This window comes from Onychomys torridus, chromosome 2 (assembly GCF_903995425.1).
Source record: "Onychomys torridus chromosome 2, mOncTor1.1, whole genome shotgun sequence".
In the NCBI taxonomy this organism is placed as follows: domain Eukaryota; kingdom Metazoa; phylum Chordata; class Mammalia; order Rodentia; family Cricetidae; genus Onychomys; species Onychomys torridus.
The window spans coordinates 2,054,847-2,126,935 of record NC_050444.1 but is presented as its reverse complement, the minus strand read 5'-3'; the positions used below and the strand labels follow the sequence as shown (position 1 = coordinate 2,126,935).

The 72,089-nt window shown below is 40.4% G+C and overlaps 1 protein-coding gene across 1 annotated transcript; it reads left to right on the top strand.

Annotated features, from left to right (window-relative positions):
- The first annotated feature begins 14,060 nt into the window (after nt 1-14,060).
- On the top strand, nt 14,061-51,641 carry Alkal1 (ALK and LTK ligand 1). The gene is made up of 4 exons (XM_036177249.1): nt 14,061-14,244; nt 48,069-48,122; nt 49,608-49,688; nt 51,577-51,641. The coding sequence occupies exons 1-4, from the start codon at nt 14,061-14,063 to the stop codon at nt 51,639-51,641; spliced, it is 384 nt and encodes a 127-aa protein (XP_036033142.1).
- Nucleotides 51,642-72,089: the final 20,448 nt, after the last annotated feature.

Sequence of the window (72,089 nt, the reverse complement as noted above, 5' to 3'; positions counted from 1 at the left end):
GAGCCATAAGCCATACAGTTTATAATTAATATAAGCCTCTACGTGTTTACTTGAAACTGAGCAGCTGTGGGACCGGGTGGGACAGAGAGAAACTTTCCTTTACAGGAATTTAATGGGGTGAGTCTTCCTTGCTCTGACTGAAGTATCTACTCAAAAAGACCATTTACAGAAGGCAAGTTTTGGTGTTATACAAATATGAACCCACATGTCCACTCTAGTTAAGACAACATTCAGTCTTAGAGTCTTCTATGTCTAACAAGTGGTTTAACAGTTAAGTTGGCATGCTTTAAGTAGGGGGATTTTCTGATATAGATGAGAAATGAAAACTCATTTGCATGAACAAGCCTTCCTTGGGCACATTCTTAAGTGTAGGAGATATGAATTTATTCAGGAATCAAGCAGAAACAGAAGCAAGGTTTGCCTGGCCCAGAAGAGGACAGCAAGCTCTGAATGACTCTCTTTCCTGTCTCTCTGCCGGGATTCCTGCCTGCCTCTAAGCTGACTTGCCATAGGCCAAAGCAGCTTATTTATTTAACCAATGGGAAAAACATGTATTCACAACATGCTGAAAGACATCCCTCAGCACTTCCCAATGTATTCACCTAAACCACTTGTTATAGAGTTTTCATCTCTATATGGATATAACTCTGCTAGTCAGCTTTGTGCTACTACAATGAAAGCTTAAGCTATTTAGTAGGTAAACAGAAATTCATATGGGCTCAGAGTTCTTCAGCCCAAGGTCAAGCAATCTCATTCTTTGGGCTCTGAAAAGGGTGGCACACTGTGGCCTGCGTGTTGGAGCAAGTGCTCACAACTAGAGTCAGGAAGGAGAGAGAGACAGAGGAGGGGGCTGGAGAGATACCTAGCCCCTCACTTCCTAAAAGTTCATGTCATTTTCCAATGTTGCTGTCACTATAGGAATCAAAGGTTTTGGTCATGAACTTGTGGAAGAAATCTAAGCCATAACAGTAACAGTAACTGGAGCAGCTTTCTTGTGACCTTCCCTTTGGGTGTGGGAGCAATCAACATGCAATCAATAAGCACAGTTCACCTAAGGAGAAAAGTGTAGCATTTATATACTGGAAGATCCCTTCTTGCCTGTCCTCATTTAGAGAGGGAATATGAATAAGGAGTGCTGTAAAGGAGAAAGCAATTTGTTATCTTTGCCACTAAATGCATTTCATTTAGATCTTACAAACAGGATACCTTCTTTTTTCCTAAATAAATTTGGAGGGAGAGAGGGGCAGAGAGAAAGAGGGTTTAGCGTGAAACATATATAAAGGCATTGTGAAGGCATTAAATGGAACAAAGATAGACTGGAGAGCAGTGGGAAGGCAGAGGTGGGAGGAGGACAGCAGAAGCAGCTCCTAGGAAGAAGAGTCCTGCATCCTAAGTCCTGCTCCCTGTTTGTGCAGCCTGGCAAGCCATTAGTAAACCTTGGCCAGCAGTCATGATAAAGTCTGTTTTCTTAACTGACACACAGCCACGGAGCTGATGAAGAAAACTACACTTGTAACTTGGGTGCTCTGTTTTCTAATGGTCAGAATGCTCCTGTGTGGTTAAAAGTTCTCCAGGAGGCAGATGGCTTTTCTTGCTATATAAATAGCCAAGTTGAGACCAGGCATGGTGATGCATGTTGTCAATCCTAGTTTGCCAGATACAGATGGAGGCAAAACTCTGTGCATTCTGGGCCAGTCTGCAAGTTCCAGGCCAGCCTGGTTTGAGATTCTGTCTCAAACCAATAAACCACCACCAACAACAGAAAACAACCTAAGGCACCAGAGCATATTCCCACACTTGTGCAGAAACATGACTTACATCTGCAGAAGAAATCACCTTCATTATAATATTTATACTGTGATCTTGCTGTCTTCCCTCACTTTGTAGGCTTCATTAGAGAATCATGGAAAGGATTGCTCTAAATCATGTTGCATCATGATTTGGGAAGGGAAAACAGTGAATGTGTTATCTACTTCCTGAATATTCATGAAAACTTCTGTAAAACTAAGAACTCATTGTAATGTGTACCCTGCTGTCTTCAGAGCATCTCATCCAGTCTCTATGCAATGCTGGTTTTGCTTGGGAATCACTTTGTTAAATAAACTCCCACTTAACCTGTTTTGACCAGATTCTTTTCCTCAAGAAAAGAACAGAGACTGATGTGTGTTCAACACCAGTCACCAGTGACAACCCGAGCCACTGTACTGTGCTGGGCTGGATCAATGACTATCTGCAGCTGAGTCTACAGAGAAGGAATAGTTCTGCTCAGGGCTACCTACTGTCAATTTATGGACACAGGATGTTCCATTTATTTCTACTGCCTTGAAGAAAGTAAAACTCACTCTGATGTAAACATGATTATATCTAAAATGACAAAATACATGCAGGTCTTAAGAGGATGGGGGCTAGCAAAGTAATTCCTGTGGATAAGCTGGCATAAAGAAAATTTCAGGACAATTTTGATTTCATTCTGAAGTTCAAAATTTTAATACAAACTATGATGGAGAAGTTGGTGACCTTGTAATTTCCAGACAAGGTCAAGTGTGGTGATTTTAAAAAGAATGAATATTTACTTTCTTTTTTAATAGTTTCTAGTCATATTGTCTCTTCATAGCACTAGAGCAGTGGCTGAGACAGAAGTTGATACTGGGAGTGTGGTACTGCTGTGATAGGCCTGACCATGCTACTTTTTGGAGTAATATATAAGATTTTGGAATTTTGTACTAAAAGATCAATTGGGTATTTTAAGAGGGTACTTAATTGGCCATTGTAGTAGGAGCATAGAAGGAAGTCTGAGGGAGATTTCAAGTTGGGGGTTCAGCTCTGGCAAAGAATATAAGCAAGTGTCCTAGAGACCATTCTTGTAATATATTGGCAATGTGGCTGTTTTCTTTACTTGTCCTAAAAATCTGCCTGAGATTAATTGAAGAGTTTTGGGTTAATGCCATTGGTAGAGGAGATTTCAAGACAGACTAGTATTGACTGTGCCATGTGGTTATTAGTCATTCTTATACAGATCTACAATGAAAAGGGGCAAGTGGGGCAAGGAGAAATATAAATGTTCTTGTGAAGAGAAAAAGGGAGAGATAAAAACCTTAAAGAAAAACATGATGCTAAATGGACTTTAGGGAGTAGTGACCTCAGGGCAAGATCCCATCTAGCTCAGCTTGTGCAAAGGAGTTAAAGGGAAGTTTAAGCAGGAAAGGTAACCATTAACAACAGAAAACAGATGCAAATGTAACTGAAAGCAGCAGCCAAGTTTCAGTCCCAGCAAACAGCATAATTTGGCAGTTCTGGCCACTGGCCACATGGTTCTGTGTTTAGAGCTTAGGAAAAAAGGGGGGAGGCATATATTAATTATACATGAAAATGTTCTTCATTATAACATATATATATATATTTCCTCCATTTTCTCTCACTGGTCCTCCTGTCACTCCTGCTGACCCCTCTTCCTCTTCTAAACTAGTCTTAATTCTACCCTCAAATATTTTTTGAAAACCAATGAGTTTAATTAGGGTTACTTATATGACTGTGGGTAAGAGGTAGTTACAGGAACACTGAAGAACTGTCTCCCTCTGTACCAATAACCATCAACTTCCAATAGCTCCTTGGGGAACAGAAATTTCATATGCCCCTCTCTCATTTATGATAAAATGTTGGTGGGACCAAGCTTGTACAGGTCTTACATAGGTAATCAAAGATGCTGTGCCATGCCCTGGGCTTAGATCTTAGACTATAAAAGTGGGGAAAAAAGAGCATAGACATTCAGTTCTCTCTGCTTCCTGATTGTAGATGTGGTATGATCCGCTCTTGAAATCTCTTGCCTTGACTTCCCTGCAATGATGGATTGAATCCATGAACTATGAACTCAAACAAATGCTCTCTTTCTAAAGTTCCTTTTGTCAAGGGATTTCATCACAGTAACAGGGGACTTCTGGCAAAGGAAGTAGCCTGCAAAAGCCACCATCACTCTGGGATCTACAAGGTGGGGGTGATTTTGCTGTTCCTAGCTCTCACTGTTATGTGAATACTTTTCCAATGCACTAACCTTCATTAAATTCATTACTGTTACTATATCATGTAATGGTAATTTTTTCCTAGAAAATACAGTATCATTTCTTGATTAATAATATTTAAGATATTTCATTCCTTAATTGTCCCTCATTTGTTTTGTCCATGTATTCAATTCCTTTGTTTGGAAGAGTTTTGCAAAGTACATGTTGCCCACAGCAGACCACACAGCCACTGCTGGCTTTGTACTGACTTCTTTTTGGTGTAGTTTGTCCTAACTTGTGTGTAGAAAACAGATATTTTATGACAGAATTGTGTTTGCTCTGTGTGGAATTCAGAGAGAAACCCAGATTCTGTGAATAACAGCTTGAAAAATATTAAAATTAAGTAGCCACTGTCCAAATGGTAGTGGGGCCTTGTGTTCTTTTAGGCACATTTTCTTCAATTTCTAGTTTATTGGGTGTCAGAACATGGTCCAAGGATGGAGTCATGTTAGGAGATTTCTGAGTGTTTGTTAGAAATTTCCAAGAAACCAAGAGTCATGTGACCTCAGTTTCTACACAAACATGGAGTCCCGCCCTTCCAGGTGTTGCAGACATGTGTGAGTTTACCTCAGACTACTCATTACTACTGGCTACTGGAATCTGTTCATGTCTCTCTGGAAAAACTTGTTTTTGCTATATTGGGCTTGTTTGCCACCTGCAGCTTGCCCTTGTGATTGGACACTTTACTCATGTGACTCTTCTTGACCCTCAGAGTATCTATTGGTTGAAACCTTGAATAAGGTTAACTATTGTATGAGAGTTTAATCCAACTCATTTTTAGGCTCCCCTCTCCCAGGTCCCACTGCCTCTAGAGCAGTAACCAATTGGGAACCTATATTCTACTTGGTTTTTCTTGACAGAATTTCCCCTTAATTTAAACAGTTTCTAAAAAAAAAAAAAAATCTTCATTTAAAAAATATAGAGAGCTGGGTGGTGGTGCACACCTTTAGTTAGAACACTCAGTAGGTATGTGAAGGTGGATTGTTGAGTTCAAGGACACCCAGGTCTACAAAGTGAGTTCAAGGGCAGCCAGGGTTATACAGAGAAACACTGTCTCAAAAAAAGAAATCAAATAAATAAATAAATTGAAATATTAATAAACATAGAAGTAGATATTATCTATCATTCAGTATACCAAGCAAAAGATTCATGTTATCTATGAAATTGTATGCAGCATTAATACTAGTTTTCTAAAGAAAATATGATAATTTATAAATATATCATATAAATAAGTCAATACCTTAAGTTATAAATGACATTTCTTACTTTTCACCTTACTTATCTTTTTTAACTATTATATAAATATTTAAATCACATCTACACCATACATTGCAAACTCTGTGGAGTTGATAGATGGAAAAAGAGGAAAAATTAAATGTACTTCTTAAAATTTAAAGACCTGGGCAATTCAAAATTAAACTGTAAATAATAATACAAACAAACTACTGTAGTGTGTACATACTGATGCCCTACTTCGTGTGGAATGGTCTGACTCTGATCCCTACTGATATCTCCTAGAGAAGAGTTAGGTGATGCAAGAACTACCTAGACCCTCCAGTGCTAGGAGGTGAAGGCTGTTTGCACTGGTAATGTGGTCTGCTGAAGAGCAGGGATGTAAAATGGGAGTTCTATCTGACCATCTTGGCTTGACTATCCTATTTTATATTACTGTGCCCATGTATCTCAGGTAATACATCTGAAAGAGGACAGGTCTATTTACCTGAGCACTGGAAATTTCTGACCTATTGCTATTAGATCTACAGTCTAGTGCATTACAGAGGAAGCATGTGGCCAGGAAAGCTGCTCATTTCCTGCCCATGGAGACCTGAGAGAGAGGAAGAGGGTTCAGAGTGTCAATATTCCCCTCTTGAGCACAGATTTAGTGACCCACATCCTTCTATTGGGACCCACCTCTTAGCATTTCTACCACTTCCAAACTTTATACAAAGCAGAAATTGTCTTCAACACATGGGCTTTGTAGTGTGTTCAAGGTAAAAACTATAGCAAGCATTAAAAAAGATAAATAATTCTTTGAAGAACATTATGCATTTTTAATTATAATCAAAAGGGGAAGCAGGATCTGGATGTAGCACAGTGATAGGCCATTGTCTGACATGTGAGATGCTCTGGGTTCAAAACCCAGAACAGCAAAAAGCAGAGGGAAGCCTATGATATAATAAAGGAAAGAGATAATATTTTAAGATTGTACTTATGGAAAAATGTTACATGCCATGCCCTGCATGGCCTTGGGATTCACCTGACGAGGGTAAGGAAGGATTGAAGAAAGGACAGACACAGACACATACAGAAAAGCTGGCATTGTATGTGCTGTGTTCTCCGATACAGACATGCTATCACAGCTGATGGAGGAGGCAGGTTTATGGTATACAGCTGAACAAGGAGGAGGTGGCTACGGTTGATAGTTTCTGCATGTACTGGTTTCAGCTAAAGGTCAATTGTTGATCACACCCATACTCCTAGGTGAGGTCCTTGCCATTGCCCTGAGCCTGATTTAGGGAAGGCTTTGCCATTCATATGGGTCAGAAATATTGGGTCCTTGACATGACTTTGCTCAAGTCAACAATAGTCATTCACTCAGGACTTCATCTGCTCCCCACAGTCATATAATTCTGTTTACACATATGTATTAAGTGACATTCAAGTTAGTTAGCAAACAATCTTGCATCTTAGTGTGTGTGCATGTGTGTGTACATGCAGCATAAAGGCATGACAAAAACTGTGAAGGACATTATCTTAAAACATATGTAAGATATTTTAATAAAAAGAAGGCCACAGTGAAATGTACCATACCATTAGAACAGATGTGGGCATTGCAGTTTTATTGATGTTAAAAGAGCCTGCTTCTATAAACTTTACAATAGGATTTTTATCTTCTTGGAAGTTCTCCTGAGTTTTTGTTTTACTGGCCTGTTCCCCAAATTTACAATGAAATCAAGCTATGATTCTAACAGATAACCTCAAATCAATACTGCTAGCTTGTCTAAAACAGGACCTCCATTCATCTTGCTCAGAAAACTGACTTTGGAAGATACAGGGAGATGACCACATATTTTTAAATTTTTTAGTTAGACCAAGAAACTGTTGTTTTAGTTTGCTTTTATTGTTGTGATAAAGACCACGACCAAAAGCAACTTGGGAAAGAACGGTTTCATTTGGATTACATTTCTCGAGTCACAGACCATTGAGGAAAGCCAACACAGGAACCTGGAGGCAGGCATTGAAGCAGAAGCCACTGAGGAACACAGCTCACAGCTTTTTCAGCTGTCTTCCTTATCCAACCAAGGACCACTTGTCCAGGGGTGGAACTACCTACAATGGACTGGGACCTCCCACATCAATTAGTAACCAGGAAAATGACCCACAGACTTGTGCTGTAGAATATTATTCTAAAGATTTATTTATTGTGTATACAATGTTCTGCCTGAATTTATGCCTATATGCCAGAAGAGGGCCCCAGATCTAATTATCTAATTATAAATGGTTGCAAGCCACGATGTGGTTGCTGAGAATTGAACTCAGGACCCAGTGTTCTTAACCTCTGAAACACAATGGAGTGTTACTTAGCTGTAAAAAAAAAAAAATGACATCATAGAATTTGGAGGCAAATGGATGGAACTAGAAAATATCCTGAATGAGGTAACCTAGACTCAGAAAGACAAACATGGTATGTACTCACTCATAAGTGCATACTAAAAGTAAAGCAAATGATAATCAGACAACAACCCATAGCTCCAGAGAAGCTAGAAAACAAGGAAGACCATAAGAAGGATATATGGATCGTCTTGGGAAGGACAAACAGAGGAGATCTCCATGAGTAAACTGGGAATGAGGGGGCTCAATACAGGGTTGGGGATAGGGGATGAGAACATGAAAGAATGGGATGGTTGAGCTGGTAGAGGGATGGAGTTGGAGAGCAATGAAAAAGATATCTTGATAGATGGAGACACTTTGGTGTAGGGGAGAAACCTGGATTCCTGAATTCCCAGGAATCCACAAGGATGATTCCAGATTAAAATATTATCAGTATTGATAAGAGTACCAGAATTGGCCTACCATGGTAATCAGATTGGTGAATACCCTAACTGTCATCATAGAGCCTTCATCTATAGAAACAGATGCAGAGATCCACAACAAAGTACCAGGCTGAGCTCCAGGAGCCCAGTCAAAGAGAGGGAAGGGGGTTCCCGGGGAGTCAAGATCATGATGTGGAAATCTATAGAAACAACTGAACAAAGTGCATAGAAACTTATGAACTTTAGACAGACAGCTGTGGAAATGGCACAGGACCAGACTAGACCCTCTGAATATGGGAGACAGTTGAATTACTGGGTCTGTTTGAGGGGCTCCTGACAGTGTGATCAGGATGTATCTCTGGTGCATGAGCCAACTTTCTGGATCCCATTACCTATGGTGGGACACCTTGCTCACCCTTGAGGCAGGAGGAAGGGTTTTGGTCCTGCCTCAACTGAATGTACCAGGCTTTGCTGTCCCCCCATGGGAAAACTTACCCTTTTGGAAGAGGGGATTAGGGGTAGGTTGATTGGGAGGGGCTAAACAGGGGTGAGGGGAATGGGAGGAGGGATGAGGGGACATCTGTGGTTGGTGTACAAAATAAATACATTTTTTAAATAAAAAAGAATAGTATTCTAAGACATGTTACATTTGTTTATGCTGTGGAACATTTGTTTGCATTCTTTTATGTTGCATTTGTTTAACTCTGTGAAGCTGTGTTACTTGCCTGTCTAAAACACCGGATGATCTAATAAAGCACTGAATGGCCAATAGTGAGGCAGGAGAAAGGATAGGCAGGGCTGGCAAGCAGAGAGAACAAATAGAAGTAGAAATCTGGGAGAAAAAGAAGAATGAGCAAGAGAGCAAGGAAAGGACAATGCCAGGAGCCAGCCACCCAGCCACACTGCCACACTGCCAGCCATGGAGTAAGAGTGAAAGTAAGATATGCAGAAGGAGGAAAAGTAAAAAGCACAGCGGCAAAGGCAGACGGGATAATTTAAAGTTAAGAGAGCCTGGGAAGAAAGAAGCCAAGCTAAGGCCAGGCATTTATAATTGAGAATAAGCCTCTGTGTGTGATTTATTTGGGAGCTGGGTGGTGGGCCCCCCAAAAGAGCCAAAAGAGCAAAAACAACTAACAACAGATTCGTCTACATGTCAATCTAGTGGAGTAATTGCTCAATTGACTTCCATCTTCCCTGATGACTCTAGCTGTGTCGAGCTGACAAACTAACCAGCACAACTGGCTTTCTTTCATAGTGCCAGAGATGCTCTACAGGCAGCTGTGGAGAAGAGACATCAATGGTCTTATCTGTCACAGCATCCTGTATGCTTCAAACCAACCTGTCAGCCAAGAAGTGCCCACCAGTACAATAGTGGTAGAACCACTATAGAGTGATTAGCCATGCACTGATTGGATCTTAGCCCTTCTCCACAGGAGGTAATTTCATGCCTAGAATTACAATCCTAATAAAATTTTCATGACTGTCCCAGGATGTCAGAGGCTGTAATGTATAACTTCCTATTGTTATTTTGCTAAGTGGTCTTACTGTCAAATTGCTTTCAAATACCCATGTTCCTAGCCATAGAGTGTTCTCAACCTTAGTCAGAGACACTTCTGCAGTTGGTAGGAGTCAATGCTGAGATGTATACTGGTCAATTTGCTGAGAAAAAGAATCTGAGTGCTCAGTTCTAAATAAGACACCCTTCTCAACAAAGCCCACTCCCCATTGTCACCACCACAACTCAGGGGACATCACAGAAGAGGAGGCAGAAAGAATGGAAGAGCCAGATGATGGAGAGGAGTGCTGTGAAATACAAACTTTGGGACTTGACCTGGTTACCACACTCGTGAACTCACAGCAGCCTGCACATAACTTGCATATGATCAATCTAGCCAAATTTGGGGAAGCTACAGTGGCAGCTGATAGCTATGAGGGAAGGAAAGTCATTCAGTTCTGTCTCCAATCCCATCTCTAGGTATATTTCTCATACTTCATTGTTGGAGAAAGGAAATGGGAGTTGGTAAGATTGTGTTTCATTGTATATATTATGAGATTTTCAATAAAGACAATGTAATATTAAGAATATTTAGGTTAAGATTACCATTACTTTTGGGTAAGGCTGTGTATAGAGTATTTGTCTAGCATATAGAAGGCCCTAGGTTTGATCTTAAGCACAGGAAAGAAAATTGAAAAGGAAGAAAAACTATGAAAATTCCTAAGAATAGTTTTTTTTCTCTAATTTTCTTTTAAATTTTTTATTTTGAACGGTCAAATTCAATGTATTAAATTTGTGAACATAATTTGCCATGGGGAATAAGGTTTATGTAGTGCTTTATTAGATATGTTTTAGTTGTTACACAGGATTCTACTTGTCTTCTACATCAGACTTCTGATGAGCACTTGACCATAATAGCAAAGTGATTCAGGCTCCACTGATTTCTGTTGCCTCCAAGGAGCCACAGCCTGTCTTTTTCATCTTGATTTTACCACACAGGGAGAAAATGCACTTTTGGGGGGGGGGGGTTTGAGACAGGGTTTCTCTGTGTAGCTTTGCGCCTTTCCTGGGAACTCACTTTGTAGACCAGGCTGGCCTCGAACTCACAGAGATCCACCTGCCTCTGCCTCCCAAGTGCTGGGATTAAAGGCATGCGCCACCACCGCCTGGCTGCTCTTATTATGTTGGCTGAATTCACCAATTTCATTCTGCATTTTTTTGGGAGGGGCACCAGAGCCGGCTTGGTATTTATGAATTATTTTGCCCTTTGCTGTGTTTTGTCATGTTTTGTCAGTCACGTCCCAGCCCAGAGAGCACTGGTGCCAATAATGCAGAGGAATGTAACTTGTTTTATTTATTAGATAATTTAAAAGAAAACAAATGGCTGGGTTTTGTGGTGCACACTTTTATAACACTAGCACTAAGGGTGTGAAGTAGAAGAACTGCAAATTCTAGACTGGCCCTGATTACTTAGTGTGAGTCTGTTGGACAAAAGAAGAAACCTTGAGCATTGAGGATTAAAAAGTTATTTTTAAATGTACACTTCCAAGTTTGAATTATTTAGCTGGGTACAGAATTTCTGTAGTTCTAAAACTCAGTGGACTGACATGGGAGTATTTCCATGACTTCAAGGCCACCCTAGTATACCTATTGAGTTGCAGTCTATCCAGAGCTACAGAGTTTGACCCTACCTACAAAACAAGCAGATAGAATTATTAAAACATAAGTTATTGTCTTGGTTACTGTTCTATTTCTGTGAGGAGATGCCCTGACCAAGACAACATTGAAAGAAAAGCATTTAATTGGGGATAGCTTACAGTTTCAGATGGTTAGTCCATGAGCACAGCAGAAGCAGGCAGGCATGGTGGTGGAGCAGTAACTGAGAGCTCACAGCATCCATAAGTAGCAGGGAGAGAGAGAGGGAGAGGGAGAGGGAGAGGGAGAGGGAGGGAGAGGGAGGGAGAGGGAGAGGGAGGGAGGGGGAGGGAGAGGGAGGGAGGGGGAGGGAGGGGAGGGAGAGGGAGGGAGGGGGAGGGGGAGGGGGAGGGAGAGGGAGGGAGGGGGAGGGAGAGGGAGGGAGAGGGAGAGGGAGAGGGAGAGGGAGGGAGAGGGGGAGGGAGAGGGAGAAGGAGGGAGAGGGAGAGGGAGAGGGAGAGGGAGGGAGAGGGAGAGGGAGAGGGAGGGAGAGGGAGAGGGAGGGAGAGGGAGAGAGAGATACTGGGCCTGGTATGGGCTTTTGAAATCTCTAATCCACCCCCAATGACACACTTCCTCCAGCGAGTGTGTCACTTACACATACCTCCTAATCATCACCAAACAGTCCATTAACAGGAACAAATGTTCAAATATATGAGCATATTGGGGCCATTCTGGTTCAAGCCACACAGTTACTATGTGTCCTGTTCTAAATAGATGGCTGTAAGTCACAAAGTGAAGTCTCAAAACAGAGTTACTTCACTGTGGGCATTCTGCTTATTCATGTCAAAACCATTATGCTGGGCAGTTAAATCCATGAAGCTAACACTTCACAGAGACAAGGATTTTTGTCTAATTCATTGCAGTGGCTCCAACCCTGCCTGGCCCACAGCTTTCGGTCCAGTCATTTCTGCCGAACTGAAAGACTGTTGGATTTAAACTTACCCTGCCTACCCTGAAATACATATCCACCGGTCTCTCCAGTTGAACTGAATGCCAAGAAGAGTGGAAGTATGCTTTTTAAAATATCTTTAAATTTCTGATAGGTTTTGACTATGTTGCCCATACTGGACCCAAACCTCCAAGATCAAGGAATCTCTGCCTTCTCAGCCTACAACATGATACCACAGCCCTGTGCCACCACATGGAGATCTGGAATCTGCCCTCTTTCACATGCAGTATAGAAGGCCCCTAAAGTTCAGTCTAAGAGAAAACATGGGGCTAGCTCTGCCTCACACTGCCCAAACCTGAGCAACAAGCCTCACCAACTGTTAACTTCTGTGAAGTTCCTTGGTTTGCTGCCTTCCTTTGCACTTGGCATGGAGAAGACAAAAAAGCCATCAGCATTCTTCACGTGTAGCGACTTGGGGTGCTTGTCTGTCACTTCTGTATTTTCTCCACCATTATTTCACACTCTGGCACCCCAGCCCCTGCTTTGCATGCCTTGTTTTCCAGAGTAATACCCAACCAACTCCGCATACTTCTAATTAAATTTAAGTGTGAAGTTTTTCATGTCTGTGAACTTGTAATGTTTCATCATTTCACTTGTGATGAGACATGAGAAAGTTTATCTTCTACTAAGGTCTCTTAAGAACTCTGTAAGGCTGCCTGCCTGGGAATTGGAAGCCATTTTTACACTCCATGGTGCCTGCTTAGGAAACATGGGGGTTTGTGCTTCCTCAAGCATCCTGATTCTTTGTGCAACAACTTTCTTGAAAGAGTTCCAGTCAAAGGCATGACTCTATAAAGCTCTTAGAAAAGTGCTCTTTGTGCTTCCCACTCCAATTTCCTGCGCATGTTTGAAAACAATGCTTAGGCCAACTGAATGAGTAAATTGAGATTATTTTTTTTCAGTTTGAGACAGACAAACTGAAATCTTTGGTATCTTTGAAGAGAAATTTTGAGTTAGTCAATGACTAAGGAACCACAAAGCCTTCTATTGCCTTTAGTTATGAGAAGGTAATTAGCAATCACGCCATGGGCATGTCGACATATATACTTAATATATATGTCGCAATAAGACAGGCAGATGAAATGGCTCAAACCGTAACTAGTACTAGTTCATCTGAAATGCTCTCATTTTAAACGAATGTACCCCGCCTCCCGTTATCGATGTTAACCGCCAGAACTTTGTGGTAAGAGTTCCATAACCTAAAAATGCCAGTCATGTGGGTCTCTGGTCACCTGTACAGAGGGACCCAGGTGTGCCCTGGTTTGGCATCTCTTGGCTTCTGTTGTCCTGAGTGCTATTCCTTAGATCTTCTGGGGGCACCCCGGTTCTGGCTCCTCTGGGCCCATGTACAGATGGGGACTCTGGTACCTGAGCAGGGACAGCGGGTGTGCCCACCTGGCCAGCTCTGGCTCAGAGCAGGCCTCTTGGCCAAAGAGCTCTTCACATTGCTTCCTCCAGGAGATACCCCATCCCGCTTTCTCCTGTCCAGAACTAGAGTTGTGGGTTCTTTCATTCCGGAGGATCAACGAAGGCCATGACCCAGAGACCCATAATCTAGGTCGTGAGGACCCAGGGAACCCCTGGGACTTGCTGTGCGACTTTGGCGCCATCTCTGCCCCAAACCCTGGAGACACGGAAGGGGTCCCAAGGCAGGCGGCCTGTGCTTCTGAGGGTCCTGTGCTTTGACCCGCCCTCGCCTGGCCGGGTCCCCAGCACCGCCCCGCCTCTGGTCCCCGCCCCTCGCCCCGGAGCGTATAGATCTTGCTTCGAGCTCCTCTAAGTCCCAGTGCCGCGCCAGACTGCCGCTCCCCGCTCTGGAGGCCAAGGCCATGCGGCCCGCTAAGCCCAGCGCCCGGCTGCCTGCACTACTGCTGCTGGCGCTAGCTTTGTCCCCACTCGGGACCCAGGGGCGGCCCCCGGGACGCAAAGCCCTGCGTCTAGCGGAGCTCAAGCCACAGCGTTTCCTCCCGGTGACTGGGACTCACCCGGCTCCCAGAGCCTCCCGGAGCGCAGGTAAGCCCAACCCGCTGCCCTTTCCTGAGCCTCACCACTCCTACAGCTGGGCAAGCAGGTGTTGGCAAAGCTGAATTAAGCACAGCAGAGGGTGAACACCTGTAGATTCCCGGGAATCTTCCCTGGGAAGGAAGTAACCAGTTTACTAGATTGGCTGGCTTTATATGCTCCTTGCTAGACCTGGGCTGCAGCCTCACCTGCCAGGATGACGGACAACCCAAGCATTTGTCAACACCTGAGCTCTGAGTCCTTTGGAATTTAACTAACATGGCTGTCCTTAGTCACTTGAACATTCTAGAATGTTTTCCTTTACCCCCTTTTCAAGCTAGCCCCGGGGAATGGGTGACTGGCAAGGGAATTCAGCAAGCTACCATGGCTGATGCTGCCTTACATTCTTCCTGGGTCAGTTAAAAGTGCCCATTGCCAACTCTGGACATTCCTGTTACTAAGATGCATATGGAGAAGGTAGGAAAAGTCAGGACAGAAGACCATGAAACACCTACACACAGATATGTGATGAGAAGGAAAGGGAGAAGTCCTGGGAACAGGAAGTGTAGGGGCTTCTAGGAAGAGTGTGCAAGGTGCTGGCTGGAAACAAGGTGGTGAGGAAGAGAGAAGCCCCTGGGGGGTTCTGCTTAAGTCTGTAGACACTGAGCAAGGTAGAGGCCTGTCTCCCTGGCCTGCGCTGAACTTGCTGAGAGGAGAAAGTATAGTAATGCCCTGGAGTTCTCCTACAGCCAAGGCCTCTTTTCCACACTTCCCTCCCAGCCTCCTTCCTTTCCTAACTTCCTTCCTTGACTCCCTCCCTCCTGTCCACCTTCTTTACTTCCTTCCTTGTGTCTCCCTTTTCTCCATTTCATTTTTCCCCCTTTTGTCTGTAGCAGGGTCTCACTTTGTAGCCTTGAACTCCTCATCCTCCTGGTTCAGCCTTAGAGTCACAGGCACATACCACCCTAAGCAGTGTAGGCTTCATTTTAAGAAAACATGGGGATGGGATTTCTTAGTTTCTTTTCAGGTTCTCTCTCTCTCCCTCTCCCTCCCCTCCCCCCCCTCTCTCCCTTTCTCTCTTGATAGCCTCACTCTGTTCTGAAGAAAGAGGACCAAGCCCAAGCTGCTTGGAACTCACTCTGGCCTAGAGTTTGCAGAAATTTTCCTGCCTCAGTCTTCCAAGTGCTGAGGTAACAGATAAGTCATACCTCTCTTAACAGTTTTGGCATAAGGATATACTTAGTCACTCTACAGCTTCTACTAAGAAATACCCATCATGCAGAGAGCTGAGTCTATGCAGACCCGCAGGAAGCTTGGTGCATCTGGCCTTCACTGCACATTTCAGGGAGAACAGTTCACATGAACAAACTGAGTGAACCAGGTGAAGAGAGCAGCAAGTAGAAGTGATGGGAAGGCATGGGAGGTGAATGTGTGCCTCTAGCCTAATCTGAGAGCCTTCCAGAAGAGGGTATAGGGTGGTCACCACAGGAGGGAGTGTACCTTGATGCGATGGCATTGGTTATACACTTTGACTTAAAAATTATTGTTAACAAAAATATTTATGTCAGGATCCAGTGGAATACAAAAAGGATGTGAAAAAATCTCAAATTGCAAAATCATTTACAGTTAACACATGAACTTTACCTGTTTTATTTTAGTTTAACATGTTTTCTTTAGTTAAAGACAGTGAAGGGAATTGGGGAATGTAGCTCAATGGTAGAACACTTTCTTAGCAGATGTGAGGCCCTATGTTTAACCCGAAGTACTCCTTCTCCCAAATGACAGAGAAGACTTAAAACAATGTAGTGGGGGGAAAAAGAAGAGCTACGGCTCATCCTCAAAATCAATTGCTTTCTACAGTTGTTTGATGTGACCTAATATTTTGATTATTGTATTTTGTTTACAGGGGGAGAGAGGGTGGCTGGTTACATCTGAGGCTATCTATGAATGGAACTCTTGACATAGATCAGGGAAAAACAAGGACATGAATACAGAGAAGACAAGTTCCCATCTGGATGTTCTCACAGGAACAGCAGGGATCATAATTCATGTAGGAGGAAACATCTCCTAGGTCCTAGAGCCCAAGGACTGTCATCCCTGTGGATGAGCCTGGAATTTCCCATTGTGGTTCTGAAGAGAGAGGACCAAGCCCAGGGGTTGTTTGAGAATGCCTTGGAACTCCAAGTGGACTCTCATGTGAGGGTAGCAGAAGTCTCTTGTGCTCCACATTTCACTTTTCCTCCTCTTTCCCCACACCCCACCCCTGTGTTTTTAGGCTTAAGTCTTAGAATCCTTGCTGTCCATGAAAGTAGAAAAAACTATCTCAGATCCAGTTTTTTCTCCTGTGCCTTGACCACATAGCTCATTCCTGGCAATGCACTGTGGGAGATTTCCCTGCATATCACAGTAGCAGTTCTGCAGTAAATACCAGCTGGGGTTCTAATTTACCTTAGTTCTGGAGTTCTGGTAGTTACTATTTCCTGAAGATGAGCCTCAGAACCCCCAAGTTGAGAACTCCTCCAGTGCCAAATACAGTTCCCAGGTGTTCATGCCTATGGTTCTGAGTCTCTAGCTAAGAATCATGTTTCCCATACTCTCTCCTCAGATTTGAACTAATTTGCTGGAGTAGCTCATAAATGGTCTTATAAAAGATACTGATGAAGAGATGCATAAGATGAGGTATAGGGAAAGGGAGATGTGTGAGCAAACACCCCACCCCACCCCAGCCCCAACTCCTTGAATCTGTGTGTTCAGCTATCCAGAAACTCTGAACTCAGTGCTTTTGAGTTTTTGTGGGAGTTTCATTACATAGATAGATTGAATCACTGGCAGTGGTGATCAACTAGTCTGCTGGACCCATTCTGAAGCTATTCAGAAATTGCCAGTCAACTTCTTAACACACTATCATTTCTGAGATTCCAAGAAGTTTATGACTTATGCCAGGAAGGCCAACTATTGTATTACACAGTATCATGACACTGAGTTATATATCATTCCTTTTCAGTAAGTTGGCCAGCTTCCCTAAGTCAGAGGCAAAGCTGGAGGTGGGAGGGCCATTCCTAGGCAGAAGGACAGTAAATCCAAAGCCTGGGACCAGAGTTGCCAGCCAGGATTCCCTCCCGAGAATTGTTGTTTGAGTAGGGGGAGAAGTATTAGGCTCCTGGGAACACTGGTAATTAACCACCTGTGGTATTCTCTTCATCTTTATAATATATCTGCCATTCATGAATGTATTTGTCAATTAAATTGACATTCAACAATGTTTGAGATCAATTTGATAGACTTTTGATTGAGTTCTTTTGGTTGTCTTTCTTCAGCTCAGTTCAGGTAATAACTGGTGCCTCAAATGCTTAGCCCCTGCTGTTTCATTTTGTTGTCTTTCCCACCATTTGTGTCCAAGCCATTGTGTTGCAGTGACTTTTCAGATTGTCTTTCAGCCCTTTCAATATCCCATTTTCATAGCCTCTCTTCCTGCCCTCTGAAACCAGCTCTTTTGTCCATCATCACAACAGTAGAAAGGAACATAATGGAACCCTATCCCAGACTTTGCCAGGAAAAGGAGGTTAGTTCTAGGCACTCATGCGTGGACATGCAGACAAGATCAGAAAGCTGAAAATAGGCAATAGATTTGGAAGATTTTGTGATCAGAAGGAAATTGGCATGAAATATGGGGAAACAGAAGTATAAAGGGGAAGTTTTGACTTTACTATGCCCCTGCTTTGTGACTTATACACATTTCCATTATTTCTGTAGAATTTCTAAAGCTGGAGTCTCATAGGGGTTGTTTAAATGTAAGACCATGCTGATGGTGGAGCCTCCAAAGAAACTGAAGATCCCATTGGGGAAGTTATTCTAAACAATCACAAATAACAGTCTTTATTAAGAAGTATGGGATGTGGTCCCTTTCTAGTCATAAATCTGCACTGTCTTCCCTTGACTTTTCCAAGAAGTCTTAAGTCCTCTCAAAGGCAATGAGGGACTAGGAATCAGACAGATCTCCTGCAGGCAACAAAAAGGGAAAGGAGGTTCTATGAAGATTGATGTACACTTAAACATTTAAGAAGAGTGAAGATTGATTCTGCTCTCTCTCCAGGACATTCCTATCCTTTCTGACAGAGGATTTTCTTTCTCTTTCCATGGTTGTAGCAGTCTCAGGCTCAGTGCTGACTCCGTACAGATGCTATCCCTATTCCACTTCAGCTGTTCAGTGTCCCCAAATTTGCTTCTCTTACCTTTGCCTGATGGAATTCTGTTTGTACATTTTGGATTCTGAAGTAAAAACAACTACCTTTTCACATTCTTCTGCCCTAGCAACCAAAATCGAAGACTTCTGTGACATTAAAAGGAGTAGGGTTTTCTCCCCACAAGCAGTCTACTTTGCAGAGGACACCAGCTGGCGTGTTCGAATCCAACTCAATCCTGATGCTCTCTATGTGGAGGACCAACTCCAAGAGGGATTCCTTTTCACACCTAGTCTCAAGTCTCAGAATCTGACATTCTGACTGTTGAATGTGAGTGAAGTCAACCTACTCAAACAGAAAATTAAATTAATTTGGGGCTAATTAGGATTGTAATATGGGAAAATACAAAATCAAGACATCTTGAAAATGTGCCCCAAAGTTTTACAAAATAATTTATTTAACTCCAAATAAGTCACTTGTTAGGCATTTATGGCTTGAGCTGGCAGAAGTTGCCATACAAGAAAGCAACTGGTCTAAGAGAAAGGAGCCACAGTACAAAAGCAGTAAAAAGTCAGGAATTAACTATTTCGGGAAACTGGTTTGGGGTTTGGCCAGTGGTTTTTTTTTTTTTAATTTTATTATTATTATTATTATTATTATTATTATTATTATTATTATTTGTGTGTGTGTGTGTGTGTGTGTGTGTGTGTGTGTGTGTGTGTATGATGTGATTTTCCGTGAGGGAGTGGGGTGGAAGACAGGATAGCACAATGTCTGCAGCCTAATTCTATGGTTCAGGCATGCACCTATCTGAGATGTGATTAACCATGACCTCCCAGCTCCACTTCAAGTGCTCTGCACATCTGCTAACTCCAGTCTGATTTTCCTGACAATCAGCTGCAAACTGGGTTCTAAATGGTTTAATTTGCTAGAGCAATTAACAGAGCTCAGGGAAACACCATACCTACCTTTGTTTGTTTGTCATGAAAAGGGTTAAAGAGATGAAGGCTGGGGAAGCCACTGACTTCCATGCCCCCTGAGTGTAAGTTACCCTTCACTGTTCTCCATGTGCCCAGCTATCTGGAAACTCTAAAATTCCACCATCAATTGGACTTGGTGATGGTTTCATTTCATAGGTAGGAACGATTGAATTACTGAGTGCTGGTGTTCAACTGGATATTCAGCTCTCCCCACTTCCCTGGGATCAGCCCTGTATGTTGCCTTCTTGTTTCTGGTGACCACTTCCCATCCTGGAACACTCTAAAGGCTTCTAGTCCCCAATCAAACCATTAGGATGTAAAAGACAGGGTCATCTTAGAGATTCCTAGGATTGTACATCAGGAAGCAGGACTGAAGAGACAGTACATATTTCCTAGTATCACATCTCTCTTCCTTTATGATAGTTCTCTGAGTTCAAAAATAGCTAACCATGTACCATAGTTATATTTATAAAAAATCTCAAAAAACCTAGATATATTTGGATACTGCCAGCACTTGCATAATAATGGAATTCTATTTGTACAATCCAAATTACCTTTGTTGTAAATCTGTGAGGATTCCCTCTGTCTAATTAGGCACTCTTACTTTAATACCTGGTGCCTAACAATTTCTTCCAAATGAAATAATGAAAACATTTTTTTGCTGCTTTGCATATTACCAAGATAGAATGTATAATTTGTCTGTTTTTTTTCAGACAGAGTCTTGTTACAGTCCAAGCAAACCTTAAACTCCAATCCTCCTGCCTCAGCCTCCTGAGTGCCAGGGTTATTGACACATGCCTTCATGCTTGGTTTTGTGGGTTCTTTCTTAAAACATTTTTATTAAACACAATTAAGGTTCATAGCCTGATGCTTATTATACATCTACAGAGGGAAATGATTTCTGTAGTCAAACAAGCATGTCCATCCCCTTTGGTTTTAACACATGTTAGTATTTGTAGAATTGCTTAGAGTTATTTTTTTGACTGAAAACTGTGAGTGTGGGAAGAGGTCAAGGTGGAAAGGACACATACGACTTTGCTACACTTTTGTATTTGGCAGGTGCTTGAACCAGATGTCTGCTGTCTGTTGGGCTCAGTAGCCAGAGGCTCCAATCGTAAACACTCATTATGAGTGGCCAGAGCTCACTTACATGAATGGATTTCTCCCCATTCACAGTACTTCTGGCAATAACAGTTATCTGCTTGAAGCATCCATTTGTCTCACTGGAAAGTAGAGAAAGTCCATGCAGGAAGTCAACAGAATCACCCAGTGTTTCTTCCTTCTCCTAGAACATTACTTTTTAATCAGAGATCATGTAAGGAAGGTACAAAATTTCAAATTCCTTTAAAAATTTTTATTTCATTATTTCTTTCATTATTTCATTATTTATTTATTTATTTATGTGTGCACATATGTGTATGTGTATGCATTTGCTGGGGTATACACGTGGAGGTCAAAGAACAACTTGTATGAATCAGTTCTACTATGTGGGTCCCAGGGATTGAACTTGGTCATCAGGCTTGGCAGCAGGTAACATTACCTACTGAGCCATCTTGCTAGCCCTCAAATTCCATTTTAATCATACTTTTTCCTCTTTGCTTTTTATTTTTATGGTTGTAAGTAAACTCTCAAATGTTTAGGTGCAGATTTCTAAAGTTGCTGTTAGGAGACGGATAGGCAGGTGAAGTTTCCCTCCTGTCTTGGTGGCAACATGAACTACTTTGGATGTGAAGTACAGTAGACCTGGCCTTATGCTTGGTGTCACTTTCAAAGTGTTCAGATACCTACGGCCAATCAAGGTTTGAAAGTATTACAGGGGACTGGAGAGGTAGCTCAATGGTTAAAGGCTGATCTTAGGACACAGGATTGATTCTCAGCACCCACATGGTGATTCACACCGTCTGAAATTTTAGTTCCAGGTGATCCAGTGCCTTCTTCTGGTATCTGATGGCACTGTGTGCACATGGTATACGGATATACATGCAGGGATAATGCCCATAAACATACAATAAATAGATGAAAATTTAAAAAGAAAGTATTAGATGGAAAATTGCAGCAGTAATCACTGGAGATATTGTTCAGCAAGCATTAGGAGGCACTCCGTTAAATCCCCAGAACCCACTTAAAGACAGGTACAGTGATGCGTATCCCTAATTGTAGTTTTCACAGACAGAGAGCCCCTACCCCAGCATCACCCAGTGTTCTGATGGAAATGTTATGTGTTCTGTGCTCTCTATTGTGTCCTGGCTGGCACTGGCAGCCCAGGCAAACTATGCAGCTTCTTGGCCCCACACAGGAGCTCAGGGCTCCCCAAGAACCCCACAGATGCTGCTCCTAGGAGAACTGTGCAGGGTGTGGCACTACTGTGTGAAGACAAGACCACAGTCCCTAATATTTCTCACAGGAATTGATCCTGTGTGTCACTATTGTTTACTGCTCTCTTGGTTTTATGGAGAGGCTTTCCATAATAGGATGCTTCATGTGGAAGGAGAACACTTGTTCTAGAGCTCTGGGGACTCATTGAAGAAAATGTGAAGAAAAATATGAGCTACTTGAGAAAAGTACAAGAAGGCTGAGGGGCACCCAGGAAGGAGTCAATAGAAGTAGGAAGTTGGAGGCAAATGCAGAGAAGCTGGAGAGAGAAGTCCACAATGAAATATGAGATTTAATTTCTAGAGGAAGAACTAAAAGATGTCTGAACATTCTGCACAGGATGGATTGATGGCCTGAATGCTTAAGGGAAGCTCCTTGTCTGTGTATCCAGCATATTGGGGATTAACGGCTTAGATGCAAGATTGTAAAACATTAGGAGTGGGGGTGGGGATTTAGCTCAGTGGTAGAGTGCTTGCCTAGCAAGCTCAAGGCCCAGGGTTCAATCCTCAGCTAAAAAAAAAAAAAAAAAAAAAAAAAACCAAAAAAACCATCAGAAGCGAACTTCTGCCCTCTGAGGTTCTCCCATTGTGCTGTAAGCCTGTATTTAAGATCTCCTCCCTCCTTCAATAAATGGCATTCGACATTGAAGAAGGAGAAGGAGAAGGAGAAGGAGAAGGAGAAGGAGAAGGAGAAGGAGAAGGAGGAGGAGGAAGAGGAAGAAGAAGAGGAAGAGGAAGAAGAAGAAGAGAAAGAAGAAGAAGGGATCAAGATAATGATGGGGAAACCCACGAGACAGCTGACCGGTACTAGCTGGAGCTCACTGACTCTGGACTGACAGCTCTGGAACCTGCATGGGACTGAACTAGGCCCGCTGAATGTGGGTGACAGTTGTGTGGCTTGATCTGTTAGTGGGGTCCCTGGCAGCAGGGCCAGGACTTATCCCAGGTGCATGAACTGGCTTTTGGGAGCCCACTTCCTGTGGTGGGATACCCTGCTCAGCCTTGATACAATGGTGAGGGTCTAGGATGTCCTTCAACTTGGTATGCCAGACTTTGTTGACTACCATGGGAGGCCGTACCCATTCTGAGGAGTGGATGGGGATAGAGTGGAAGGGAGATGAGGAGGTGGGAGAAGGGGAGAGAGGGGGAACTGGGGTTGATATGTAAAATGAAAAAATTTTAATAAATAAATATATTTAAATACAAAAAAAGAATTCTATCACTAGTAGATTGGCTGAAGCTCTCAGATCATAAATAGCTGGACCCAAAATGATGCTCAGGGTAGTTTAAATAAATGAAGAATGACCTAAAGAATCAGTGAATGTGACCATGAATGAGAGTTACCAACTTCAAGAAAGCCAGAAAAGGCTTCTACAAAAAGCTGAAATATGGGAAGAATGGGTGATCTGAATAAATAGAAAACACACTAAGAGTCCAAATAATGTGCATAAAAGCTGTCACAATAAAGAAAGCAACGTCCAGTCATTTTTTGTTAGCTGGCCAATGATAAGGATTGGGCTGCCACATTTGAAGAAGGTGTGACTGATGATGGCAAACTGGAATCAAATGTAGAGTGAATCACAAAATTGTACTCAGTTTAATGCCAAAAGGAAGTCAGAAGGAAGAGTGATGTAACAGAGTTAGATGCTTCTTTAAAATCCCCAGAAGGAGGAAGAAGGCAAGTTTCATGCAGGTATCTGAAGGAGCTAGAGTGAAGTGTTACCTTATGGAGAACAGTAAAACCTTTCAGACTGAAGAGGCATCTTTGCAGCAGAAATGCACAGACAATGAAGGTCAGAGGCTTAGCCAGAAATAAAGTAAAAGCTGAAGTCTTTCTGGACACAAAACAAAATCCCACAGCAAATTAAGAGAGAAAAGTACCAGACCAGAAGAGAAAATTTACAATGTAGAACAGAGCACCAAGCAGCTGGAGAGCTGGAGAGCCACAGAAGGTGAAAGCCATGATCTTGAGGAACTGGAGAGAACCAGTTCTTCTTTTCAATGGAGGTGACATCAAAGAGGGAAAAAGATACATCACTATTAGCAGCTTAGGTGCTACAAACTTCATTTTTCTAAGAGAAAATTCATTCTCACACCAGACAAAAATTGACTGAAATGGTCTTTAGATTTGAATTTTTAGGCAAAGATATTTATACCTTTGATGCTTTAAATATGGCATATGTCAGAGTGATTTTTGCACTTGGCCGCTCACCCTGCATGCAGTCCTGCCTTGTGGAGCAGACTTTCAGTAGCAAGAACTTTTCTCTCTAGCTTTGCTGCAGGAAGGAGGAAGAGGTGGAGGAACAGCAAATACTCTGCACCACCTGATTAGCAACCAAGGAGATCCCACCTGTGATGGGCTGGCTCTCAGACAGCACCTGCTGACATTGCACCCCCATTTTCTCTGTGGGAACAAGGCCAGACAATGACCCCTCCACCAGACCACTCACATCCCATTCCAGCTCTACCCTATAAAAACACAGCATATTTTATTCTAAATCTGGCAGAAGCTTTCCTTAGGCCTCCTTTGGATAAGTCATGGGCCAGTGTCTTCAGAGGAGGAATCCAGCAGCACTGACAACAAGAGTGACCTAGGTAGTCACATGTCCTTATTGCCCTCTCCCTGCTGAATCAAAGTATCTGGTCCTGGCCTTGTTTTGCTGACTCAGCTCTTCATCCCATCTCTAGTCCATGGTTTCCAGTAGATCCAAAGACCCTTTTGATGAACTGGGATCCTCTTTTCCCTGCCCCTCCCATAGGAAACATGTATGAAGCTTCTAGAGATAGCTTCTCACAAAGAAATTTCTGTGGACCACCTCAAATGTGCAGCAGAATCTGCACACTATGAGGTTTCCTCCTGCCCTTCCTTAGGTGGGCCTTTTCCTCCTGATCTGTATTACATTCAGGGTGAATTCCATCTCCAAAGGAATTGGAATTGGGACCTTTAGAATCACAGCTAGAAATCTGACAGCATTTGACTCTCTTCAGAAGTAATTTTTACTCTTCTCCCCTTTTCAGTGAGTAATTACAGTCAGAGGTGGTTATATTCTTGGCCATGGCCAAGCTAATGTAATTGCAATTATTAGGATTGGTTATTTATAAATAATGATGATTAAATATGAATCTTATAAGTAGTTTATTTTATTCTAGATGGCATAACCATTATGTTTGATTGTCTAGGCCACTTACATAAAAAATAGAGATGTGTGTGTGTGTGTGTGTGTGTGTGTGTGTGTGTATGTGTGTGTATGTTTAAACTCCCAAAATATGTATCTTTATGCCACAAAATGTACTTAGTATGTTACAAACATGAACTAACTCTACTTTCATCTAAATTTTTTATTATTATTATGTGTTTTAATTTTATACATCAGCCATGGGTTCTTCTGTCCTCCCCCATCCTGCCCCCCCCCCCACCTTGCCCACATCCCCTCCCCTCCATTCCCATGTCCTCCAGGACCAAGACACCCCTGGGGACTCATTTAAACCTGGTGGATTCAGTACAGGTAGGTCCAGTTCCCTCCTTCCAGGATGAGCATGTGTTCCTGTGTAAGCCCAAGGTTCCAAACAGCCAGCTCATGCACTAAGGACAGGTCCTGGTCCCACAGACTGGATGCCTCCCAAATACATCAATTGTCTCACTTATCCAGAGGGCCTGATCTAGCTGGGGGTTCCACAGCCATTGGTTCATAATTCATGTGCTTGCTTTTGATTGGCTATTTGTCCCTGTGCTTTTTCCAATCTTGGATTCAACAATTCATGCTCTTGCAGTCCCTCCTCTTTCTTGACAGTTGGACACCTGGAGCTCCACCTGGGGCCTGGCTGAGGATCTCTGCATCCACTTCCATCAGTTATTGGATGACAGTTCCAGCACGACTGTTAGGGTGTTTAGTCATCTGATCACCAGATTAGGTCAGATCAGGCCCTCCCTCAACCACTGCCAGTAGTCTACAGAGGATGTATCATTGTGGATTTCTGGGGACCTCTCGAGCACTCTGCCTATTCCTGTTCTCATGTGGTCTTCATTTATCATGGTCTGTTATTCCTTGTTCTCCCTTTCTGTTCTTGATCCAGCTGGGATCTCCTGCTCCCCTAAGCTTTCTTTCCCTCAAATCTTGCCCTTCATTACTCCCACTGTCGTCCAGGTTGTTCATGTTGGATGAGATCTACTTTCATCTAAATTTTAATTTTTTTATTTAAGGAAATCTAGAAAGGAAAAAAAAACACGATTAAACCTTTCACAGGACAAACATCTGATATTCTTTGCCATTTTCACTTGTGAGTCTATGTAGGCAGACTTTCTTTGGACCACCTGCTCCCAAGCAATGATATGGAGACTTCTTAATTATGAAAGCTCAGCCTTAGCTTAGGCTTGTTCCCAACCAGCTCTTGTAACTTAACCTATCGATATTGATCAGTGTTCTGTCACGTGACTCCTTACCTCTCCTCTCTCCTCCAAACTGTACATCCAACTTGCTCTGCATCTCACTGGTAAAATTCCCCCTCTCAGATTCTTCTCCCAAGTTTCTCTCTCTCCTGGGAAGTCCCTCCTATCCTCTCCTGCCTAGCTCTTGGCCATTCAGCTCCTTATTAAACCAATAAGAAGGTGCTTTAGCAGAGACACATCTTCAGAGTGTACAAAGAGATTATCCTATGAATCTATCCTTCCCAACCTGTGCCTGCCTGTGAAGCAGAAACATTGCTTCACAGAGTGGGCATGGCATCACTCCTGGTGGGCAGTGGGCAGTTAATGATCTCTATCTCACTTGGCCTGCAGGAAGCTTTGGTACTGTTGACCCCTCTTTGCTTTCATTAAGTGAACCCCTAATTTCAGTGCCTATTCCTACTTGCTTCTCTGACAAGCTTTAGTCATCTAGACTTCTCAGAGCATTCCTCTGTATAACCAAGTGCACCTCTCTAGTTTTACCTGTTGCCGCTAAGGGATATTTCCTTTCCTCTTTCCTCCCTTTTTCTACATTCACAAAGCTGTGTGCTTTGTGTCTTCAACACAGGAACCTTATACCTGACCTATTCTCACAGTGACCTTCATCCTCTATTCTTTGTTTCTGACCCAGTAAACCCAAACTTTTGCTTCTTAGACACTGTGATTGTCTTAGTTCCTTTTCAATTGCTGTAACAAAAAAAAAAAAAAATCACCACAACCAAGGCAACTTATAAAAGCAAGCATTTAATGGGGGTGTATAGTTTCAGAGGGTGAGTACCTGACCATCATGATGGGGAGCATGGCAGCAGGCTAGTAGCCATGGTGCTAGACTAGTACTTGAGATCTTACAATCTGATCTATAAGCACAAGGCTGAGAGGTGGGAGCTATGTGTGTGTGGTCTTTTGAAACCTCAAAGCAGATCCCTGGTGATGTACCTTCCCCAACAAAGCCACATCTTCTAACCTTTCCCAAACAGTTTCACCAACTGGGGACCAAACATTCATATATATATATATATGCCCATGGGGGCCATTTTTATTGAAGCCACACAATGGTCCTAGACTAGGCATCTATTTCCTACTGGTTCAGTAGCCTCTTCTGGTTTCCAGTGGCTAAGCCTATTGCTAAGGCTTCTACCTACCAGGTCTAATAAAAGCATCCTCAGCACTGGGTTATGTGGTTTTCTTTTCCTTCCCTTTCCTTTTCTTTCCCTCTTTTCCTCTCTCTCTCCTTCCCTCCCTCTCTTCCCTCCTTCTCCTCCTTTTTGAGACAGGATCTCAATATGTAGTTCTGTTTGCCCTGGAACTCACTATGTAGGCTACAGTAGCCTTGAACTCACAGAGATTCACCTGCCTCTGCCTCAAAGGTGCTGACATTAACAGTGTGTGCCACCACATCTAGCCTAGTTCTGTGGTTTCTAATGCACAGCTTTCTGTTGTCACTTATTTGTAATTCTTTTTGTTCTGAAGTATTTAACATTTTTATAAAAATATTATTTCTATGAGTCTATGGAGATGATAATTTTTAATCAAGAGGGGTCTAACTATGTTAACTTAGTTACTGAAAAAAGTTGTTTTCATGAAATCAGTCTTCTAATTAAATGGCTAAAGTTTAAATTACACATGAATTGTTCTGTAATTTAAAAACAAGAAAATTTACATTGAAACTTCATTGTGCATTTTTAAAGTAGTCTGGTCTATGTGCACTATGATTTAGCATTTTGTCCTCATATGTTGTAACATAAAACTTGGAAGGACTTGAAGATGATCAAATTTATCAATCCCAATGCGTAGAAAAAAACTTTGATGAGAATTTTAGTTTGACTGAAAAAGTAAAATTTGACTGTGGGTCTTAGGGAGGACACTGCTGGGTACAGAGTGCAGGCTCAACATTGCACAAATATGACTGTGTACTTGAGGTTAGACCATTTAAAATTATTTTATGTGGTCTTCATAATATTATCAGTGAAATGTTGCAGATTCCATATATCTTAAAAGTATATCCTATCTACAACCCTAATGGAACTGTAGAAGCTATTTAAATACTGAGTACAGTAAAATCAGATCACTCCTTCACACTACATGTTCCCTTGTATTAGCTGAGAGGACACAGAAGTAACATATTCCAGCAGTGAGGAGTACCTAAGCACCCAGTTCTTGAGTTTCAGAATCATTTACAATTAAAGGAACCAGGTTTTTCTGTCAACAAACCTGATTGCAGGAATAGGGAAACCACAGGGCAGCTAGTTAGTTGTGCTGGATGAGCCTAGAGCCTCCAAGAGAGCCATAAAATAGAAAGTAGTATATATGAAAGAATAACAATAACTCCTACAGTGTCAAACATGTCAAAAACCAGAATGGCCCAAATTGAATCTATTTCATTTCAGCAACAGAATAAAGAGAATAGTGTTAGTTTGTAACCCAATGTAAAAATAAACATCCTACTGGTCAACATTGGTATAAATAAATGATTGACTGAGGGAGAAATATTCCATGCAGGATTCTAAATTGTTTAGATAAAGCATACTCAAGGGAAAAAAGAGCCTACCTCTCCAACATGTGTACATAATATAGTGATATCCTTTTAGAGAAGGACAAGCAGAAACGTTACCATGGAAACACACCTGACAAATGATACCTATGCTAGATAAGCAAGGTTAACATCAACAACCATAGTTATGCTATCTGTACCTTTGATCAGATTAAAATTATATCTTACCTGTCAGATATTCCTTAAACTTATAACTCCAGTCTAATCATTAGAAAAACACAAATAAAAATTGGCATTCTGCTACATTATTTACCAGGACTACATGAAATGGTTGAAGTCATCCAGATCCTAGAAAATATCAGAATGTGATATCAACAACCTGAGATCTCAGGACCTGAAGTACAAAGATCACAAGTAGAAGGTTAACCTAGCCTATATAACAACTTCTAGATCAGCTGATCATCCTGTCCAAAATAGTAACAACAGCAAAAGGAAAAACTGAAAAATCAGAGCTAGAAGAATCCAAGAAGACATGATGATTGTAACATGAGACTCTAGGATAGAAATAAGACCCTGAGTGAAAAGTAAGCATACCTGAAAATTCAGACAATATGGACCTTAATGAGTGATCCAGTATCTTATCTACATGTGTTCACTAACTGCAAGAATGTACTGTATCCACACTTGGTGTAGAGTGCTTGGGAATACCAAACAGTGTGAAATTTTATGTACCTCTGCTCAATAGTAGAAAGTTTATTTTAAAAATATAGCAGTTTCAAGCTGGAGAAATGGCTCAGTGATTAATAAAACTGGCTGCTTTTGCACACAACCTGGGTTAGATTCCAAGCAATATCATGGAAACTCATAACTCTCTGTAATTCTAGTTACAGGGCATCTAACATTCTCTTCTGGCCTCCTTGTGCATAAGGCATAATGCAGTATGTAGACATACATGTAGGCAAAATACTTATACACATAAAAATGAATAAATAAATGTTAAAAACAAAAATATAGCACTTGACATTGGAAGGATTGGAGAGATGCTTTATCAGTTGGAGAGAGGAAATGGAGTGGATATAATCTAAATACATTGTATTTGTATGTGACTTTGTCAAGGAGTAACAAAAATGAAAAAAAACTCTTAAAATTGATTGAGATCTTCAACATTTTGTTTTTCATAGTATTAATAATTCTGTCTCTTTAAAGGTAGTTGTGAAGGGAAAAGAATTTCTTGATTTATTTTTCTTTTCAAACACTTTTAGAAAACTAGTACAAACCTAAACATTGTGACTGAAACACTCTAAAGTACTCTAAGTGACTTGGAACATGTTCTACATTATGTAAATGTACAGAACTGTCAAATGGTAAAGCAATAATGATGATCATAGACCATGTTCTATTAAAAGGAGTCTTTCATTAGGGAAATCTTTACAGGTGTGTGAATCTTTACAGCACACAGTAGCCGATTTGATCAATGCTAGTTTCTTTTACAAAGAATGGTAATAGAACTTCACACCATAAAACTTCAGTTTGTTTAGTGGGCTCAGATTTCCATATGAATCAAATTGTATATCCACCAAAAATACATTCTAATCCTGAGTCCCATGGCTTTGAAAATCACTTTATTGGGAAGAATGGTAACTGTATAGGCAATATGTTAAAATGAGGTTAGAGTGTGGTAGAGATGACCATTAGTTTAACTCACAGGAATCCTTATAAGATGATGGCCATATGAAGCCATAGGCGGGTACCTCATGGAGACAATAGCAAGACTGGAGTGACACCACAGAATGCGAGGAACTTTAGTAACAACAGAAACTGAAAACAGACTGGGGAAAGCTTTATCTTGAGCCTCCACTGAGACTTGCCTAGCTCACACCCTGATCTCAGACATTTAGACTCCAGAATTATGAGACAATAAGTTCCTGGAAATGTATCACATCCAATTTGTGGAATTTTGTTATGGTAGCTCTGGGAAATTAAAACAGCACAGTTTCTCCTAGGCATCTATGGGGTATTGGCTCAAAAACTTTCTGTGGATACCACAAGCCACAGATGCTCAAGTCTGTTATATAGGTGTTTACATATTACGTATATGTGCTCCCCAAATATTTGAATTATCTCTAGATTACTTATAATATTGAAAACCATTTAAATAATATGTAAATAAGTATTATTAAATATTGTTTATGGAATAATGACAAGGGGAAGGTCTGCACACACTTTGTTCAGACACACTTTCTCCCAAATATTCAGTATACAGTGGTTGAGTCTCAAGATGCAAGAATCACAGATGTGTATGTTTAACTGGATAGTGTCATTTCTTAGGGGAAATGCATCTATTTTTATCTATATGTAGAGTCTGAGAAAGTGGCTACAACTCTTCCTCTGTAGCTCCTAAGCAGACATTGTCATTGCATACGACATAGGAATTGCTTCAAGTATATCATGTTCCATTGGAAAACAAAGTCTGATGTACTTATAAGAAACTCCTAAATGCTCTGATTGGTTAATGGGACATGTAGAAATAATCAAAACTTTGTGTGATAAGAAGCAATCCATTTGCTATCATGTATGTAATTTGCAGACTATGTAGATAGCATTGTTGTATCAGTGTGTCTTGTGTATGCATGTGGTTGTGCAGGTGTGTGCATCCATGTATATACATGTATAAGCCAGAAGAGGATATTGAATATTGAGTATCTTCCTCTATCATTCTCTGCCTCATTTCTTTGAGATGGGGTCTCAATCAGAAGCATGGTTTTTTGGTTAGGAAGGTCTGTCAGCTAGTGAGTACCAATAATTGCCCATCTCTTGCCCCAGTGATGGGGTTATAGGTTTAAACACCAGTGCTCAGTTTTGCTTTGTTTTTTTTTTTTCACTTTTTAAATTGTTTTTATTATGTGTTTTAATTTTATACATTAGCCATGGGTTCTGCTGTCTTCCTCACTCCTGCCACCATCCCCACCTTACCCCCGGCCCCTCCCCTCCATTCCCATGTCCTCCAGGACCAAGGCACCCCTGGGGACTCATTTAAACCTGGTGGATTCAGTAGAGGCAGTTCCCATCCCCTCCTTCCTGGCTGAGCAAAGTGTCCCTGTGTAAGCCCAAGGTTCCAAACAGCCAGCTCATGCACTAAGGACAGGTCCTGGTCCCACAGCCTGGGTGCCTCCCAAATAGATCAAGCTATTCAATTGTCTCACTTATCCAGAGGGCCTGATCTAGCTAGGGGTTCCACAGCCATTGGTTCATAATTCATGTTGCTTTTGATTGGCTATTTGTCCCTGTGCTTTTTCCAATCTTGGATTCAACAATTCATGCTCTTGCAGTCCCTCCTCTTTCTTGACAGTTGGACACCTGGAGCTCCACCTGGGGCCTGGCTGAGGATCTCTGCATCCACTTCCTTCAGTTATTGGATGAGAGTTCCAAGACGACTGTTAGGGTGTTTGGCCATCTGATCACCAGACTAGGTCAGATCAGGCTTTCTCTCGACCATTGCCAGCAGTCTACAAAGGATATATCATTGTGGATTTCTGGGGACCTCTTGAGCACTCCTGTTCTCATGTGGTCTTCATTTATCTTGGTCTGTCATTCCTCATTCTCCCTTTCTGTTCTTGATCCAGCTAGGATCTCCTTTCCCTCAAATCTTGCCCTTCATTACTCCCACTGTCGTCCAGGTTGTTCATGTAGATCTCATCCATTTCTCTGTCATTGGGTGATCCCTGTGTCTTTCCTAGGGTCCCGTTTTCTAAGTAGCCTCCCTGGAGTTGTGTAGCAGTCTAGTCATCTTTGTTTTACATCTAATATCCTCCTATGAGTGAGTACATACCATGTTTGTCCTTCTGAGTCTGGGTTACCTCACTCAGGATGATTTTTTTTCTAGATCCATCCATTTGCCTGCAAACCTCATGATGTCATTGTTTTTCTCTGCTGAGTAGTACTCCATTGTGTATATGTACCATATTTTCTTTATCCATTCTTCAGTTGAAGGGCATCTAGGTTCTGGCTATTACAAACAATGCTGATATGAACATAGCTGAGCAAATGCCCTTGTGGTATGATTGAGCATTCCTTGGGTATATGCCCAAGAGTGCTATAGCTGGGTCTTAGGGGAGATGGATTCCCAATTTTCTAAGGAAGCACCATATTGATTTCCAAAGTGGCTGTACAAGGTTGCATTCCCACCAGCAGTGGAGGAGAGTTCCCCTTGATCCACATCCTCTCCAACATAAGCTGTCTTCTGTGTTTTTGAACTTAGCCATTCTGACAGGTGTAAGGTGGTATCTCAGAGTCATTTTGATTTGCATTTACTGGATAATTAGGGATGTTTAGCATTTCCTTAAATGTCTTTCAGCCATTTGAACTTCCTCTGTGGAGAATTCTCTGTTTAGTTCTATAGCCCATTTCTTAATTGGACTCTTGGGCATTTTGATGTCTAATTTCTTGAGTTCTTTATATATTCTGTATATCAGCCCTCTGTCAGATGTGGGGTTGGTGAAGACTTTTTCCCATTCTGTAGGCTGTCGCTTTGTCTTGTTGACTATGTCCTTTGCTCTACAAAAGCTTCTCAGTTTCAACAGGTCCCATTGATTGATTGTTTCTCTCAGTGTCTGTGCTACTGGTGTTATATTTAGAAAGTTATCTCCAGTGCCCATGTGTTCAAGAGTACTTCCTACTTTCTCTTCTATCAGGTTCAGAGTAACTAGATTTATGTTGAGGTCTTTGATCCACTTGGACTTAAGTTTTGTGCACGGTGACAGATATGGATCTATTTGCAGCCTTCTACACATTAACATCCAGTTATGCCAGCACCATTTGTTGAAGATGCTTTATCTCTTCCATTGTACATTTTTGGCTTCTTTGTCAAATATTATATGTTCATAGGTGTGCAGGTTAATATCAGGGTCTTCAATTCGATTCCATTGGTCCACATGTTGGTTTTTATGCCAGTACTAAGCTCTTTTTATTACAGTAGCTCTATAGTAGAGCTTGAGGTCGGGGACCGTGATGCCTCCAGAAGTTGTTTTATTGTACAGGATTCTTTGGGCTATCCTGGATTTTTTGTTTTTTCCATATGAAGTTGAGTATTATTCTTTCCAGATCTGTGAAGAATTGTGTTGGTAATTTGATGGGGATTGCATTGAATCTGTAGATTGCTTTTAGTAAGATCACCATTTTTACTATGTTAATCCTGCCTATCCATGAGCATGGGAGATCTTTCCATTTTCTGACATCTTCTTCAATTTCTTTTTTCAGGGACTTAAAGTTCTTGTCATATAGGTCCTTCACATACTTAGTTAGAGTAACCCCAAGGAATTTTATATCATTTTTGGCTATTGTAAAGGGTGATATATCTCAGATTTCCTTCTCAGCCTGTTTGTCTATTGTATATAGGAGGGCTACTGATTTTTTTTTTGAGTTGAACTTGTATCCTGCTATGTTGCTGAGGGTTTTTATTAGCTGTATCATTTCCTTGGTTGAATTTTGGGGGTTACTCATGTATACTATCATGTCTTCTGCAAATAGGGAGAGCTTGACTTCTTCCTTTCCAATTTGTATCCCCTTAATCTCTTTATGTTGTCTTATAGCTCTGGCTAGAACTTCAAGTACTATATTGAATAAATATGGGGAGAGGGGACAGCCTTACCTTGTTCCTGAGTTCAGTGATATTGCCTTGAGTTTCTGTCCATTTAATTTGATGTTGGCTGTTGGCTGGCTGTAGATTGCCTTTATTATGTTTAGGTATGTTCCCTGTATTCCTGATAACTCCAAGACCTTTATCATGAAGGGGTGTTGGATTTTGTCAAATGCCTTTTCTGCATCTAGTGAGATGATCATGCGGTTTTTTTCTTTGAGTTTGTTTATATGGTGTATTACATTGATGGTCTTTCGCATCTTGAACCACCCTTGCATCCCTGGGATGAAGCCTACTTGATCATGGTGGATAATTGTTTTGATGTGTTCTTGGAGTCTGTTCACCAGAATTTTATTGAGTATTTTTGCATCAATGTTCATGAGGGAGATCAGTCCGTAGTTCTCTTTCTTTGTTGCGTCTTTGTTTGGTTTAGGAATCAGGGTAATTGTAGCCTCATTGAAGGAGTTTGGTAATATACCTTCTGCTTCTATTGTGTGGAACAATTTAAAGAGTATTGGTATTAAGTCTTCTTTGAAGATCTGGTAGAATTCTGCAGTGAAACCATCTGGTCCAGGGCTTTTTTTGGTTGGGAGACTTTTAATGACTGATTCTATTTCCTTAGGGGTTATTGGACTATTTAAATGGTTTATCTGGTCTTGAATTAACTTAGGTATGTGGTACCTATCCAGAAAATTATCCATTTCTTTTAGATTTTCTAGTTTTGTGGAGTAGAGGTTTTTGAAGTATGATCTGATGATTTTCTGGATTTCCTCATTATCTGTTGTTATGTCCCCCTTTTCATTTCTGATTTTGTTAATTTGGATGCTCTCTCTGTGTCTTTTGGTTAGTTTGGATAAGGGCTCATCTATCTTGTTGATCTTCTCAAAGAACCAACTCTTTGTTTCATTAATCCTTTGCATTGTTCCCTTTATTTCTATTTTATTAATTTCAGCTCTCAATTTGATAATTTCCTGGTGTCTGTTCCTCCTGGGAGACTTTCCTTCTTCTTGTTCAAGGGCTTTCAGGTCTGCTGTCAAATCACTAGTGTGAGATTTCTCCAGCTTCTTTATGTGGGCATTCAGTGCTATGAATTTCCCTTTTAGCACTGCTTTCATAGTATCCCATAAGTTTGGGTATGTGGTGTATTCATTTTCATTGATTTCTAGGAAGTCTTTAATTTCTTTCTTTATTTCTTCCTTAACCCATTGGTGATTCAGTTGAGCATTATTCAGTTTCCATGAGATTGTAGGATTTCTGTAGTTTTTTCTGTTGTTGAAATCTAACTTTAAACCATGGTGGTCTGATAGAACACAGGAGGTTATTCCAGTTGTTTTGTATCTGTTGAGATTTGCTTTGTAGCCAAGTATGTGTTCGATTTTAGAGAAGGTTCCATGGGGTGCTGAGAAGAAAGTATATTCTTTTTTGTTTGGGTGGAATGTTCTGTAGATATTGATTAAGTCCATTTGAGCCGTAACATCTGTTAAGTCCATTATGTCTCTGTTAAGTTTCAATTTGGCCGATCTGTCCAGAGGTGAAAGTGGGGTGTTGAAGTCTCCCACTATTAATGTGTGGGGTTTTATATGTGATTTGAGCTTTAGTAATGTTTCTTTTACATATGTGGGTGCCCTTGTGTTTGAGGCATAATTATTCAGAATTGAGACTTCATCTTGGTGGATCTTTCCTGTGATGAGTATGTAATGTCCTTCATCATCTCTTTTGATTGATTTTAGTTTGAAGTCTATTTTGCTGGATATTAGGATGGCTACACTAGCTTGCTTCTTAAGACCATTTGATTGGAAAGTCTTTTCCCAGCCTTTTATTCTTAGGAGGTGTCTGTCTTTGAGTTTGAGGTGTGTTTCTTGTATGCAGCAGAAAGTTGGGTCCTGTTTTTGTATCCATCCTGTTAGTCTGTGTCTTTTTACAGGTGAATTAAGTCCTTTGATATTAAGGGTTATTTATGACCAGTGATTGTTCATTCCTGTTGTTATTATTTTTTTTTGGTGGTAGTGTGTGTGTACTTCTCTTCTTTAGGGTTTACTGCTGTGGTGTTATCTATTGCCTGTGTTTTCATGGGTATATCTGCCTTCCTTAGGTTGGAATTTTCCTTCTAGTGCTTTCTGTAGGGCTGGGTTTGTGGATAAATATTGTTTAAATCTGGTTTTGTCTTGGAAGGTCTTGTTCACTCCATCTATGATGATTGAAAGTTTTGCTGGGTAATTTAGTCTAGGCTAGCATCCATGGTCTCTTAGTGTCTGCATTATATCTGTCCAGTTCCTTCTGGCTTTCAAAGTCTCCATTGAGAAACCAGCTGTTATTCTGATGGGTTTGCCTTTATAAGTCACTTGGCCTTTTTCATTTGCTGCCCTTTATATTCTTTCTTTATTCTGTATGTTTAGTTGTTTATTATGTGGTAAGGGGACTTTTTGGGGGGTCTAGTCTGTTTGGTGTTCTATAGGCTTCTTGTATCTTCATAGGCATTTCCTTCTTCAATGTGGGAAAGTTTCCTTGTATGATCTTGTTAAATATATTTTCTGTGCCTTTGAGTTGGTATTCTTCTCCTTCCTCTATCCCTATTATTTGTAGTTTTGGTCTTTTCATGGTGTCCCAAATTTCTTGGACATTTTTGGTCATGACTGTGTTGGTTTTAGTGTTTTCTTTGACTGATGAATCTATTTCTTCTACCGTATCTTCAACACCAGAGATCCTCTCTTCCATCTCTTGTATTCTGTTGGTTATACTTGTATCTGAAGTTCCTGTTTGTTTACTCAGATTTTCTATTTCCAACATTCCTTCTGCTAGTGTCTTCTTCACTTTTTCTATTTCCCTCTTCAGTTCTTGGATTGTCTCCCTTCCTTTTTCATGATTTTCATTCAAGGATTTATTGTTTTCTTCTGCTTTAATTGTCCTTTCCTCTAGTTTTTTATAGCATTCTCCCCATTTTTTGTTTGTCTGTTCCTCTACTTTATTTTTGATATCTTATATATAAGGCTCTAGCCTCTTCTTGATGTTACTTCTAAGGTTGTTTTCTTCTTCTTCTTCCATTCCGTGATGTTCAGGTCTAGCTATTGGAGAAGGGCTAGGTTCTGGTGATGCTGTATTGCTCTTTATTTTGTTGTATGTACTTCTGCCTTGACATCTGCCAATCTCCTATTGGGTTCGTTCTTGGTCTTATCAGTGTACTTGGTCCAGAGAGAGCTGACAGATTTAGGGAGCCTCTCTCTCCTCTAGATGGAAGCTCTGGGCCAGATGGGAGTGCTGGTCCAGAAGAGAGTGCTGGCTGGATAGGATCTGGGGGGCTGGATTCTGAGTCTTGGGAAGTCCCTGGGGTCTCCTTATTTTGTCCAAATGGGAGCTCCTCTTGTCCAGATGGGAGTTCCTCTGGTCTCTGGTCCAGATGGGAGTTCCAGGGTAGGATGGAAACTGCAGACTGGTCTCTGAGTCTCAAGAAGTGTCTGGGGTCTCGGGCAGATGGGTGTGGGTGCAGGGTGTGGAGACTGCAGTGTCTGCCTGCAGTCTTGGAAAAGGGGAGCCTTCCCGCAGGGCCTGCCAATTGGTAGGAAACTGGGGCCAAATTGGTCAGGTGCTCCCAGGATGGCCTGTGTCCAGGGTGGGACTCAGGGGCAATTGCCTCTCTGGCTATAACCCCAGACACTCACCTCTGGTCCAGATGGGAGTTCCTGGGAGGACAGGAGCTGGGGGTTGGTCCTTAGTTTTTTTTTTTAACATGGGAACTGGAGACTTGAACTCAGTCTTAATGCTTGCATAGAAAGCATTCATCCATCTCTCCAGCTATAAACAACCAGTTTTTGATTGTTCCTAAAATGTAGGTTTTTGTTGTCACATAGAAGCAAAGCTTGGATCCTTGAACTCTTGCCTCCTCTCCCTTCATTCACTCATGCTCTGAACTTATACACTTCTGGCAATAGTAGCTATTCTGTCAGAAAGGGTCTCATCCAACCCTCACCTCCTGGGATATAAAGGGCTGTCATAGTTTCCCTGAGACTCCATCAACATTGCTCCATCTCCATGAATTCTGTCATGTACAGGTGACAAATGTGTCTTCCATGCTGCATTCATATTATATGTGGTTTATAAAGAAATCATAAGGCTAAATGTACTGGTGGGGCCAGTGAGATGGTTCAATGAGTAAGGGTGCTAAGCCTAATGACTTGAGATTAATGTCTGGGACCCACATGCTGGAAAGAGAGAATCAAATACCTGAAGGTTGTCCTATGACACCCATATGCATGCTATATCAAGTATACACAAAATAAATAAGCAAGTTTAGTAGTTTGAATGTAATTGCCCCCCCCCCATAAGCTGATAGGGAGTGGCACTATTAGGAGCTGTGACTTTGTTAGAGTGGGTATGGCCTTGTTGGGGGAAGTGTGTCACTGTGGGGGGTGGGATTTGAGGTCTCGTATATGCCCAAGCCATACCCAGTGTCTCAGTTCACTTCCTATTGCCTGTGGATCAAATATGTAGAATTCTAAGCTCCTTTTCCAGCACTATGTCTGCCTGCATGCCACCATGATCCACCATGATAATAATGGAATGAACCTCTGAACTGTAAGTCACCTCAATTAAAATTTTTCCTTTTCTATGAGTTGCATGGTCATGGTATCTTTTCACTTTGCAGCAATAGGAATCCTAACTGAGACAGAAGTTGGAACCAGGGCTTGGAGCATTGCTATAATATGTTTGACCATGCTTTTGTTTTAAGGATTATGAACCATGGGACTATGGATTAGAAAAACAGTTGTGAATACTTTAAGTGCTGCTTAATGGGCCATCCTAGTAACAACATGAAAGACAGTGGTGCTGAGTGTGATTTGATGAACTGTGAGGGCCTGATTCAAGAGGTTTGAGAAGAGAAGGATATAAATAAGTGGCCTAGAGATCATTCTTGTGATATTTGGTATATAGAAAGAGGCTCCTTTTTGTCCTTGTCAGAAGAATCTTCTTGAGGCTAAAGTGAAGAGTTTTTTTGTTTTCTTTTTTGAGACAAGGTTTCTCTGTGTGGTTTTGGTGCCTGTCCTGGATCTTACTCTGTAAACCAGACTGGCCTCAAACTCACAGAGATACACCTGGCTGAGATTAAAGGCATGTGCCACCACCACCCAGCTAAAAGTGAAGAGTTTTGGACTAATTCTGTTGCCAGAGGACATCTCAAAACAGCCTAGTATTGACTCTGTTGTGTTGTTATTATTGGTCTCTTATACAGATTTATAATGAAAATGAGCAAGTTCAGAAAGGAAAAACACAAAATGTACAATTTGAGTAGAAAATGAGCAACAGAAAGTGGAATGGTTCCACTGTGTTCAAGGAGGTAAACAGATTAAGAAATGAAATAAAGGGAATAGTGTCCTCAGGGTAATATCTCACCCAACTAACTTTCCAACTTGTGAAGAGGAATTAAAGAGAAACTTAAAATAGGGTGTGGTGGTACATGTCTTTACTCCTAGCACTCAGAAGGCAGAGGCTGGTGGATCTCTGAGTTTGAGGCCAGTCTGCTCTACAGAGCAAGTTCAAGGACAGCCAAGCTTAGGCAGTGAAGAAAGTCAGTGAAGATATAAGTGAACAATGGGGCTAGTAGAACTTGGCAGCTTTGGCCACATGGTTCTGGAGTTAACCATAGAAGAAAGGGGCTATGGAATTTTGCTTCCTCAACTTAGGAAAACCACTGAGGCCAGGTATGTGTCAGGGTGTCACTGATTGGAGGCTAAAGAATGCTGAAACTGTGAAGTTGAAGCCTGGATTGCCTTGGAAAACCCAAGATGTTAGAGATGCCAGAGTCGTAGGATATCTGCTGAAGAAAACTGCTAACAAGGAGTGGAACAAGCCCAAGAGAAATAAGGATGCTGCAGTCAACAAAACTGAAAGGAATTGGACATCTGAAGAGTGTTTTCACATCAAACATGGAGATGCAGAGTTTGGAATTTGCCCAGCTGGTTTTTGGTCTCTCTTTGGTCCAGTCTGTCTTCACTATTGCTCCCTTCTCTACATTTTGGAACTGTAATATATATCCTGTGCTATTTTATGTTAGAAGAATGTGATCTGTTTTTTATTTTTATTTTATGTAGGATTACAGTTGGGAGATTGCATGAATCTCAGAAGAGACTTTGAACTTTGGACCTTAAAACATTGTTGAGAATGTGATAGGCTATCGGGACATTTAAAATTGGACTAAATAAATTTTGCATTATGATATTGTTACAAGCTTATGAGGGCCAAGGAGCTGAATGTGATAGTTTGAATGTAACTGGCCCCCACAAGCACAAAGGAAGTGGCACTATTAGGAACTGTGGCTTTGTTGGAGTAGTGTGGCCTTGTTGGAGGAAGTATGTCACCACAGAGGCATGTTTTGAAGTCTCATATATAATCAGGCCATATTCAGTGTCTCAGTTCACTTCCTGTTGCCTGTGGATCAAAGATGTAGAATTCTCAACTTCTCTGGCACCATGTCTGCCTGCATGCCCCCACAATGATAATGGACTAAACCTCTGAACTCTAAGCCACCTCAATTAAATGTTTTCCTTTATAAGAGTTGCTGTGGTCATGGCATCTCTTCACAGTTATAGAACACTAACTAAGACAGTAAGTGAAAATCATATTCTTAAGAAAAAGTAAAGAGACAACTGGCAACAAACCCTGAGGTTCAAGTATTTATTAAGTTTATTTTCTCCTCTATTACATGCATTGCGTGTGCTCCTAATGCATTATAAACTGCCTTTTCTGGATGTCATGTTTTAGTGAGTACCAGTGAAATCTGAAGTGAAGCCTGACCTTTAAGTTGTGTTTCACTCCAAGCTAAAGCTTCTCAGTGGGTCCATCTCATAAATTACCTAAAGAGTATCTCAGCTCATTTGCTCTAGCTGCTGTTCTGGATAAAGCATTATAGAGAGGATAAGACAGGTTAGGAGGCTGTTTTCTAAGCATACTTACAGAAGTATGTTAGCTGGGCCAGAGTTAGCAGATGAATGTTTGGAGATGGAGTACATAACTAACTTGATTAGATGGAGTGGAGAAGAAAAGGGGCAGTCAAGCATAACTTGGTGAGGTGGGCTATTATGTTAGTTTGGGTTTTATTGCTGTGATGATACACCATGACCATTACAACCCTCATAAGGGAAAACATTTCACTGGGACTGGCTTATAGTTCAGAGGTTTAGTCCATTATTGTCATGGCAGGAAGCATGGTGGCATGCAGGCAGACATGAGGTAGCTGGGAGTCTACACTTGGATTGGCTGGCAGCAAGAAGAACAAAGTGAGCCACTGGGCCTAGCTTGAGTACCTGAGACCTCAAAGCCCACCCTCTAGTGTCGCGCCCGCCTCGACCAGCAAGGAAGACGCGACACCTGGATCCTTCTCATCACAGTTTATTCAGACCTTTGATTAGTTACATTGTGTCTCTCTCGCTGGGGCAAGCCTCTCCCAGCACCTAAGTAGGGCTGGGCTGCCAACCCCAAGCAGCCACGTGGGCACTGTCCACAGGTTCACGCATATGCCAGCAACACACGAATCCAGCCATAGCCAAATAAGGAGCTGTTTACCATAAGGAGTGTTTGCCATCGGGAAGGCAGAGGGTAGAGGCCAGAGCCATCTTTAGGGTGCGGCTACCCGCGGCTCTCTACAGTTTCCCCCTTTTTGTTTTACAAAGCAACAGGCAAGAGTAGAGGTCTGATCTCTGCTAAAATGGAACATGTACTAATGTTTGTCCAGGCGTTGTCCACCCAGAGAACACTAGACCCGTCCGATACCCTTTTCACAGAGGTGGGAGTTAGGGTACCAACCCACATGCAATCAGACTTGCTCTTCTTGAGGTCAGTGTATCATAACCTCAAGTGCAGTGCGCAGGCCTCGCATCCTGTGCCTAAATATCTTTTAAAGTAGCCAACCAGGCTTGGGGAGACTGTCCTGCATCAATGGCCATAAAGGCTTGGACAATCATGGCTGCATGGCGACGCTGTGAGATCCTAATGCGACAAATGCACCACAAGCATACTAGGGAGGTGAGCACCAGTAAACCTACTAGGGCTCCTATTCCCGCCCACTCCTTCATTTGATCCATGGCTGTAGCAATCCAGGAAGACAATCCCTCCACCAGTCCGGTATCCACTCGAGTCGAATTCACCGTGACAATAGCCACTCTGAGCTGGTCCATCAGGTTATCGAACTCTCCAGTCCAATTGCCTAAAAGATAACTAGACAGCTTTTTAGATAAATCTGCAGCATGGGTAAAGTTATTATATGGGACACTAGTCACACACAACCCTTCATACTTCCATTGGCAGCCGAGTTGGGCAATCTGCCAGAGGGTATCAATTTGCTCTTGAACCAGGTCAATTCTCTGGTTGACCACCATCAATCCTCCTCGTATTTGAGCATTGACGACCTTTTGCACATCCAAAACATGTGCCACATTGGCAGAAAGATTATTCAAGGTCTGTGCCTTCTGTACAGTATGACTCATGGCAATGGCGGCTGTAGCAGCTCCAACAGCAGCCAAGGAAATAGCTGTAACAATGGCTGCAGTAATGCCAAAATCCTTTTTCTGTCTAAACAGGGTCATAGCATTAGGAGCATCAACTGGCATAGGCACCCAGCGAGGCATACGGGTAATTATGGCATAATCATATTTAGAAGCATTCCAGCATTGAGTATAAAAACAGGTATTATTATTGCAAGATACAGGCCTCTCTTTGCTCACTATAAACAAGAATGGAGGATACACACAAACTGGAGTAGGATTATAAGTAATATTAGCCAGTGGCTTAACTCCGTCATACGCACAGCCTGTATCAGTTTTGGCGGTGATGCCTGTGGATAACGGGCCAGGCACAGAATCCCAAGAGCCCCAAGGCTTGGAGCTACTCCATGAAAACTGACTGATCCCATGCACTCCTCCCGCAATCATAACTAGGGGCTCTAAATTCATGCAACTTCCATTAATGCCACACAATAGCCAATTATCAAAAGGATTAGAAATATACAACTGAGAGGGATTTTGCTCACTATAATTACTACCTACAAAAGTCTGATTAAAGTCTGTGCTTATTCCAGGGGAAAAGGTGAAACTCTTTCCTTGATTGGCCCAGATCACAATACGAGACTGACAACCTGTCCAGGGCCAGACGTTCCCTCCATCTTGACCCCAACAAAAGGGGGCCCATTTCGGCTGAGCTGGTGTATCATTTCCCAACGCTTTAGCAGGCCACCATCCAGACACCCAAGAGGCATTGGCTGAAAAACAAGGGCCTGGTCCAGGCAAATCAAACCATCCAGCCGTCTGGTTATATATCAAGACACATGGGGAAACATCTGATCTGTTTCTGACAATTTGGAAACAAAGAATTCCATTTAAATTAAAAGACCTATTTTCTCCTATAGGAGCTTCCTCTGGGTCCATGGGGAGATATGGAACATCCATACTTTTATTACTACCGAATAGCCGTGGGAATAATATTGCATCATGACGGACTGGCATTGGTCTCGGGAACACTGACAGTATCCCCCATCTCTGGTCCGTCATTCCCAGCTGAATCATCATTAGCGCGAACAGAGAGATCACTGTCCTCGCAGACATGTTCTTCTTGGCACTGGACTCTTCTCACAAGGCGCTCAGGAACCCACACCGGGTCTTGCCGATCCTGTGGAAAAACACAAACAGAACCTCGTGCCCATGTCAGCACGGGATCAGGTCCGTGCCAGACACCTGTCAAGGCATCTTTCCATTTCACCATTCCTTTAGAAGGACTATGCTGACAATGATGCCTGTCTGCAGCAGAACAATTGGAAGCATCCAAATTCAAAAAATTCAGAGTAAATAATGCAAGAGAAAGTCTGTCCTTAGGGGTACGGCCATAGCCTATTCCCCCTTTTTGTTTTTGAAGCAATTCCTTCAAGGAGCGATGAGCACGCTCCACAATGCCTTGACCTTGTGGATTATATGGTAGGCCATGTACAAGTTGCACATTCATCTGTTGACAGAAGGAAGTGAACTTCTGTCCAGTATATGCAGGACCATTGTCTGTCTTTAACTGTTGAGGCTTACCCCATGCTGCCCAAGCTTCTAAGCAATGAGCAATGACATGAGAGGCTTTTTCTCCTGCCATTGGGGTGGCATGAATGATTCCAGAACAGGTATCAACAGATACATGTACATATTTGACACGTCCAAATTCAGAGATGTGTGTAACATCCATTTGCCATATTTTTAGGGGAGCAAACCACGAGGGTTAACTCCTAAGCTAGAAGGATGATGAAAAATGACACATTGGGAACAATCTAGTACCACCTTTCGTGCCTCTGCACGTGAGATAGAAAACTTTTGTTGTAATGTCCTTGCATTAACATGAAATTCTTTGTGGAAAGCATGTGCTCGTTGTATGGCAGAAGCCACAAACATCCATTCTTGTCTAGTACACTGATCTACTATATCATTGCCTTTAGCCAATGGACCTGGCAGACTGGTATGTGCACGGATATGTTGCACAAAAAAGGGATTTTTACGTTGCCAGATCAGTTTCTGTAATTGTCCAAACAATGAGCTAACCGGGCTAGAAGATTTGATGGGCCCTGCACATTCAAGGCTTTTCAAAGCATTAACAACATAACTAGAATCTGACACTAAATTAAATGCAAATGGACAAGCCTTGAAAACTTCAAGAACTATTGAAAGCTCCACCTGTTGAGGTGCACCTGGCAAGAATTGATGCTTTACAGGTTCATTAGAATCCACCATATAAGCACCACAGCCTGTCTTAGACCCATCTGTAAATATAACACTTGCTCCTGGAATGGGCTTTGAAGCAGTTACTTTAGGGAAAACTACAGGATGTTCTTTAAAGAAAGTTAATAGTGGATGTTTAGGATAATGGCAATCTATGTGTCCTGGATAGGTACAACGCAGTATTGCCCAATCATCTATGGCAGCACATAATACCTTGACTTGAGTAGAATCATAAGGAACAACTAGCGTTTGTGGTGATGTCCCAAAATATTGTAAACATTGTTGAATACCCTGTTGCGCAAGTAATGCCACTGCAACAGGATAATACTCAATTGATTTTGCAGGTGAGATTTTAGTATAAATCCATAACAAGGGTCCTTTCTGCCATAAAATTCCCGTAGGTTGCAACTGGGTAGGCAGAATGCACAGGGTAATATCCTCATTATTTTGTACTCTTTGAAGAAAAGCTCTTTGTAGTTTATCTTCTAATTTTGTTAAGGCTTCTCGGGCTGCATTGGTTAATTGCCTCGGTGAATCCAAGGCTGCATCTCCAATTAAAATATCATATAATGGTTTTAACTCATAATTGGCCATTCCTAAACTTCCTCTTATCCAATTTATATCTCCTAATAATTTTTGAAAATCATTCAATGTGCAAAGATGATCCTTCCTTAACTCTACCTTTTGTGGCATGATATAATGTTTAGTTATTTTAGAGCCAAGATAATTGACAACTTTGTTCTGTTGCACCTTCTCAGGGGCAATACAGAGTCCCTTTTGCTTTAGCAGTTCTACAAGTGAGCTATATGCTTCTTGAAGAATGCTCTCTTCTTTAGCTGCTAACAGTATATCATCCATATAATGGAGGCATTTCAAGCCTGGAAAACGTGCTCTCAAAGGTTCTAAAGCATTTGCTACAAATAATTGACACATTATAGGACTATTGGCCATGCCTTGTGGCAATACAACCCACTGATATCTTTTATCAGGTTCCTCATGATTAGTGGACGGTAAAGTGAAAGCGAATCTCTCACTGTCCTTTGCTATTCAGTGGAATGGAAAAGAAGCAGTCCTTAATATCTACCACAATAATAGGCCAATTTTCAGGCAAGGCTGACAGCAATGGAAGACCACGCTGTACAGGTCCCATAATTCTCATTTGTTCATTTATAGCTCTAAGATCATGTAACAATCTCCATTTTCCTGATTTCTTCTTGATGACAAATATGGGTGTATTCCAGGGAGAAAGAGAGGGTTTAATGTGCCCTTTCTCCAATTGCTCTTTCACTAATTGATATGCAGCATGTAATTTCTCAGAGGAGAGTGGCCACTGAGGAACCCAAACTGGCTCCTCTGTTACCCAGGTTATGGGAATGCCCTCCTCAGCGGCCCCTAGGAAAAACCCAACCCTTGTTTGGGTTTCCTAGGTACTGTTTGTATTGGCTCCTTTTTGCCTTGTAAAAATTTTCCCAGGCCAAAGTCAGGATGACACCCCATGTTTTTTATAATATTTTTAGATTCTTTGGAGTATTCATTACTTAACTGAAAGCCCATGGATTTCATAAGATCCCTCCCCCAGAGGGACACTGGAAGCTCAAGGACATAGGGTTGCATAACGCCAGAGTGACCTTCGGAATCTTGCCAATTTAACAAATTTGCACTAACATTTGGAACACTGGCATAACCCAGTCCCTGCAATGTTTGTGAGGAAGCCTGTATAGGCCAGCTTCGAGGCCAATCTTTACTAGCTATGATACTGCGATCTGCACCTGCAATCTGCTCCAGTATCCAAATCTAGGTCTCTTCCCAATTTCTCCCAGGAAGGCACTGTGAGGCTTCCTGAAATTGCAAACCAAGGAGCAATTACATCACACTGTTGCAAAAATCGTTCTAAGGTGCGTTTTTTAATTTTCAGTTTCTTAGAGAGAAGCAGCTCGTTAAGAGCCAAAAAAATTGGGTGCGAGGAGGAGGCGCCCATGTTAGTATACTTTTTTTTTCTTTTCTCAATTTGAAAAGTTTCTCGGAGGTTTCTCAGAGCCTTTGCAGAATTGCTCCAGCCCTCCGGGCTCCTGCTTGTTTTATCTAATTATCCGTCCGCTCTAGTCGCGGCTCTGCTTTCCCGCTCTCCCTTCTACAGGTGAGCGTTACCCGCTTTTGTCGCGGGATCCCCAGTTTTTTCTGAGGACTTACCGGTATACCGCCTGACTGTAAATGAGTTCTGAATCCGGAGAGAGCCGTGGTAATTGTCCCCGTAGGAGGCCACCACTTGTCGCGCCCGCCTCGACCAGCAAGGAAGACGCGACACCTGGATCCTTCTCATCACAGTTTATTCAGACCTTTGATTAGTTACATTGTGTCTCTCTCGCTGGGGCAAGCCTCTCCCAGCACCTAAGTAGGGCTGGGCTGCCAACCCCAAGCAGCCACGTGGGCACTGTCCACAGGTTCACGCATATGCCAGCAACACACGAATCCAGCCATAGCCAAATAAGGAGCTGTTTACCATAAGGAGTGTTTGCCATCGGGAAGGCAGAGGGTAGAAGCCAGAGCCATCTTTAGGGTGCGGCTACCCGCGGCTCTCTACACTCTAGTGATGCAATTTTTCCAACAACACCACACCTGCTCCAATAAGGTCACACTTTGAAATAATGCCACTCCCTATGAGCCTGTGGGAGCCATTATCATTCAAATCATCACAGCTATGCAATGGTTAAAGAATGATGCCATTCACTGAGGCTGGAGAACACAGGTTGGGGAAGCCCAAAAATCAGATATTCAAAAGTAGCTCTACATTGATGAGAGGTCTGTAGAGTTCTATGGGAGAGGTATAGAGAAGCAATAAGTGCTGCTAGAACTCTAGAGCCCTGGATAATGGTTAGGGTCAGATCCCAGGAATTTGAGATCTGCTGTGAATACTGCATGGATCTATGTATTTAGTGCTATAATTATGTTTTAATAGTGGAAATCTACCCTGGAAATTATGAAGTTTTATTTTCTTTTCAGAAATATTCCCAAGAGACTTGACCTTGAAAGACAAATTCATAAAGCATTTCACAGGTAAGCATATACTATTTCAGTGACTCAGTTACAAATGAAAGATTTTATATAAAATGAATCCATAAGACAATGAAACTATGGAGATTAATGTCTAGAAGAGGCTTGAGTTCAGTCAACTAGTAACTTATATGATCTGTAATATGTACTAGAACTTGATAAGCAATAGAACATAAAGGATACTTTAAAGAAAAATAAAAAGGATAATTTACTGAGATCTGACTATAAAAGCTTGCAGTGGGACATGCTTTCTAAGTTTGACTTTAAAGTAGGAGAATCTGGTCATGAGGAACCTACTGAGCAAGACTTAAAGGCTATAGTGAGAGAGGGTAGGCAGATGGTTAGGATGGACTGGGGATGAAGGGTAAACTTAAAAAGGAGGTGCATATGGCTAGTGGGCTAGGAAGGTGTATGAACAAACCAGATGACAAATAACCTTCTGGAGCATGCTGAAGAATTTAGACTGTGCTTCAGCCAGTGATTGAGGTTTTATAAACAGGAGACAGATGAGCTTATGTTACACACACACACACACATCTTGGATGCTTTTTTGTTTGTTTGTTTGTTTACTTTTGAAATTGCAGTTTAATTATAACATTTCTCCCTTTCCTTTCCTCCCTCCAAACCCTCTCATATACCTCTACCCACTCTCCTTCAAATCAATCACCCCCTTTTCATCAATTGCTATTGCATGCATATATGTATGTATATATACATTCTTAGATATAACCTATTGAGTCCACATAATGTTACCTGTGTGCATGTTTTGGGGCTAATCATTTGGCCTTGAACAGCCAATTATTAGGTTCTTCCTTGGGGAGGGCCACTTTTCCTATTCGCAGCTTTCCTCAGTTGCCTGCACTTCTTTGTTGAAACCTCATGGCCTACCTTCCCATCCCAAGTTCTAGAATTACAGTCCAACACAACTATACCCAGCTGGTAACTTTCAGATGGTGTTTCTGAGTATCACACAGAGACACCTGCCAGTGAGGAAGGCAGCACTGAGTGTTAGGGAGCTGCCTGTGGACCAGGTGGAAGGAGGAAAGTTTTGCTGCAGTTTCAAGGCCCTACCCACTTCACAGTAATTCCTTCCACTCAGGAACACACATTGCTTCAATTAAAAGCAAATTTCATCACTAGAAACATTACTTCCCATTAAGTAGAAAAAAATAAAGGGGCCGGAAAGCTGCTCCCTTTCGGTTTGCTCTCTGCATTCCCCTTCTGTCTGGAGTGCCCCCTTTCAGTTCCTCCAGAGCTCTACTAGTCCAGAAGGTTCCATGATGTGAGACACTGAGAATGTGGAGTGAACTTTAGATCAAAGTTCAGTGCCTCCCGTAGAGTCGGGTAAAGGAAGGAATTCTCAGGCCAGTTCTTTAAAGGGCGGGAAGGATGGAATCTACAGTTACACTGTCTCCATCCATAGAGTGCTAGAAACTTGTTTGGGAAACATGCCCATGTTTATAATAAGCATTCTTTCCCTTTCTCTAGGGCCTGTTACATTTTCAGCTGAATGTAGCAAACACTTCCATCGACTTTATCACAATACCAGGGATTGCTCGATGCCAGCTTGTAAGTTGCCTGGGCAGATTTTAGAAAAAACAAAACAAAACAAAAAAACTGATCCAACAATGAATGCATATAATTTTAAGCGTCAACTGTTTTTGGGTGGGACACAATAGACTAAACATTGCATTGGATGCTATTTATAACCTTTCAGCACTCAAGGTTGTGTGTACTGTTGAAACTATAAGGAGAGATCAGATTCTGGTTGGGAACATTTCCAAATCTGAAAATAGCCAAGTTTTCTTAAAGACTAGAATGTTTGTCAGGACAGAAACCTTTTATCATTATTCACATTCCTTGGTATAAATAAAGTGACTTCTCATATAAATGAAAAAATAAAAAGTGAGCTGACTAAAATGTGCAAGACAACATCTCTTCTGAAGTTGTTTTGAAGTAAATGTTTTTATATAATGTCATTTGTACAGTGTGTGCTGGGTTTCCCTGAATGATGACAACCTGTTGGGCAATGAGTTCTTTTGAATACTTAAGTTAATGGAGTTAATAATAATTCCAAACATAGCATGAAAGGGCTATTATTCAAAATGCCCAGTCATAATAATGTATGATAGTTGACTTGCCTGTTTCAAATTCCTTTCTAAATCTAAAATTTCCTTTTACAAAGTGAGTACCTTCTGAGCATTTTGTTTCTAGTCATCTAGATGACCTTGAGGAGTATTTAATTTTACTTAGAATGTTGAGTCAGATTTTTATATTTTTTTCCACAAAACAAAACAAAACGAATTGAAAAACCCTTACATTTATTGACTAGGGAAAATTAAGCACACTAGATTCATTCCAGTTTGCTTCTCTGTTGCTGTGATAGAACACTGACCAAGAGTGATGTGGGGAAGGATTTATTTCAGCTTACACTTCCACATCACACTCTATCACTGATGGAAGCCAACAGGAACTCAAGGCAGAACCTCAAGGCCAAAATTGAAGCAAAGGCAATGGAGGAATTCTGCTTACTGGTTTGATGCTGTTGCCTTGCTGCTTTCTTATACATCCCAGAAACACCTTTCCAGGGTTGACACCAACTCCAATGGTCAAGGCCCTCCCATGTCAATTATTAATCAAGAAAATGCACCACAGATTTACCTATAGGACAACCTAATGAAGGTGATCCCTCAGCTAAGGCTTCTTCTTCCCAGTTGACTCTAGTCTGTATCACATTGAGAAAAACAGAAACAAACAAGCAAACAAACAAAAAAAAAACCAACTCAACTTGCCAGCAAGAGATTCAAGGCAATGACATTGGATGACAGCATAGTTTGGTGGAGAAAAGGCAGTTTTGAGAAGAAAACCATTTAGTTACTATGAGATAAGTAACATTTGAAGGTGTTTTCTCATCTATAAAGTGAAGGCATCAAATTTCCATATCTTTTCAAAGGAATGAAAGAACAAAACCCATGTTAAGCTGTAGTTAGAGTTTTTCTCCAGGTCCCACTAAGCCCCAGCAGTCCTGTAGCCCACTTATAAAATGAACACACAGATGCTTATATTATTTAAACTGCTTGGCCATTAGCTCAGGCCTGCCATTGTCTAGCTCTTACTCTTATATTTAGCCCAATTCTATAAATCTATACTTTGCCATGTGGCTTGTGGCTTACCTGTACCTTGCATCTTGCTTGTCATGGCAGTGGCTGGCAGGTCTCTCTTGCCTTTGCCTTCCACTTCTCAGAATTCTCCTCTCTCCTTGTCCCACCTATATTTCCTGCCTGGCTCCTGGCCAATCAGCATTTTATTTATACAGAGCAATATCCACAGCATTAAGCACTTAAAATGTTAGGTGCTTTTAAAGCTATGGTGGTGACATCAATCAATGACAATAATATTATTTCTTTCTCATTTGCAACAATTAACTATATTTTTTACCTTTAAATGGCTTTTCTAGATTATAAAAGATGTGCTAGATTGCTGATGAGATTAGCTGTGAGTCCACTGTGCTCCCAGACCTAGGAAACTCAACCTGTGAGTATCTATTTATTTATTTTTCTCATCCTAAGAGTGTTTTTGTTCCCTATTTCCTGTCCTTTCACCCACCCCCATGGTGTTGGGGATCAAATTCAGGATGTGCACACAGGAGACAAATGCTAAGTTGTACCACCAGCCCTAATACTCAGTCTTAAGAAAATCTTTCCTGCGATTCTAAATTCCAAATTCTGGCACTCAAGAGACTAAGTCAGGGGAGACTGAGGGTGACCTCATTATGTTATTAGTGAGACCTTGTCTCAAAAACTAAGAACTTAAACAAAAAGTAATCTTTAAAGAGAAAAATTTGAAGAGTCCAAAAGCCCAGGAGCTAGCCTTAGCATAACACAACACCTGTGGCACTTACTGATGGGGCTTTTTCACTCTGCTGCAAACTTGATTCTGAATGTGCTATTTATTCTGCTCCATTAATTTAAAATGTCCTCTAAGCAATTACATCAAGTAAGATAATATCCTGTGTAAATGTCTGTTTCAAATTATTATATATTTGAGATTATATTTACTTTTACATGTTTGGGTTTTTTACCCTTGTGTATGCCTAGCACTGGAGCTATGAGAGGCCATGGTGGGCTGGGAATAGAGCCAGATTCCATGGAAGAGCAGCCAGATTATTTATCAAGAGATTATAATCACAGTATTCCAGTTAAATATGTTTCAGGAATATTTTGTGAGTTATTTGTTTGCTGTCAATAGGAAGAGCATCATTTTCCTTCTGCACAAAATCCCCTCCTTTCTGTCAGCACACGAGCCTGCTTTCTTGGGGTTGTATTTCAAAAAAAGATATTATAAAATGTAACTATTAAAAATGTCAAAATGTTTTATGTGTGTTGAAAACCATGTTCTTACTATTTTTATTCTCTTTTTATAAGATGCAAGTCTAATTTGAAGAAAAAGTATCTGGAATCGTATTGAATGTTCAGTTTCATATGAACCTACATATAGTAACTTCCCAGGAGTAAATGATGAGTGGCGTCCTGCGGCAGGATGGAGGCTTTCTTGATTTAACTGATGAGTGGTATTCTGCAGGAGAATGGAGGCTTTCTTGGCTTACCTTTGTGTAAACGAAAATTCATAGTATTTTTTAAAAAGAGACTTTAAATCATATATTTTTTAAATAGAATATTTAAAACTGTGTCATATTTTTGCTAGGAATATTATTTTTATATGGCTAACACTTCATAGGAAACATTTAATTGTGAAAACTATATCTTAGTACCAGTGAAAAATAATTTTACTGTATATGATTTTAGTGATATGTTAGACAGATATTTATATGCTGTGTTCAGTTTTGTAATTCTTATTTAATATTTAAAAGCCTTATTGACAATTTGTAGTCCTTATTGCATTAATTTGGACTGTGAATATTATTAAAACGGGTATATTAAAAAAAGTCATTTCTTTTAATGAAAGGTATTTGAGTAAAGCAACACGATTGTAAACACACACACACACACACACACACACACACACACACATCAGTAACAAGTATATTGAGATAGTTTTTGATTTTAGAGATAAATCTCATGGTTTTGACATCTTAACTTAAATAAAATAAAATCCAGGTGTTCTTGGACATGGATATGTGTGTCAAGGAGGGAGATGATTATGTGCTTTCTGGATTCACTCTTTGAATAGAAAAATATATATACTTTAAGGAGTTCAGTTACCTTCACTTAATTACAACAAGAAAAATCCACAACAAAACACGTGAAAAGCCCTATCTTTTCAGAGAACAGACAAAACCCAAGTTTCTTAGTGATGTACCAACAGTACAAATGCTGAGTATTCGTTTTGAGAAAGCATCTCAGGTAGCCCAGGATAGCTTTGAACCTCCTTTGTAGCCAGAGATGACCTCTAACTCCAGATTCTCCCACCTCTTCTTCCTGAGTGCTGATATTGTAAGTGTGAACCACCATGCCACACTCAGCACAAATATTGGTAGTTACTTTAATCACCTTTCAATAGTATATATTGTGTCACAAAAATCTGTAGGTCTGTGTCACATGAGAGGTCCCACTCCCACTTTCTAGCACCTTTGGTTTTGTCTATCACTGAGTATTTGGTATGTATTTGTGTGTTTATGTGCACTCCTTTGTCCGTCAGAGAAAGACACAATCACAAGTGCCTTTGGCTTCAAAAATATTATGGAAGTACATTATAAATTTTAACCTTTATTTTCTTTGACATATAGGCAAATATTTACAAATAATCATATTCAAGAAACCCCAGAGAAACCATGCATGGAGGCCATATGTGAAGTACCATCCCTTGGAAGCTGAGGAAAGAGGGTCATAAGTCTATTACCAGAGTAGACTATATAGGAATATCCATTGTCCTAGTTTATTCCTCTTTTGATATAATAAAACACTGACCGAACACAACCTGGGAAAGAAAGGGATTATTTCTTTTTACTTGTGATCATTGAGGAAGTCAAGGCAGGAACTTGAAGCAGAAACTGAAAGAGAGACCATGGAGGAACACTGCATGTCTTGCTCCTAGGCTCACATTCAGCCAACTAATTTTCTCTCCCCACAGCCCCTCTTTCTTTCTGAAAGATTTTTTTTTTTAATTTTATGCATATGTGGTGGTTTAAAAGGAAATGTCCTCCAAAGGGAGTGGTACTATTCAGAGGTGTGGTCTTGATGGAGTAGGTGTGGTCTCATTGGAGGAAGTGTGTCACTGTGGAGGCATCTTTGAGGTCTCACATATGCTCAAGATACCACCCAGTGTCTCAGACCACTTCTGTTGCCTTTAAGATGCATAGCTCATAGCTATTTCTTTAGCACCATCTCTGCCTGGATGCCACCATGTCCCACCATGATGACAGTGGGCTGAACCTCTGCATTGTAAGCAAGCTACCACAATTAAATGTCTTCCTTTATAAGAGTTGCCATGGTCATGGTGTCTCTTCACAGCAATAGAAACCCTAAGACAGCATGAATATTTTTCCTGCATGTATGTAAATTCACTTAATGCATGGCTGGTGTCTGCAAATACTAGAAGAATGTGAAGGATTCCCTGTAACTGGAGTTATGGATGATTGTGAACTGCCATGTATATGCTGGGAACCAATCCTGGTCCTCTGCAAGAGTAACAAGTGCTGTGCTTGATTCTGTACCATCTCTGCAGATTCCCCCTCTACCTTTCTTATATAGCACAGACCCACTTGTCTAGGGATGGTAAGGTGTATAATGGCCTGGGTCTTCCTTAGTAATCAAGAAAATGCCCACACACCAATCTGATGGAGGCAATTACTCAACTGAGGATCCCTCTCAGGTGTCTCAGGTTGAAAACCAAGCATAGCCATCACACACAGTCTCAAAAGTAAGAGATGTGAGTGAATATTATGTCTGCACTAATGCTATATAACATAGATGGGAAAGAATATTATTCTTTCAATTTAACTATTTTTCACAGTAATTATATGTACTACTTTTGGACAATGAAGTATTTTTGCATATAACTATCGAAGACTATGGGGGTCCAGCCCCTGGATAGTCCCCTCCCACGGTCCAGGAAGAATCTACAACCAGCTGATAGTGTTTGAAGAAAAGAAATGAATTTATGTACACGAAATTCCTTAGTCCATACACTTTAATATTCTATCAATTCTCCCTCTACAAGCTTATACTCTGATCTCATTTTTAGCTCCTTTCTTGCCCAATTTCTCTTTACACTTATCTGTTATCCCCTCCAGGTTCTATCTTAATTCATTTGCAACCCCATGACCAATGGGGAAATGAATTAAATAAAAGCTAAATTTGGGTAATATCTAAGAAGAGGGATCTTATGTGCTCAACTATAGTCTTAAAAGTGATTGGTAGAAAATGTTAAGAATCTATAAGTTGCTAGGTCAATGGGAGAAAATAAAATTGCCTTCTTTTTTCTTGTGGCTCCTATCTGCTAAGCTATCTGCCGTTTTTTGTTTTTTGTTTTTTTCTGCAGGGTGGGGGGCAGTGTGCTTGATTGCTAGGCAACCTGTGTATAGGTAGATGCCTCTGGTTATAGTTAAAGGGAGATCTGGAACTAGAGGTAAGGTAAGGTTTGGGAAAGGAGGAAGTAGAGCTTAATTGTCACATCCACTAGGCCTTCTCAAACAGGCAACCTGGATGCTGAAGTCTATTCTTAGAGAGTACAGCAGTATCTCTGATAAGATACTTTCCTCCATCTGGGGATGGACCTGGCTGGATGCTGCCAATAATGATAATTACAGAGAGGCTTGAACTGGGGTTCTGGCTGAGAATAGCTGTCAGCACAGAGAGTTATCTAAATAGTCCTAGAAGTGGTTAGGTAAGGAGTTAGAGGTCTATAAAGTTAGTAAGGCTGTAAGAAAGGAGGATGGGAGCTAAATTGTATAAAGCTTTTATTTAACATCCACCTTACCTAGGTGATGTCTCCTTGTGGAATTTACCTTAAATCAGGAGACTTTCATGTGGACTGTTGTTACTGTTAGTCCTTGAAAGTGGCTAAGGGAGATATCTGATTCCTGAGAAAGCCTTTCCTGAGGCTGTTCTCCAAATACCTGGAATGTGTATGTCCAGAGAGTGATCAGTCCACACTGTTTAGCCCTTTTTAGGGAAAAGTCAATTGGGAAAACTATGAAGGCACACATGATTTGCATAACAGAAGATAGCTGATATATCACAAGCCAAATAACACCAAAAGCTCCTTGGAATTTGACTTCCTCTGGAGGAATTCCTTGATCCCTCCAGGTAGTGACTTTACCATAACCATCTCAGTCCTTACAATATATTCCTATGGCCCACAGCATATAACTATCTGGAGAAATGAAGAGGCTATTGGATAATGAAAAATAGGAGCTTATTGGTGGATTGTAGCTGACAGAGACAGAAAGTAGTCTAAAGGGGTTTGTGATTAGTATAGTTTCAAGTGGCAAGTTACTTGAGATGTTAGTCTATGAGATTAGATTTTGAACATTCTCATAAATGATTAGTATATTTCAAAAATTTATTCTAGGCTATATACTTAAAAAAATCTACTCAGGTAGATTAAAAATACCTGTTAAGATACTGTTTATTTTACTTTATGATACACAGTTTCTCATTGTATGGACTTCAATGTAGACAGGTTGGGAGCAAGCAATTGCAGTGAGTTTAGCAAGGGTTCCAGGGTAGGGGAGCTGAGGAATGAGTAGGGATAAGAAGTTGGTTGTGGACACAGGTTGTTGGTTAGGAAGTAGGAACTGAGTAAATAAGATAGAGAAGAGGCTATGGGGCAGAGTTAAAGGCACAGCTCAGGAATATCTTGGTAGATTTGTTGGTACTAATGAGAGAAATACAAAGCAGTCGAGGCATTTTCTGAGGAGTGGAGAACAAGGATGAAAGAACTCAGATTCATCTTAGGTATCTGAATTAGTAAAAACAAATTTGCATGTTAACAATACTAAATTAGGGAGCAATTTTTAAAAAAGAGTTGACTTTGTAGACAAATTTCTGTGGTGATATATTGTGTACCCCAATAAAGCATGCCTGGGGATCAAAGGACAAAACCAGCTACTATATTAAACAGAGATCAGGCAGTTGTAGCACATGCCTTTAATCCTAGTATTCTGAAGGCATAGATCCATCCAGATCTCTATGAGTTTAAAGCCACACTGGGAACAGAGCCAGCCATGGTGGCACATGTCTTTAGTCCCAGCACTAAAAAGGAAGTGAGATGGCAGGGCACAGAAAGGTATATAAGGTATGAGTAAACAGGAAGTATCTCTCTTGAGGCTGATGATTCTATAGAGGTAAGAACATGGCTGGCTTGTTCTGTTTCTCTGATCTTTCAGCTTTCACCCCAATATCTGGCTCCAGGTTTTTATTTTATTAATAAGACCTTTTTAAAATTCATGTTACATTTGGCACCCTGAAGTTTGTGGCACAAATTCAGGAAAAAGCTGCTTGCCCAAGGCTCAGGCCAGACCTACACACTGCTGGAATCTCCACTCCACCTGGGCTGGGAGTACCTAAACCACTGGCTAAGTTTCTGTTGCAGTCCCTCTGCAGCAAACTCCCCAGGCTCAAGCCCCAAACACCCCAGAATTAGCTGCTTTCACATGTTAGCTGGCTTTTTTGTTCTTTCCTCTCCTGGTGGGTTCTGGCTTTCCTTGGGCCCCCTCCTCAGGCTGCTGCCACACCATAATATGAATTGACATTATCAGCAAATTTGGTGAGTCAATAAAGATTTCTTAAAGGGAGGAATTAATTAAAAGAGAATTTTTCCCACGTTAAAAAATAGGAAACATTTTTACAATGGAGGGAATTTTGTCTCTGTTTGATAACACATTAGGCAGTTTGAAAATGGAACAATTAAATGAGAGGATAATTAATGTTGATGGGATTTACATAATGTTAATTATAAATATTATTTGTCTGATAATTTTTGTTTTATCACTAAAACTTTGGTTAATATAGTGCCAAGATAAAAGTTTTAGAAAAACTTGTTAAAACAGATCATAGAGAAATTCAGACCTAGACAGAGGAATTTAAAGGTGAACTTATCTCAGCATTGCATTTTATGGTTATAGAGAAACATATGAGCTGAATGGACTCCTGTGCATATGTTAGATTTGAGGAAATTCAAGGAAGCTATAGTCTCATATAGTATGCATTCCCTATTTGTAAAGCAGATGCTAAATTCGTGGTCAACTTGTAAAAGAATTATCCCTCCAGACTGGTAAGATTTGGTTACAGGTGTCCTAGAACCTGTTCCACAGACACAATGGAGGACCTGGTAGAAAGATGAGGCTAAGACAATAGAACAATGATGTATGACTAGAGGTATGGAAATTTCCAAGATCAACTTCTTAGAGAAGGCAATTATGCTGATATACAAAGAAAATCTTTATATGATAACCACACCCTAATTTTATGCTGAATGGAAGCCTTGAAGGCTTGGGACAGAATTGAAGAAGTAGGAAAAGAAATTGAGTCATTTACAAAAGTTATACAAGGCCCAAAAGAAACCTTCACAGATTTCTTACAAGGCTGACTCCAGCAGTAAATAGAATGATAACAAAATGAAATATATTATAATTGAATAAAATATTAATTGAATCTCTGTCTTTTGAAAATATTAATGCACAATAAAAAAGGATAATTAGGCTGTTAAAGGCAAGATCAGCACTCTTGGAGGAATGGATCCCAGATGTAATTAATATTGACTCTCATGATCATGATGATACTTGGATAGGAGAGGTGATTTCCAGAGGTTTGAAAAAAGTGTAATATCAGGTGTTTCAATTGTGGTAAACAAGGTCACTTAAAAAGAGACTGTAAACATGGCATTCCTAGAAACAATGTGTTTTTCAAGGAATAATTCAAACAGAACACTCCTCCCTTCTGGAATATGCAGAACATGTGGCAAAGGTCTAATGAACGTGGATCAATAAGAGACAGACAGAGTAATCCTTTGCCTTTGCCACTGGGAAATTCCCTGAGGGGCCTCTTGCAGGCCCCCATGAAAAATTTGGTTCAATCCTTTCCTGCAATCATAGAAGAAACCCCTTCTCAGAGCAATTAAAGAACCTTATGACTATTATAAAAAACCATACTGCTCTGGGTGATAGAATAGATATAGAAGAGAGAACAAAAAAAATTAGGAGAAATCAAAAAGTGACTTTTTTTGCAAACTTCTATAAATGAACAAAGACCAAAATTAAAAAATTAAAAATATGAACAAATGACATTCTCATTGAAGATCTTGTAGACACAGGTGAAGACATAACAATAATTGTACCAGAATCTTGGCACCCAAGTTGGCCTCTTCAGGAGGTAAATGTTCAGCTTTTAGGGATTAGAACATTACCTCAAGTGAAACAGAATACAGAATGGGTCAATTGTATAGGGCCAGAAAGATAGAGAGGAAAATTAAAGCCATATCTGACTAACATAAGTATGAATCTATGGTAACATAAGTTATTAAAACAATAGAATAACCAGATTAACATTCCTCCAATCTCAGAAACAAACCATAAACTAACATATGTTTCTGAGAAAAATATTAGAATGTATTATAAAGAACAGTCACCAACCACCCAGATTGTACAAGGACAGGGTACAACAGCTACTAATCTTTCAAAGACAGATACCAACAGCTCTACCTTTAAAATAGTTAACAGACAAGACTGTATGGGTTCAGCAATGGGCTTTAACAACAGAGAACTACAGGCCTTAGAACAAAAGCAGTTAAATGGTCAGCATACTGAAGAATCAACCAGCCCTTGGGATTCTCCTATATTTGTTATTAAAAAGAAATCTTGTAAGTGGAGAATGGTAACAGAGCTAATAGCAATTAACAAGGTAATTCAGCCAGTGGGCTCTCTACAATCTGGAATTCCTTTGCCTACTCTGTTACCTAAAGGGCAACCTCTTATATTTATTGATTTCAAAGACTATTTCTGCTTAATACCCTTACAAGAAAGAGAGAGAAAAATTTGCCTTCTCAGTATCTACTTATAATAATTCCCAGCCAGTCAAGAGATATCAATGAATGATTTTCCCACAGGGAATGTTAAATAGCCCAACCCTGTGCCAATGATGATTTTTGTACTATAATTATTGGAAGTAATACATAAACAATTCCTAAATCTATAGTTTACCATTACATGGATGACATTTTGATAAGTGATTCAACTGTAGATACTTTAGAAAGAATGTTTGAAAAAGTAAAAAAAAAAAAAAAAATGCCTTCTTGGAGGTTACAAATTGCTCCTGAAAAGATACAAGGAGGAGATTCTATTAATTCTTTAGAATATAATGTGGGTTTACAAAAAGTTCAACCCTAAAAGGTTCAAACTATGAGAGATTGATTATGGATACTTAATGACTTTCAAGGAGTATTAGGAGACATTTCCAGTCTATGGACCACTATTGGGGAAAAAAAATGATGAACTGAGTAATTTGTTCAAAACTGTAGAGCATGATAATTCCAAGAGAATTATCAGCTGAAGCTGAGAGAGAATTGACTTTGGTGGAAAAGAAAATACAGGATGCACATGTGGATCATTTGGATCCAGAGCTTGGTTGAATTTTGGTTATTTTATCCTCTCAACATTCTCTCTCCTACAGGAATTTTAATGCAGAGGGAAGATATTATATTGGAATGGATATATCTACCAAATAAACAGAGTAAAAATTTAAAAATTTATGTGGAAAAAAATCTCGGAGTTCATTTTAAAAGGAAAATTGAGACTTCATCAATTAGCAGGAATAAACCCAGCAGAAATTGTACCTTTAACTAATGATGAAATTGACAAATTATAGGCAGAATGTGAACCTTGGCAAAGAGCTTTCAGTAATTTTTTGGGAGAGATTAACAATAAATATCCCCAAAGTGATAGAATTCTGTAGTTAGAGTTTTCCTGCCTGGCCCAGTCAGGACAAATCTCTCTTACCCGCCAGTCCCACAGTTGCTCAGACCCAAACAAGTAAGCACACAGAAACTTATATTGCTTACAAACTGTATGGCTGTGGTAGGCTGCTTGTTATCTACCTTTTCTATCTTAAATTCACCCATTTCTGTTAGTCTATACTTTGCCACATGGCTTGTGGCTTACAGTGTCTTTACATGTTGCTTTTCATGGCGGCTGCTGGTGGCGTCTCTCTGCCCCAGCCTTCCACCTCCCAGAATTCTCTTCTCTCTTGTCCCGCCTATACTTCCTGCCTGGCCACTGGCCAAATAGCATTTTATTTATACAGAGCGATATCCACAGCACTTACCCTTTTCTTTTTTTTTTTTAAAGGAAGGTTTTAACTTTTACATAATAAAATTACATATAACAAAACAATTATCAAGCAAGAATTACAGTTACAATATTAAAGAAGATATCCTATCTTATATTTGTGAGTCTAAGGTTTTATATCTAACTTATCTTTTATCCTAATTGAGGAAATTATAACTATCTAGTCTTCAACCACATCAAAGACCTCAGAAAGATATAATATTATCTGAGAACTGGGAGAAGGATTCAAGCAACTTTCGGGAGTCTTGTAGGGTAGACAGAGACAGCTGGCAGCCTGAACAGTCACCTAATGTTCCTTTGTAAAGTTGGGGCATCTGTCTTCAGCCCACAGGGCTAGAGTCTCTTTGTCACTTTTTTTTTTTAGTGTCCCATAGAATGTCTGGCAGTTTCCTCCACGAAGCAGGAACCTGGAGGACCATTTTGTCAAGCCAAGTTCAGTGGTCACCTTTCTATGGGTCCTGCATGTCCAGTTGATCAAGCAGTCCAGGCAAAAACAGTTTCCTACCCAAATGGCTATATTTGCCAACGTGAAGATAAACTCCATATGAAGTGTCTTCAATGCCCATCCTCCTCTCTGAAGTAAATTGGTGCTGCCAGGAGCAGACATGTCTCACTGTCCAAAAAGTCTAAATTTTAAAAATATTTTAAATGCCATATTCTGTAGACCTTTGAAGTGTATGAAGATTACCTGTCTATCTGATATCTCTGCGTATACCTAGAAGACTTAACTAACATGGCTATGAGTATGATTATCATAGATGGCCAATTATTAATCTATTTTTAATTATCCATTATAATTTTAAATGAGCTGTATAAACATAATACCTTAAACAATAGTAGAAATATACACACAGTGTAACAAAATTAACTTTAGTTTGTATCAATAGACTAAAATCTATACCAATGTAAAACATTTTAAATAAGTTGTTGTTCTTTAGAAGTTCATTAATCTACCCTTTTATCCTATCATATCCCCTTTTTATCTTTAGAAAGAGATTGCATTTATAATCAACCTGTTTTAAATAAAATAGTGGTTTTTCTCTGTCCCACATCAGAGGGCTCTTCTGATTTGGGACACAAGAATCTCTTAACCTTTTCTTTTAACAATATGTCTGGGTTTAGAGAAGGAGTGAGCCAATTCCATCTCCAAAGCCAGCTTGATAATTTTGGGAATTTGGGCATAGTTTCTCTTACTACTTCCTGCTGGAGGGGGGTGCTGTATCTTATTGGGATACAAAGAAAATTTTAGGATTATGGAGTAGTCCATAAGGGTAAACCTCTGAGCCAGTTGTCTTGAAACCATTCTGGATGTCAGATCATCTGGGCCATGGTGTCACTGGAGACCTTGGTCTTGGCTGATCAAACCTGATGTATCTTAATCTGGAACAAATCCATAGCCTCTGGCTTTCTGTGGAAACAAAAGCAGAGATTCTTTTCCAAAGCAACATATCCTTACATCCAAATTTTGAAGTCAAGGTGTCTTTAAAATTTACATATTTGTTTAACTCAACAGCTTTTACAATCAAATCTTTTTCTGCAGTTAAAAATCCCAAAGACAACAAAAGCCAGATTCTCTGTATAATATCCATCTTTGTAAGATTGAAATGCCTCTATGGCTGCTGGCTCCACCCACCTCAGTTTCCCAACATGGCAGTGGTAGAGTTTACCGCCAGCTCTGGGTCTGGAGCCATGTGTACCATCAACTATCAGAAGCAGTTCTATCAAAGCAGTGCATAGCCCAGAAACCCTTTTTTCTTTTTTTAACTCACAAAGGCTAAATCCACCACGCAGCAGAGCAAAGTGTTGCTTGTAGATTCCTCATTCCCGCCCCACTGCAGGTCAGATGCACAAGCCAGAAACCCACCACAGTAGCTCAAACCGGCAGGCTGCTGCTAACTTGAGGAAGACCACTAGGAAGCTGTTTTTAGCTCTGTCTTAGAATCTTTTTTCTCAGGTTTTAGGTGGAAACTCCAACACGTTGGGCGCCATTTGTAGTTAGAGTCTTCTTGCCTGGCCCAGTCAGGACAAATCTCTCTTACCCGCCAGTCCCACAGTCGCTTGCATGCATTTCCTGTTTTTATTTTTTATTTTTTTAGGTAGTATTATTTCCTTCTTGGGTCTCTGAGGGAGTTGAAGATCAGTTAGTTCTAGTTATAATTATCTTTGTTAAGAATTTCAGAAAAACTCACTAAAAGCTGTAAGTATATAAATTTGAAAGACGTTATAAGACAGTTCCGTTAGCTATATAAGTTAGGATAAAAAGTGAATCAGGTACATTCTGGACTTACCAAAATAGGATAGATAATGGAATTATTTTCTCTGAATTTGTCAAATACAAATGGACTAGACATTGTTTAGGTATTTATTGTTTGTATATATGGTATATATAGTTATTGTACTTTTGTATATAGTTTTTCTTATATTAGTTATAACTTTTTCCTTTTTTTCTTTTAATTAAAATAGAAAAGGGGAAATATAGTGATATTTTATTTGTATTGAAATGTGATTTTATTTGTATGTCAATAAAGTTGCCTTGAGGTCAGAGCAAGCCAGAGCAGAAGCTGAGCAGTAGTGGGGCATGCCTCTAATCCCAGCACTTAGGAGGCAGAGCTAGGCAGATCTCTGTGTGTTCAAGGACACAGCCAGCATGGCAGACACACACCTTTAATCTCAATACCAACCATAGAAGACCTGGAGGTCTGTACAAACAGACAGTGATGAGGAGGTCATGTGGCTGGGTTTACAGCCAATGAAAAAACAGAACAGAAAGTCTTTAAATAGACAGGACACACAGAAGTAGGTCTGTGGCGGAGAGGAAGAACAGCGGAAGCAGTGAAGGGTAAGGTTTTCTGCTCTTGCTCTGACTTCGTGGTTTTTAACTCTGCAATCAGCTCTGTGTTTCTTATTTAACAAGCCGGTTACATCTACATTTGGCGCCCAACGTGGCAAGAATTCATTAAAAAACCGCTTCCTTGGCAGTGGGTCCGGCTTCCCACCTGGGTGGGCCTGGCTCCCTAGCTCCGGCTTAGCTCGGGCCTAACCTGGGCCTAGCTCAGCTTAGAACTCAGGCCCAACCTACCTTAGCTACAAGTGGTTACCGCTGCAGCTGGAGTTACTTGCTTAAAAAGCCAGTGCTATGAACAACTCAGGCCTGCGGGAGCTACCCATAACTACAGGAGCTACACGCAACTGCAGATAGGCTGCTTTTGGCTGAAACACCAGCGCACGTGGTTGGTCAGAGCTTAAGGAAGCCAGAGCCCAGGCTCTACTTGGCTCAGACAGAACATTGAAGCGGTTGGATTCAAGCTTTTAGCCAGAATGTGGCTACACTTTCTTGCTTTCTTTCTCTCTCTCTCTTCTCTCTTGTCTCGCCTATACTTCCTGCCTGGCCACTGGCCAAATAGCGTTTTATTTACACAGAGTGATATCCACAGCAGAAATCAAGTCTCAAAGAGAGCTAACTGGATCCTGCCTCACATTGTATGGAAAAGACCAATATCTGGAGCCCCTACATTTTATACAGATGCAAACAAATAAGGAAAGGCAGGTAACAAATCAGAAAATTTAAGTAAAGTGGTACAAAGGCCTTATAATTCAGTTAAAAAATTGGAACTAAATACTATTTTGATTGTATTGGATTTTCCAGAACCTCTCAACATAGTTACTGACTCTCAGTATGCTGAAAGAGTGGTCTTAAATATTGAAACTGCTGAATTTATCCTTGATGTATCAGAACTAACTTCGTTATTTATTCAGTTACAAGAATAATTAAGAATAGAAATCACTATTACAAGCATTGCTGATATGAACATAGCTGAGCAAATGCCCTTGTGGCATGATTCAGCATTCCTTGGGTATATGCCCAAGAGTGCTATAGCTGGGTCTTGGGGGAGATGGATTTCCAATTTTCTAAGGAAGTACTATATTGATTTCCAAAGTAGCTGTACAAGCTTGCATTCCCACCAGAAGTGGAGGAGAGTTCCCTTGCTCCACATCCTCTCCAGCATAAGCTGTCTTCTGTGTCTTTGATCTTAGCCATTCTGACAGGTGTAAGGTGGTATCTCAGAGATGTTTTGATTTGCATTTCCCAGATAATTAGGGATGTTGAGCAATTCCTTAAATGACTTTTAATAGCCAGAACCTGGAAACAACCTAGATGCCCTTCAACTAAAGAATGGATAAAGAAAATATGGTACATATACACAATGGAGTACTACTCAGCAGAGAAAAACAATGGCATCATGAGGTTTGCAGGCCAATGGATGGATCTAGAAAAAAACATCCTGAGTGAGGTAATCCAGACTCAGAAAGACAAACATGGTATATAATCACTCATAGTAGGATACTAGATGTAAAACAAAGATGACTAGATTGCTACACAACTCCAGGGAGGCTACCTAGACAATGGGACCCTAGGAAAGACCCCAGGTGCACCCAATGATAGAGAAATGGATGAGATCTTCATGACCAAACTGGATGACAGTGGGAGTAATGAAGGGCAAGGTTTGAGGGAAAGTGAGCTTGGGGAGCAGGAGATCCCAGCTGGATCAAGAACAGAAAGGGAGAACAAGGAATAACAGACCATGATAAATGAAGACCACATGAGAACAGGAAGAAGCAAAGTGCTAGAGAGGTCCCCAGAAATCCACAATGATACATCCACTGTAGACTACTAGCAATGGTCAAGAGAAAGCCTGAACTGACCTACTCTGGTGATCAGATGGCCAAACACCCTAACTGTTGTGCTGGAACTCTCATTCAATAACTGATGGAAATGAATGCAGAGATCCTCAGTTAGGCCCCAGGTGGAGCTCCAGGAGTCCAATTGTTGAGAAAGAGGAGGCACTGTAAGAGTGTGAATTGTTGAAACCAAGATTGGAAAAAGCACAGGGACAAGTAGCCAAACTAATGGAAACACATGAATTATGAACCAAAAGCTGTGGAGCCCCCAACTGGATCAGGCCCTTTGGATAAGTGAGCCAATTGAATAGCTTGAACTGTTTGGGAGGCACCCAGGCAGTGGGACCTGGATCTCTCCTTAGTGCATGAGCTGGCTGTTTCGAACCTGGGGCTTATACAGGGACACTTTGCTCAGCCTGGAAGGAGGGGACTGGACCTGCCTGTACTGAATCCACCAGGTTGAGCTGAATCCCCAGGGGAGTCTTGGCCCTGGAGGAGATGGGAATGGAGGAGAGGGGCTGGGGGGAAGGTGGGGGTGGGAGGGGGAGGACAGGGGAACCCATGGCTGATATGTAAAATTAAAACATAAATATAATTAAAAAGAAAAGAATAGAAATCACCCTTTACATACAATGCACATTTGATCCTATACAGGTCTGACAGGTCCTCTAGCACAAGCAAATGATGAGATCAATCAACTTTGATAGGAAATGCACTAGCGGCCTCAGAGTTTCATAAAAAAAAAATAAATAAAAAAAAAATTAAGGGTTTAAAAACAGATTTTTCCATTACCTGACAAAAAGCCAAGGAAATTATAAGACTATTTCCCACTTGTTCTTTTTATAATCAAACTCCACTCTTAGCAGGATATATCCTAAAGGGTACTCAGAGGATTAAAATCTGGCAGGTGCATGTGTTTCATTCTGTAGAATTTGAAAAATTGAAATATGTACACCACACCATTGATTCAGTATTTCAATGGGCAACTGCTCTGAGTTCTGAAAAGGCTGATTCTGTAATAATGCATTTGTTAGAAGTTATGACCATCATGGGCATACCTGTACAAATTAAAACTGACAATGCTCCACAGTATATCTCTGGTAAAAATTAATTTTTTTTTTTACTTATTACAATATAAAGCATGTTACAGGTACCACACAATCCTACAGGTCAAGTAGTCATAAAAAGATCAAATCAAACTCTAAAGAATATGCTAAATAAACAGAAAGGGTTAAAACCTCCCAAGAAATAGATTACATAATGCGTTATTAACTTTGAATTTTATTTTCTCAATGCTAATGAGAAAGGAACAGTGGCTACAGGGAGACATTAGATAATAGAGAAAGCTACAGAATTAAATCAGCCTGTATACTTTAAAGATGTGCTAACCTCAGAATGGAAACCAGGATACATGTTACATTTGGGATGAGGTTTTGCTTTTGTTTCCATAGGAGAAGAAAAGCCAAAGGTACCATCAAAATTGATAAAGGTTTGATTTGAACAAGAGAGACCTCTTAATTAAAAGAGGTGATAGTTCATCAACCAGAGTGACCATTCAGTTTAAATTAACTTGTACAAGTAGCAAATGCTTCTCATTTAATCAGATATAATTTGTCAAAAGGTAACCTTTGTAATGTCGTGGTTGGGAAGGGTGTTTGTTTTTGTCTTTCAGGAGAATGAAGGCTAAGGAATCTGAAGAACACTAAACAAATGAGACATCTAAGACAAAAGACAAATCATCAACAGAAATTGTCCCAGGAAAAAGGGTAAATTGGCTTATTGGCCTATCACCTTTCCAACAGGATAAAATTTCATGTCTTCTTAAATGTTTGTTTCTTTTGTTTTCTACAGATACATAATGCAAGTGACCTTTATATAGTTCCAGTTCAATTAAAAATTAAAGCTGGCTTTGGAGTTGGAGTATGCCTCTTTCTTTCTCTAAACCCAAGCATGCTTGTTAAAAGAAAGTGAAAAATCTCTATATCATGTTAAAAAAGCCATCTGATATGGGACAGAATAAAAACCAAAATTAAGCGACTATTCTATTGCCACTAATCTCACAATTCTTTGGTTTTATTTTGACTCTTTAAAACTTTTCTTAAGGTATGAATTTATATCAAAATTTATAAGATTTTGTCATGCTATTAATGGTCATATTGAGTAATAACTAATTCCAGAAAAAGGGCTTTATTTAGTTTCCTGTACATGATTTCAAGTTTAAGTCTCTATCAGTTTTCTTCAGTGAACCATGACCATGTCTAAAAGCAACTTTGAGGTCGCAAAAATGATGGTGGGGCCCCACAACAATTTCATCAGGATGATAATAATACCACAAAGACGACAAAAACTACCCAAAGATTGGCTTTGGACTACAAACTTCTCAAAACAATTTTGAGATGGCTAGCTGAGATGATCCAGCCTCACAGACTACTCAAGCAAGGATTTGAAACAAGCCTTTCACTTTTCCATTGTGCAGAGATTGGACAACAAATAATACAGCTACCTCTCCCAGGACTTGACAGTTATCCCTCAAATTTTTTTTCAGGATCTTCTAAAGATGACTTTATCCCTAGACAGAAGGAAGTAATTTTAAGAGCAAGATGCTCACATACCCAAAAATGTGGTGAGTAGTTTTGGACCTTTCAACTGGTTATGGACAATTGTCATTGTTTAAGATGGTTGGTTACAAGTTGTTAATTGATAATGGTCAGGGAGAAAAGCTAAACAAAGGAGATTAGATTCACGGCTCTTGTTTGAAAAAAGAGAAAATGAAAAAAAGAGAATATAGATATGATAAGGTAAAAAGTAGGTTATTGAATCTACTCTGAAAAAAGTAGAAATGATAGGATAAATGGGTAGATTATTGAATCTACTCTGAAAATAAAAATGGGAGAGTATGAATATGATAAGATATAAGGGTAGATTATTAAATCTACTTTTAAAAAGCAAGTACTAATTTTAAATATTTTGTATTGAATTTGATTTTCATATATTGTATACAAATTTTGTATATTAATACAAATTTGAGATTATTTTTGTTAGAACATACTATATATACTTTTCTAATCTTGTTTAAGATATTGTACCTATACAACTCATTTAACAATGTAATGAAAATTGCTCATTCTTAAAAGTTATTATTACCAACTAATTAGGATATAAAGAAATGAAAGTTAGTAGTTAGTTATTATAATCGAACTTGTATTCATATTAGGTATGTTTTCAAGGTCAAACAGGAATATATTTTAGATAAACAGGTAATTTACAAACACTTCAGAGAGCTACAGATTATAGCATTTAAGATGTTTTTTTATGACAATGAGACATGTCTACTCTTGGCAGCACCAATATACTTCAGAGAATATTGTGGGCATTGAAGAAACTCCATATAGAGTTTACTTTCTTTGTGGCAAGTTAGCCACTGGGCAAGAAAATGTCCTGACAGTATGCTGTACAAAATGAACAAGCTGGGCACAAAAGAAAGGACTGCTGAACCTTGCCAACACAAGGTAGGAAGGCCATTTAGAAAATCTGGCTTCACAGATGAGTCTATCAGATACACTAGACCTGCAGGTCAAAGATGGATGTCCCACTGTTGCAAAGAAATCTTGAGTGACTGTCCAGGCAGCCAGCCGTTTCTGTCATTTCTCACATTTTTTGGAAGTTGCTTGTTTGCAATTACTGCTTACTTGAGTAATATTGTTTCCTTCTCAGGTCTCTGAGGGAGTTGAAGATTATATAGATTATAGTTTTTCTTGTTAACAAATTCAGAAAACAAATTAACTAAAGATGCGTAAGGTGTATAAGTTTGAAAGACATCAAAAGATAGTTTTCTGTTGGTAATTCAAGTGAGGATAGAAGGTGAATTATGTACCACATTTTGGACTCACCAAAATAGGATAAATAATGGAGTATTTTCTCTGAATCTGTCAAATGTTAATGGACTGGACATTGTTAATTTAATTCTTGACTGTATATATTGTATATACTTGTTGTATATAGTTTTTTATATTAATTATAACCTTCTTTTATTATTTTAGACAAAAAGAAGGAAATGTGTTGATTTACTGTATACCCTAATAAGCTTGCCTGAAAATCAGAGGACACAGACAGCCACTGGATTGGACAGGCAGTGGTAGCACACACCTTTAATCCTATCACTCAGGGAACAGAGATTTGTCTGTATCTCTGTCCATTCAAGGCCACAGTGGGCTACATGAGATTGATCCAGTATAGGATAAAAACAGAGCCAGGTAGTGGTGGCACACACCTTTAATCTCAGCACTTGAGACGTTATGCCTTTGCTTGGGAAGAAATATGCCTTTAATCCCAGAAAGTAATATGGCAGGGCAAAGAAAGATATATAAGGTGTGAGGAAACAGGAACTCACTCTCTTTAGGTTGATGGTTTCATAGAGGTAAGAACTAGTGGCTGGCTGTTCTGCTTCTCTGGTCTTTCAGATTTCACCTTTATATCTGGCTCTTTTTTTTTTTTTTTAAATTAAAAGACCATCTAAGATTCAAACAATAACTAGCAATGCTGGAATTGAAGCATTGAGGTTTGCTCAATCTGATCTAAAACCTGGAAACTTTAAACTCCCAAAAGCTGATACTTTTTCAACATGGACATGATCACAAGTAATTCCATACCTAGCCTGTGGATCACATCAAAATGCAGTCAGACTAAACTACCATATGAAATTGCTTCCAGATTATTGGCATCAAGTATACAAACCATCTTATTTGCAAGGTTTTGCGTTATGTACTACCAAATTGGAAAAGATCTGAGCAACAAGCCTCTTTTGCTCCAAAGCACTTTGGAACAGGATAATCTGACTTCTTCCAAATGCCTGTTTAGGAAAGAAAATATCAGTTGGCAATCCTAAAAGGACCCCACAGATTAGCTACAGACTGAGTTCCTGTCAAGCTCAGTACTGTCCTCCCCACTGAGTCAGGCTCATGTAGCACAGAAAGATGAAAGCATTTGTTGCATGAACACTTTCTGGGTAAAGGTGAACAAATGGATACTTAACCTAGATAAGGCATAAACAGAAATAAAGATTCAACTCAAGTGTAGCCCAGTGAACCAATAAATTTAATTGGGGTTACTTACAGGAACATGGGCATAGACACCACAGGAAAAAAATAATTCTTATCAGTAATCATTGCCCGTCTATAAATCTTTTGTGAGGGTGGAGCCTTGTAAGCCCCATTCTCCTCCTGGACTGAAGGTTGAGGGCAGGATCTTGTGCAGGTCCTGTAGATAGTCACAGCTGCAGACAGTTGAAGAGGGCAGTGGCTAGGTCATGCTTCAAGAGCAGTATTTTATTCATGGTTTCTATTGCTGTGGAGAGACATCATGAGCACAGCAACTCTTATAAAGGAAAAGGAAGTAAACTATAATTAATCTTACCAGTAAAAACTGGGGAGTCAGATATCACAATAAAGCCTGAACCATAAGAGAAACAAGGGAGCAGCCACAGTCACTTCCTACCTCTCCAGATCCTCCAACCAAAAAGAGCCAAGATCCTGTTTCCACCCTACCTTATCACTTCCTTTCTCCTGTCTGTACAGACTCCAGATCTCTATGGTTAATTAGTGGCTAGCTCTTACCTCTGATTCCAAGCAAGCTTTATTTGTCAAAATACAAACAAAATATCACACAGAATTTCCCTCTTTTGTCTAAATAAAAAGTGAAGGTTTTAACTAACATAGAAGAACTATATATAATAAGTCCAATAACTTATACATAAATATATACAGACAATAATTACATTAACAATGTCTAATCCATTAGAACTTGACAAATTCAGAGAAAATGCTCCTTTATCTATCCTATCTTGGTGAGTCCAAAGTGTACCTAATTCACTTTCTATATTAAACTTGCATTACCAACCCAAAACTAATTTTTATGTTTCTCAAACATATACTTTATACCTCTGTTGTGAGCATCTCTTCTGAATTTCTTAAAAGAAAAGCTATAGCTAG

What these genes read in the sequence shown, in the direction of transcription:
- Alkal1 (XM_036177249.1), top strand. Translation starts at nt 14,061, where the DNA reads ATGCGGCCCGCTAAGCCCAGCGCCCGGCTGCCTGCACTACTGCTGCTG. An exon ending in ATTCATAAAGCATTTCACAG is followed by an intron (nt 48,123 to 49,607) that starts GTAAGCATATAC and finishes CCCTTTCTCTAG; the next exon opens with GGCCTGTTACATTTTCAGCT. An exon ending in GGATTGCTCGATGCCAGCTT is followed by an intron (nt 49,689 to 51,576) that starts GTAAGTTGCCTG and finishes TGGCTTTTCTAG; the next exon opens with ATTATAAAAGATGTGCTAGA.